Raw genomic sequence first — 72,089 nt, forward strand, 5'->3', positions numbered from 1 at the left:
GATCATTGAAAATGAGAACATGTGATTATATTTGGGAAGATTCTGCCTGGAGGAACAGAAAATGCTGTCACTGCTGGAACAGCTGTTCTGCTGACGTCAAACTGTAGTGGCCAGATCCAAGTTCTAGATGTAGAATTTCATGGAGAAAAAATCGAGAAAAAAAATTATAACGTTTTGTGGTCATCAGAAGTTACTGTGACTGCACACACACAGATTACAGTTCAGTACAAGTAAGTGCAGACTTTTATTTTAACCTTGCTGGACAACTGGAAAAGAACCAGGAATAATAACAAAGATTCAACATTCAGCCAAAACGAATCTGTACTGGTTTAGTTTACTGGTTTGGTTCTTTCTGTGTTTCACATTTAAGTTTTGAAATTGAGGCTGTTTAGGACTCCACTGGAATTTTGTTATAACTTCAAGAACTTTCTCTGTCATTCTTCATTTCATTGAAACTGATCTACTATCTTTTTTACAATTATCATGCTAACTCAAACCATACGCGAGTGGTTTAGTATAGCCTCTGTGTTTCAAAGATTTGTCCTGAAGTAGTTCATGCGGGTTGGAATTCTATTTTGGACCATACACAACAAATATACTGTACTAACATAACTGTTCACAGACTAGAGAAAAATGAAAAGCAGCAAATAAAGGGTAATTCCAGAGCAGTCTCAGCGCCATGCGTGACCAACAAACACGCGAGACAATAAAATGCTAAATAAAAAATTAGCATCTTGGTCCAATTTTGTAAGAAACTCCTTTGACTACTTCAAACTGCATACTCAGTACCCCACTGAAATGTGTTGTGACCAGCCATGGATTAGGGATGCTGTGCACCATTTGAAGGGTTCCACCAGCATGAAAAACCCTGAGATTTTAAGGGGGAGCTGTGGGACAAATGCCAGCATATTTTAAGAGGCAAACGGCGCCAGCACTGAGGCCCTGTTCTTGTAATTCACTAAGAAAGACCACTATGTTTGAATGATAGAAGGTTGCCTCCCACACTGAATCATCTCCCAGCCTACAAGGGCTAAAATGGCCAGATAAGAGAGATATAAAAGAAACCCTAAGAAGGCCAACCTTATGGGAACAACAACCCTGAAGTCCATTATCATGATCTGTATTAAACCTAATCACAGAACCAAGGACATAGAGAAAACCCAATTTTCAAACAAGTGACAGCTGCGATGATGATATATATATATATATATATATATATATATATATATATATATATATATATATATATATATATATATATATAGAGAGAGAGAGAGAGAGAGAGAGAGAGAGAGAGAGAGAGAGAGAGAGAGAGAGAGAGAGAGAGAGAGAGAGAGAGATGCTTCTTGGTGGAAATGTTTCCATAAACAAAGAGAATATTTTGCTATTATTTTTGTGATGTTTAATCAATAAAGTGAAAAAGGACATGACATATTTATGCAAACATATATTTAGGAGGATATTTCAGTTTCTGTATTTGTAACAGTTGTACAAACTTGACATTATTAAATATACAAACGTAGATTGAAGTCCTAACATTCATGGTCAGGTCAGATAATTCCATTGGACAATAATACATCGGACACAGCAGTGAGAAATCTACAAACAACGCTGAAGAATTCTAAACAATGGTTTTCAGATAGGGTGACACAATGGTGCAGTGGGCAGCGCTGTTGCCTCGCAAGAAGGCAGTTCTGGCTTCAAGTCCCGTTCTGCGTGGAGTTTGCATGTTCTCCCCGTGTCTGCATGGGTTCTCTCTGGGTTCTCCGGCTTCCCTCCACCTCCAAAAAATGCGCTTCAAGTTAATTGGCCACCATGAAATTGCCCGTAGGTATGAGTATGTGCGTGAGTGTTTGTCTGTCTGTGTGTGGCTCTGTGGTGCACTGGCATCGCACCCGGAGTGTCCCCTGCCTCACCTCCCCAGTCGGCTTGGATAGGCTCCAGCACCCCATGACCCACAACACCAGACAAACACGGGTACAGATAATGGATGGATAGATGGATGGATGGATGATTTTTGTATAACATTCATATTAATTAATCTATCATTTAATTAAACAACTTTTATTTGTAACAACATAAATTTTGAAACGCTTTTCCAGAAAGAGGAACCCAATGGAACCCTCCATAGCAAGCATAGGGGACAGCGGTGGGGGACAACTCAGAGTTCATTTTACCTGAAAAAAGTAGTGCATCCCGGGGATGCACTTCAACAAAAATTTGTGAATCCCAACATGATGTTTATACATCCCAAAAGTAATAACAGGACATACGGTAGAAACTGTATGCAAGGATTGAGTTTTGCCAATAGTACAACATAAAAACGAAACAAACTTAATTTTAATGATATTGTTAATACCAACATAACTGTTTAAGTAAAAAGAAAAAAGAGTTTACCTGCATATTATTTTTATCAAAATGGAAAAGCCTGGCCGTCACTCTTAAAAAAACAGTTTGAGAAATAAAGAAAAATGTAATAGTTTTTTTCACTTTTGCTTTTCACTCAATAGTTTTTTTATGCCTTTAGTTTATATATTATCCTGTGGACATTGCACCAAGCTTAAAGAGCCTTCTCCACACAGATTTTTGTAAGCTGCACCCTCATTCTTTTGTTTTGGATGCTGACATTTTGCCGTGCCTCACCCATGGAAACAATCGCGTCCATTGCGGTACACATGTTTGGATTTTTGTTGGTTTTCGCTTAGCTTCTTCTGCGTCTTTATCTGCAATATGCACAGTAATATCTGTCTGTTTTTCTTCATTAACTTTTGATTGTTTTTTGTTCAAGAAAGCACTCATTGTCACTTGGTTTTTCTCCAACTTTTTCATCTTTTCTGGGGGCATGGTGATACATAATACAGTAATCCCTCGCTTATTCGCCCTTCAAGATGCACAGCTTCACTACATCATGGATGTCTAAAATTATATACAGTATCTATTGTCCTCGATGAGATGTAAGTTTCATCTCATCGAAGACAAGGGAGAGAGCGAGAGGCGAGAAGTAAATGTCTCCCATAAGCTGTATTCACGTGAGACTAAGTGCATGCTGACAGCATCCGAGACTGTACTGCGTTCCGAGACTCACAGTTCCTCCTGCAAGTTTACAAAACGGTTTTAAACAGTCTATAAGAGTGTGGGAAAAGATAACACAGATATTAGGTGGTTTAATGTCGGAATGGGGAGGGTTTAAATTGTACATAAATAATAAAATATTTGGTAGCTATATCGCAGATATTCACCTATTCCAGGTGGTCCTGGAACACATTAACCGTGAGTACCAAGAGAATACTCTACTACTATCACGAGAGGCGGGATATGGACCCATGTGCAGGACACCAAAAATGAATCTTCCATCCATGATTTATTCAAAACTGAAAGAATTCTCCAGACAGGCAAGAAACATAACAGACTTCCAGGAACCAAACAAGAGAAACAAACCAGCACCTAGCTCTCATTGAGCTAGGCTTAAAAAGTCTCATCATGATAGCCCCAATGAAGTTCAGGTGTGAACGATAAGAACGGGGGTGTGGATGAGTCTCAGGTGTGGAGCCGTGGCTCCACCCACCAGCCTGGCCTCTCCCTGCCACACAGCAGAACTGCCACACCAAACCGTGACAACTACTCCTCACTCTCTCACTGCAGCTGTTTGGTCGATTTTAATAAGACTGAATCGCGCAGGTGAGTCTTGTGACGAGAAATTTGCGCGAGATCAAAACATAATGGTGACTTCGAAATTTAAGTTGAGAAATGAATACATTGTGAAGTATTCATTTCCACCTCATCAAGTGGGCACCACACGCCCACTTGATGAGGTGGGCATGTGGTGCCAGGACCTTCAGGGCTGTGTTCACTGACTCCTAGGTTGTTGTTCTATGCTTGTTCCCGACCTGTCAAGGAGAAGCACATAGACCACGGCAGTCTTGCAAGTACTTGTAGGTTTAATTTTGTATAACTAAGACGGAATCATGAATGTGGAATAGAGACTAAGACAGAAAGGGAAATAACAGAAGCTCCAAAAGCGATTGATGTATCTGCTGAAGGAGTTTATCAGATGGAATATTTGTTGATGCTTATTACAGTCTTTCTCAAAGAGGAAGGTTTTAAGTCTACTCTTGAATAAGCTAGGGGTGTTTGCCCCCCCGAACTGAGGCTGGCAGATTGTTCCAGAGTAAAGGAGCCAGGTAGCTGAAGCTTCTGCCTGCTGTTTTACTCTTACAGATCTATCCAGTTACCAAAATTCCTGTCTCCTCACAGTGAAGAGCCCTGGGAGGGTGATATAACAGCAATAGTTTTAATGCAGAAATCTGTTTCTGTTGTTTAATAAAGTGGAATACAGTAGGTGTGCTGTGCATCATGGACCACATTCTGACGTAGTAGCAGAGCGTGGCCACATGGCCTAGATCGGTGTGAATTAATATTCATACCATGTCTTTTCAATTACAGGGGCTGCACTGTGAATGAGGATCATATGGACTGTGTTGGTTGAGGTCTAGGGACAGTTTGCAGTCTGACAACAACAAGAAATCGCTGCTCTGCATCAGTCATATTCCAGAGCTGGGGAAGTTCTCTATCTAACCAGTGCTTTAGTCTGTGATACAGAATCTTTACAATTATAAATGTGTGCATTTTATTAATTTTAGATTTGTGATTGTGTTTTACAACATCAGTCTTGTATTTTGGTTAAAACGACCGAGCAGGTACAAAGTCATCTTCAAAAAGTCAGTTACACACTAACAAAACATAACAAACTCATGATGACTATGTATAATATTACATTAGTGATATCATTATTATTGCCCTATGGCACTGCATAGGTGTAAATATTATTCTTTTAGTAAATAATAATACTCAAAAAACTTAAGCTTGTAGCAAAATATGACTTTGAATTTCTTTCATCAAAGGTGCTCCCAACAGAGGTCAGGTGATTTTTAGACATTTGATGGTTCAAAACATATAGAATTCTATTGCATTTTTCCCAACAACTCAATATGCAACAGCAATAAGTAAGAAAAAAATAGACAGTACAAAAAAAAGTGAAGAATATAAATCAAGTTGTTGATCCTGTGTTACTTTAGATCCAGCCTTGTAAAAGTAGGGCAAACGCTCCACCTACTTATCCCAGACCTTCTTATGGCTGTGAGCTTGTCTGTCACACATCTTGCAGGTCTCGGCTGATGGTTATCTAAGCATAGCATTCTTGAGAGAGTGTGAAAAAATGTGTGGCATGGACAAATATATATATAGAGAGAGACATAAGAGATTAGATACAGTCTGGCCTAAACACCTGATTAGAAGCTCTGTAGCACACAGGTCAATACCATCCTTCCTTTTTCAGACTGGATGTGCTTGTTGCTCCTGGGGTCATCTGTGGGTTGTATTTACCATTAGATCCGTACCATGCACAGTCTTCTAATGTTGAGGTCAGTCAAGGTAAAGACATCGCATATCAAAGTAAAAAAAAAATCACCAGACAATGACGGCACCTGTGGTGTTTAACAGCAGAACACAGTCTGCCATGCCATCCCAACAGCCTCAGGTAAATTTGAGCATCCTGAATCTTGTGATGCTGTCATCTAAAACAAGCACTTGACACATTTTTTAAGGCAAGACACTAGGAAAAGAAGAAAGAAAAAAAGAGTTTGTGCTCTGCTTACCCTTGTGTATGGGCTGTCTCCATGAAGCCAACATGCCTCTTTGTGGTTCTGGCCCAAAATCTCGCTATTTTCACGGTTGGATTTGACTCAGGTTGTAAGTAAATGGCTGCCAAGAGCTTCAGATAGCAAATACTCTGATTTGGAACAAAAGATAAATCACAGGGCATAAAACAATAGTTTACCTGACGATAGAAAATAATCTCCATTACAGCAGTTTATTCGAGGTACCTAATTCTGCAAGAACTTGTTTCTTCCATATTGTCTGCTTTTATACACTATTTAAAATTTTATTCAAAAATGTGGTGGCCAGTAACTGAAGTAATGAAAATGCATTTCCAAAGATAATACTGTAGTAAGATTTATTTCCATCTGTGTTATCAAGTTATAAAGTTTGAATGTTAGAAATGTTTACAAAAAATAGAAATACATTCTTCACTGGATTAATCAGTGAAGTAAGAATAAAACTTGAATGTGTAAGCCCTCAAGTAAGATATACAAGGATGAGTACCTGTAGTACAAAAAATACAAAAGAAAAAACAACATGACTGAAGGACAATGTCAGAATTAAAACACAGGATTGTACAGCTTGAATAAAGATTTAGAAGATTTAAAATCATAAGACCAGGAATTGTAAGGAAGTTTTTCATATTAAGTGTCTTCATAAATACAAAAGAAAAACTGTGATTGAGGAATACCGTCCTTCAGACATATCGCTCCACTGCTGAAGAGGACCTGGCTGGAAACATGACAGTAGTCTGGGTGTCTATTCCAGGGGTATGCAATTTTATAGAAGTAAAAGTTGTTAAGTCTGAGAGCTTACAGGAGTCGTGTGAAGACAATCTTTTCCAGGAATTTTTTGGTAAACTGTTATTAAGAGATTAATCATGTAATTGCTGTATTCTCATGGATCAAAGCCGAATTTTTTTAATGAGCGGTTGCTTCTCCTCAAATATCCTGGGCACAGCTTGGGTGAAAAGAGGGCGGTGCCATACGTTACTTCACAGAGGTATCTATGGGAGGCATGACAGCAGTAGAGCTTGTGGGGCATTTGAGGTGAGTCTCTGGAATCAAAAGTTCATTCCAAAAGAGTGGAATTAAGCTACATTAAATGACATATTTCAGGTAGAGGGAATAAATGAAAGTCAGATTCTGATTGCATACCTGATTTTGCATTAAGTTGGGGTTGAAGGTTAAAAGCATTCCTTACAGACAGCTTCTACAGACAGTGATTAACATGAGCTGGAACTGAAAGGTGGTCCGCGGTGATCAGAAGAGCTCCAGGGCATTGCTTATTAGTGTGAGAGTTATATTGGAGGTGCGCCTCACATTCCCAACCTGTAACTGATAAAAACTATCAACACTTTGATTTGTTGATAACGAACCTGAAGCCTTGTCTTCTGCCACTTCCACTCCAGCCCTCTGCAAAGTCTTTAAGAATATTCAGCTTGCCAAGTGTCTGAGGGGATGGACAGACCTCTGACAGCACCTCATATGGATAAAATGTAGACACAGCATTCTGTAGGTGAACACTCTACTTCAGTTTAGGTCACTGTATCGCCTCAAATAAAAGAAAAAAGTTAAATATCGTAAATAGGTGATGGAGATAGACAGGTCATTCATTAGGCCAGTACTCATTATGTAGGTAAACACCAGGCTGAAAGAGTTTGGACTCCGGTTTTTGTTTAAGCCCAAGATGCAAAACCAAAATATTGGAGAAAAACTCAAAAAGGCATTGTGACCAGTGCCTTTGTGGAAAAATGAAGCACTGTTGCTGTATAACAGAAAATACCTATGTTATGTGGTCATTTCTGCACTTTGTAGGTAGTCACACCAAACTGACCAGGGCATTAATTCTATGTTGTCCAGCAGGATATAAATCTTTCATTCACTGTGTTTGTGCATTACAATAATGAGATGCCTTTTGAAATAATTTGTCACATCAGCTATCTAACTTGTGATTATGGTTTTGTTGCATGGCTGTAGGTTTAATTTTTTTTAAATGCCCACGGAGCCATTTTTTATGAGCAAGATGTGAAATGAATCCGTCAAATGACACTCCAACATAAGCTGTGTCAGACTCAACCTTCACACAGTTGGGATATCCTTTATTTATCTTGCTGCTCTGCTATAGTTACAAATCTAAAGCATGCTCAGTCTTATTTTCTTGCATCATGGGTCATCAGTTGTCAGCTGTTGTCATCAGTCAGTCACATCTGTCCAATAGCAGAGTGAGACGCCTTCAGTGTCAGCCTATCATGTAGCTACTGTCTTTTTTAACACGGCTCTTGTTATAAGTTGTTATTCTACACAGAGCCCACCCTCTCCATGGCTGCCCTTTCATTCCCGTAATTTCATCATTCATCAGTTTCATAGGGTCATCAGCCGCCACCACCACCACCGATTGGACAGTAGGCATTTATATCCAATAAGACAATCTCTTCAATTTCAATCTCCCTGAATACTCTAAGTGCCAAAGATTTTACGAAACCGGAGACTTTCCAACATACTATCACATATGATTTGATGTTAAAAACATTCTTATGTACTTCAACCACCAAATCGTCCTGATATTCATCAAATAGCTTTTAAGTGGTGATTCTATACAAAACATTTATTGTCCTGATACAGGGTTATTGTTTTTCCTCTGTGCCAAATGAAAATGAATTATGTCTCAATGCTGTCTCACTCTGGAGATTAAATGTACAATAACTTAAGAAAAAGTTTATTTAAGTTAGGTCAATAAAGCACTAACATGATGGTCTAACACCTAGATAGACTGCAAAGCATGTTTTTCCAGAACCTAGGAGCAATGGAAAAGATGCACCTGATGTCAGTGATGTTATGAAATTTCCTTCTAGCGTTTCAGAATTTGATCATTTAAAGACGTAACTGCATCACGAGAATGACAAAACTAATTTTTGCTGCTTTTGCTCTGTATAGGACACGGTCAGGATATCGCCCAAACGATGGTTTAAAAATAATTTATGGCTGACATACACGGATGGATTCACCATTTGATTAGTCAGAAGATCTCATAATCAATGAAAAAACTGTCATGAGCCATGGCTGCCAGAAAAGAAAAAAAATCAATAGTTTGTTGTCTGGTGCTTAAGTTAAGGTGCTCCCTTAAAAGCAGTGAAGATGCTACCACTGCCCACCCTCTCCAAAGGCAACAATGGGGGGGTATTTGTGGGGAGTGTGCACAGCCACACTCAACAAACAACTGTTGGTCTTTCTCCCCTTCATTTCAGTTACAGGGACATGCAAGAATAATTTTGAAGTCAGTGTAGAGGTATGTCTTTATTATCCAATGATATAAGACAGACAGCGCTGTGGTCTCTTCAAGTCCCTGGGTTAAAAAAACATCCATAAAAAGAGACCACACAAAAACCATGATGGTGGGTGCTATAATTTAACGCTGTAGGTTCTACTGAGTTTAACTCACTTTAAATTGTCACGAATTAGACCATTTTATAAATTAGATCAACTAAATAAATTGTCCTACCTCTTCATCTCAACAATAAAAATTGTAATTATTTTGAAGTGGCAGACAGGGAATAAAACAAAAATTAATTATCTAAATGAGTATTTATGGAAAGTGGAAACTGCTTACTTATTATTTTCCAGTTTTGTACTAAAGCCTGGTTTTAGTTTTTATTCTTACTCATATGGAAAAAGAGCAGCAAACAAATGCACTGGTTTGTTTCAAGCAGTCATTTATTGATGGTCCCTAAATTGACCGTCCTGTTGGTCAGTGGACGAATCTGTCACTGGTGGATCAGCCGTGAATAATAAACACGGACAGTGAGATGTTTAAGTCACAAAGGATGATAATAATATGAGGGGTTTTGTTTTTTTGGTGTCATCTTGTGTGGCCGTTAATAATAATGACTGCTCATCCTTCCTTCATCTTAGCGAAATAAATTTGATGATTTAGAAATTCGCGGCTGCTCGTGTTTCCGATAGGATAATGTCTCTCGTCAGATACAAAAGTCATTTCCTGAATTGCCTTTTAGACAAACCGAACTTGAGCCTCCGACTCTGAAGATCTCAGTTTAGGAGGAGTTTGTGACTCCTGCTCTCCCAGAAGACCTCAACCAAAACGTTTTCCACAACGTGCGCATCGCGTTGAGCAATAACAATTAGACTACGGGGACCTGTGCACACTTTTTTTTTTTTTTTTTTTTTACGGTGCAAAGTTCTAATCTCTTGGACAAATAAACATTCTGGACATGAGTCAAATCAACCGGCAGTTATCCTCTAACAAAATGTGGTCAGGGGTTGAGAAAATCAGTGCTGTCGGCATTGGGAACGCTCTCGGCATGGCGCAGAACACCGAGGAAAGTTGGGTCTATTTCACCAAAAAATCTGGAAGCGACAAACTGAAAGAAGCCGACAATCTGGACCTGAACACGCGTGGATCGGGACACACTCTCCCACCATCCCGCGACACGGAGAAACACTGTCGTTTTCCTGCTGCCGCTGCTGAGGAGGAGTTGTTCAAAGCTGACTGTCGTGTTGGCGACAGCCGCTCTTTCCCTGGCAGCGCCACCATCTCAGAAACAGCCAGGGAGCTGTGCAAAGCCGTGTCCGTGTCACTGGGACTGTCCGCGGACTCCGGTGACCCCAGCGACATGGACGCTGCTCTCTCTCAGCGCGCTGCCAGCGAGCGCGTCCGGGGTGAGTGCTTGTTCGGAGGCGTACCGCTCAACTGTCCCGGAGCCCCGGCTGCTCTCACGGAATACAAGTACCCTGACCCAGACGAGCGGCCGCTGCACGGACAGACGCAACTGGTGGAAATATTCAAAAGTTCCGACACCGATGAGTGTATGCGACACCTTACACCTGTGGATGAGCAAAACTTCACTCTGTGCAAGCCTGAGGACGTAACTTCAGAAGAGATAGAGGATCTGGATCCGACGCGCTCTGCCTCCTGCACTTATGCGCAATCGGTGCCCGACAAGTTTGCGCACTTCAGCCAGTCTACAGAGAGGCCGTACCGGCTTTACAAGCCGCCCGATGAGGCGAGAGACTTCGGAGAACTCATGGCGAACAAGTTCAGTGTTTATCAGCAACAACAGTACAACGTCAAAGTGAAAGCTGAAGTCCCTGGTTCCACCAGAGCGTTATGTGACAACAACTACACCTTTAATGAGTTTTGGGGTTCCAGGCAGAGTGGAAACGCGCGCGTTGCGGGACCCAGCATCCCGTTATGTAACCCCTACGACAGGAGCGTCCGGCGTCCGGAGGAGTGGTGCCACGGCGGGATGCTGAGGCCGCCTTATCCCTACATGAAGACAGAAGTTGGGGAATGGTTGGATGTTAGCCGCCATGACAGCAGGTAAATATCTATAATAATAATAATAATAATAATAAAAATATTTCGTGAAGATAAAGTAAAAAAACAAAACACGTTGATCCACATTTAACACGCCTTAAACGTGACCACTGGGTGACCTTAGCGTGACCCTCGACACGAGAGTTAAGAGTGCCATCGATGGAGTACCTCCCACGTATATTGGAAAATTTGGGCCAAGTGTTGAGTCACAATTTGATGAGAAACCACCCCAATTTAACGCACAAAAGTATGAGTATTTAATACAAATATCCATCCGGGTTTTATTTCTTACAGTAAAGTGGTAGTTTGATAAAGAAAACATTATGTGTCTCATATTATTTACTGCAGACAGGAGCGTGATCAGGACGTTCACAGTAAATTCATATGGAAGTTTCAGATCATCAGATTAAGGACGTTGTATTTTTATTTAATTTTAGGAATATCTTTGAATGGTTCCCAGGCTTTAATGTGGAAGATTTAAGTTGACTTTCTTTTTAAAATCATATCACTAAATATTAGAGAGTAGAGGATTTCTGGGGAGTAGAAATCAGCAGTTGTAAAGCCCTTATATAAAAGTATGCTTCATTCATATCAACAATTCCAGGGATATTGCATGATGGATTTGCGATTCGATGAATCATTAAACTTATGTTCACAAACGTCTTTGTGATATTTGACCTCTGCCCGATATTAAAAAAAAGCCCTTTTCAGTATTTGTAAGTGCCTGATTTGGCTCCTTATGCGTTCCACGTGAGCAGGAAAGTGTGAAAGTGGCTTACTGTGTTCACCTACTGAAATGCTTTCTTTGTCTATACCCACGTGTGTTTTTTTAATAATAAAAGAAGTGTTATTGTAAGAGACAGTCATTTGTTAAGTTGTTGGGTTCATTTTTAGAAACGGGACAGATGCAGTTATACAGACTCGAATAACAGAAAAGTCTTGCTTTGTGATTTTTAGCAGAAGGCAGTACTGATTGTTTGGTAGTAGTAGTACATCAGCTTCCAAATGTCTCTGAAGTGTTCACATGCTTTTTAATGCCGTGTCCTTAAATATCACTGAAGGCATTTACATTAACTTGGCCGACTGTCATCACAAGGTACCATGTGTACCAGATAGAGGTGTCGTTTAGCTGACTTCATCATGCCCTTTTGTGGACTCTCTGTGATGACTGAGAACACACACACACACGATGCAGCGTTCAAGGTCGATGCTTCTTTCATTTGCCCGATCAGACAAGTAGGTCATTAGTCATAAAAAATACTGTGCTTTTAAAAAACCATTGGACTTCCTGTTGATGGCCTCCGTTATTTGTGAAGAATTCATACTAAACTGTGTTGGATCTTCAAGCGAATGTAAAATAAAACAAAGGTAATGTGATTAAACACAAAGCACTTCATAAATGGTGAATTTATTTAACAAGACAAAATACCTGCAATAAATAAATCACCAGTTTGAAACAGCTGAAATAGTTTGAAGAGAAACAAACCAAACAACTACCAAACTGTGTGAATAAGTGTTTGCAGCTGGACTGGAGGTGTCTGATTACTACCAGCCCTGTTCTGTCAAATCATCACTCATGTTGACCATTTTCATTAGCATGACGTTGGCCATTAGGTATCACCAGTATGACACTGTCACAACCAAAAGAAAGTCCAGAAGAGTTGTGAAAAAAGGCAATTGAAATGTATCAGTCTTGGAAGGGTTCCAGAGTTATTTCTGAGGCCCTGGGACTCGTCACATCCACTGTCAGACTTATCATCGACAAGTGGGGAAGACTTGGAACAGTGAACCTTCCCAGAAAAGGCCAACCATCTAAAAGACCTCAGTCAAGGTTCATTCAAATCCAAAGAAAACATCCAGAGAAGAGGAGTCTGTCACCCCAACACCTTGATAACCTTCAGGGATTTTAGGGGAATATTTGATTAAGTTAAGGAAAGAAAAGGGTCCCGTAATGACATAAATCAAACACAGTATTGAAAGAAAAGAGGCGAAGGTGACTATGCATTGTTTTGGGGCCACTTCCCCTCTTCATGACCAGGATGATGCTATTACATGAATTTTGCTCAAAAATTCAAAAGGATTTTAAAAAAAAAAAATTTCTCAGTTGAAACTTAAGCTGAATGGATCAAAGGAAACAACACTGGTGTTTTTGAAGCGTCCTCGGCAATGTCTGGATTGGAACCCCTGTGTCAGGAACTCATTTGTGAAGTTCATGCTCACAAACCAGTGCAGCTTCACTATTAAAGTATGATCTACTGCAGCAATGTCAGCGACTGATCCAGTCACTGGAACTGTTTGTTTGCAGTTGTGCCAATAAAGTTGACACAACTACTTGTCAGGTTCAGAGAACCCATTTCAAATTGGTAGTCATTAGATTACATTTTTTTGCCTCATAAATTAAGATTACAGTTTATAACTTGTAGTTTTGTGTGGCATGGTGGCGCACTGGGTTACTCTGGTGCAGCATGAAGGTTTCTGGTTCAATTCCTTTCTGTGTGGAGTTTGCATGTTCTCTGGCTTCCTCCCACCTCCAAAAATGCAATTTAGGTGAACTGATCACTCCACATCGACTGTAGGTGTAAGTGTGGGTGTGTGTGTGAAGTGGTTACTTGTCTTTCATGTGGCCCCGCTATGCACTGGCGACATGCCCAGGGTATACCCCCCCTCCCACCCGTAGCCTTCTACAACACCCCTGACCCACAAAGCGGAAAAGTGGCTGAAGACAAGATGATTACAGTCGTCTTGTCTTCAACACAATGGATGGATGGAACTTGGAATTTCTGTTTACGCAGATTGCTTTTTTAAATAGATATATAGATGGACGGACGGACGCACAGACAGACAGAGAGAGAGAGAGAGAGAGAGAGATAGATAGATACTTTATCAATCCCGGAGGAAATTTCACTGTAGTAATGTTGCCTGTAGTTCAAAGATACTTCACAGTTTACTATAGGGCAGACACAAAAATAGAAGAAACCAGAAGAGGGTCCAGTACCTTTTTGCTGTAGAGTACATGCTATAGTATAAGTTTCACCCACATGCTGTAACATCATCGAAATAAACTCCAGCTTCCGCGAAATGTTCCCAAACTTTTCACCTCATCAACATGAGAGGAAGCCCCCCGTTACACTACACATTTGCAGCTTTCAACAGAGACGAGCAGAAAGTGAGATGGTTCGTTCCTGAGCCTCTTCCATCATCAGCTCTACAAAAATGACGTGTGAAATTTTTCTTTCTTGTTACAATTGGTAGCCCAAGGTGCTATTTTGCTTGACCAGGTAAGCAAGGGGAATTACTGTGTAAGTTCTGTAATGACCCCTGGTTGTTTGAGCTCAGTTCATGAAATTCTTCCACAGCTGCTTATTTTCAATGAATAACAAAATCAGATGCATCTAAACCAGGATTATCTAAGAGGCAGATACAGTGGAGTTAAATGTGAGGACAGTGAAACCAGCTGTGAAACCTGAAACCATGAGCTTTTTTCAATCTCACGTCTGCAGAGTATCACATGGAAGTAAAGTAGCAAGGCCAGCCAGATCTAAATTCATCACCTCTTGCTATATACACTTATGCATAATGCCAAATCTAAGAAGATGGGGGGTTTTCAGAGTAACTATCCTTTATTAAATATTTTGACTTTAGAAATAGTTTAGGTACTTAAGAATATTTTGACTTACAGAAGGAAAGATGAAAGTTTGATCTAAAACAAACAGCTAGACCAAAATTTGGTTTCATGGAGGTTTAATGCAATGCATTTTATTGTCGTAGGTCAGGATGTTACCACAAATGCACAAGCATAAATACCTGGTTTCATAGAGTGCTTGTGTCTTCATTAGCAACCCTGCCTGCAGCTAACTCACAGTGGCGGCTTTATGGAATTACTACAACAAAGCCTCTGAAACCTAGAGCAGCTGCGGATTTGAGTCCTTAGTGTTCAACAGACACAAACCTCGGGGTTTAAATATTCTTAATCTGAGATTGAGTTAGTTCAGCTGTGCTTTGTTTTACTTTTATTCTAGCATTTCTTTGTGAACATTACCTGTGATTTGCACCAGCAAATTTACCAATGCATACCAATGCATCATTTCATCATCATTTTATTGATATAAAAAAGCCTTCATCTTTTGCTGAATGAGAAATCATCCATGTCCACGTCCAATTTGAAATAATTTGCCTGTAGTAAAGTGACCGTACAATGTGGGTTGGGAATAAAGCAATTACTGATAAACAGTCCAAACCTAAGTGAGGGAAATGTGTCCCAAAAGCTGTCATATATGCATATATGGACTGTATATAGCTGCTGCTTTCATTGGCCTCCAACTGACCAGTTTGACATCAACATTTGCCAAGCTGCAAAATCCTTGAACTTTGGTTCCATTGTCTTCCATATTCAAAAAGAACCTGACATATTTCAACACTGCATGCTAACTTATACAACCTCAGGTCACAGGACAGGTTACAGTTGTGTTTAATCTATTTCATTGTCTATTATCACTGAAGATAACACCATACCTGTTTTATACCTTTTTTTTTTACCACAGTTCTGTTAAGTCTTGCAGGCATCTATAAAATCCTGTTTTCAAAAAGATATCCTTAGGATTGTGTGAACCCAGATCAATCGGGCCGAACACTAATTTAACACAAATGCAATCAGCCCCTGGTCTGAGTAGAATTTTCTTTTTAGATTTTTTTCTGCATAGAAAATGTGTGACTTTGACATACAGTCTTGTCTGTGTATTTTACTTTGATGGAATGTCAATAAAAATCAATTGTACTCTGTTTTTGGGGGACCTCCTGGAACGCTGTTAAGAATCTTTGAAGACAACTGTCTTTGGAAATTGGTTCTTAAAGTTATAATTAAACATATTCGCTGCTGCAAGAGGTTGGGGGGATTCAGAATCCACAATCATGGATAACTAGGAGCTTCCATCTGGTCTGACTTTCATCCTTTTGGATTATTAAGAGGTACCTTTGTTGATCCCTGCCCACAGTGCGTTGGCATACCGATCATGATATACATATTTTATCACATTTATTTTTGATGAATCCCACACCATAAGAATTCTCTGTCGCTATTTATAAATTTGCATCTCATTGGTCATAATTGTGTCCATTTCTTTCTTATAAACAGAGACTTCAAGTCTGGATGTGGCATCATCTATTTGTATTAACTGTAATTTCACTTCCTCTATGTCTCTGAATGATTTTGTCCTTCACAGATGTGGTTCTCCAGTTAAGCTTCATCCTTGTCTCTTTTACACTGAACCTTGATATCCCAAGTTGAACGTCACTAAGGCAACGTTGTGTCTGAGCCTTTTCCAATCTTTCGGTGTTCAAGGCTGAATTCAGGCGTTCATCTCTCCTCCGTAACCTCAACCCCTTGGCTGCAGTGTTGCCGTACAAATCTTTCCCACACTATCCTCAGTCATCACATTCTCTGCCCTCCTTAAATCAGTCGCTGAGGCCTTGGCACAGTTCTGAGGAATGAACAGCAACTGAATTGTGGTTACACTTTGGCCAAAAGTTAACAAATCAAAAGCAATTAAATAAATATTTTAATTTTTTTGATTTAATAACTATGTATATGTTGAGCCGTTGACTATACACATTAACATCAAAGATGAAAACAGATGCTTTATATTAGGTTAAGCAACTATTTTAGCTTGTAAGGGTCATCTGTAGCCCAAGGCAAAACACACAAAAAGTCAAAAAATATGTTATTGGTCTCACAACATGATAAAATCAGACAAACTAAAGAATAATGAGCTCAACAAAGTTTTGAAGCTATCAATAAAAAGTTGCAGTGGCTCAAGGTGGCTCCAAAAAAAGTTTCAAATTAAAGTACAGTAAATGGTAATAATGTTAAGCGTGAATCAAAAGTGACCAACTAATAAATGTCAATAACAAAATGTGAGCAACTTTTTTTGTACACAAGTGTCCTATAAGGGACTTGTTTTGTGCTTCCAGGTTTAAGGCTGGCAGGGATCACACCCTTCCCATGGAGTTCTTTTTTCTACCACAGAGGACGTGCCTGATCTGTTCAGACGAGGCGTCCGGTTGCCATTACGGAGCTCTCACCTGCGGCAGCTGCAAGGTTTTCTTTAAAAGAGCTGCAGAAGGTAAAACTTTCAAAGGGTAAACTTGATTATTGAATTTAGACCCTCGCACATTAACACCAGATGAAAAACTTTTTTCCACTTTGATGCCAGTGATTTAAACTCATTGTCTGATGTCCACGGCAAATGTATTTCCGATGTTTTTACATCATTCAACGCAGCAACTTCAAATAACATCTGGTCTGTCTGTCCATGCAGGCAAACAGAAGTATCTGTGCGCTAGCAAAAACGACTGCACAATCGATAAGTTGAGAAGGAAGAATTGTCCATCCTGTCGGCTGAGGAAGTGTTTTGAAGCTGGAATGACTCTAGGAGGTAGGATTGATTAATGCATTAAAATACGGTTATAAATGTCTACTTTACTTATTTTAAAATTGTGTAATTTCACTGCAGACGTGGATGTGTGCAGCATAGATATACATTTATAATGTAAACCTTTGCAGCTCCAAGAAAGTGCAGTCCTAAAAGTGAAACTATTAATGGTTTCCCAAGACCAAGAACGTTATTCCCTCTGCACTACACATCTTAGTGGGCTCTCCAATTGGAGCATCATCACAATAGGGGATGTTACTGATAATCAAGCCCCTGACTGAGCCTCCATGCAATTTAGACCTGTTCCATTCACTTCTCCTTACTGTCACCCAGACCTGCTCGTCATATTAGGCTGTAAAGATTGACATGTAGTGGACTAATTTCACTCCTGTGTTCAATTTTCACTCTCTTCCATCTTCTCATTCTGTTAACGGTGAAAATTGTACTGGAAGCAAAAAGCTGACATGAGACATGTGAATTAAAGCTGCGGACACGCTGGCAATTTTGCCACCAGTCACTGACAAACTCATGGAGGGAAAATGTGATCTAATGCTGTGATTGTAAGTAAAAAGGTACACCTTTTCTAGCTGTGGCTAAAAAGAGCCTTTTTTTCATTTATGTTCTCATCCTGGATGTGTAATTCATTCCTGGCATTTCGCAGGAAAATTTACGCCAATCATTTTTGGAAGTGGAAGCAGATGAATTAGACATTTGATCTTATTTTCCCCCATGGTTTTTCACCAAAAATGCTAAAGGAAAAAAATAGAGTTTGAGAAAAATTCTGAAAGGAAAAATCCTTCTGTATTCACAAATTGAATATCAACTAGTAGTTTGTAAAATTGCAAACGTGTGAAATTATAAACAACTTTAAGTTGTATTATAAACATTCATTATTTATATCCCTTGTAGCTTGAAAGATTGGAGAATAAATCTTTGAATCTAGTATTTATTTAATTTGGCATCTGTTCTGGACAAAAAAACACTTAATATAAATTCCTTGAAGGTTTCAATCTTAAGATTTGAATTCCATATTATTACTGGAATGTTGATTATATCCTCAAATTGAAGCTGAGCACAGAGGTTGCCAAACCAAGATAGCAGTCTCATTTTGCTGTGTCCTGAATGGGGCTTGCTGCACATCTGCGCTTCATGATCTGGTACCTCATTGATTTTAGGTATAAAGCTTTATGATAAGGATCTCCATTGTACTTTTTCTTGAATATGGAGTTATTATGGAGCTTTCAGAAGAAATTATGTTCCAAATCTAAAGTGAATACAAAACCCATTCCCACAAGAAAGGCTTAAACTTAAATTTAAAGATTTAGATGAGATGTCTTTGCAATTTTCCTGATGTAAAGTAGTAATGCAGGACAGTTCTGAGGTCATTCTGTTGCCTTATTAAATATTTTTAGATTCCACTTTAACAATTTTCACATTTCAAAACCACAATAAAACTGTTACCAAATGGTGGAATTACTTGGTTCAAAGACTGTAGTTCCTCAGTTTTGCAGCCACAGATTAGTGGATAAGTTTAAGTGGACTTGAAACTCATGGAGACCAGGCAAGAGAAAAGGTTTAAGCTGTCATACAACATTACTCTGATTGTTGGACTTTGCTTCCAAATTGATGTTCATACCTTGGTTATTCCAATAATCTTTAACATAACAACCTTTTTCCCCAGAAGGTCCTTCTTCTGTGGGGTCCCAGACTGTTTTTAAACCATTAGGAACCGTTATGCCCAGAGTGTCCTCATCCATCCCAGGTGCCCCCTCAGCCTCTCAGTCAGTGAAAGGCAACAAGTGGGCACTTCTCCTCGCTTTAAAAGTAAAGTAGTTCACACTCAGTACTAAGGTGAACTCTGTGAACTTACAGCTCAGATTAAGATGAGTTAACGCTTTGTTACAGTAGGAATAGTAACAGAAGATTATGCACTGAAGCATGATTGTAATAGTGTGATGATGGTGTAATTATGTAGTCAAATTCAACAATTGACTTCTTGAATAATGGGTAAAATATGTGGTGAATGAAATTTGACAAATAACTGAAATAGTGAAAAATGTTTGAAAAATGTTTATCCAGGCGTTGGAAATTTGAAATGTCTGATATTTGTCTGACCAGTGGGTTAAAGTTTTTAGAGAATGAGTTGATCAACAACAACAGCAGTAAACATTCAGATGAGAAAATATTTTTGTTGATAAGAAATGCACTAGAAGTTATTTATCCTGAACGTCGATGCAGTTTGACTTTTAGCAATCAAAAGATAATTCTGTAATAATTCTGCTTTTTAATTCTGTAGTAATAGTAATTATTATTATTATTATATTTACAGAAGTAAACCTGTTTTTTGTTGCACAAACACAAATTAATTTACTTAAGTCTTTGCTTTTCAAGAAGCTGTCGTAGAAATTGCTATTTTATTTTCTGTCGATTAAAATATCAATTAACTGAATAAAGTCTGTTTTTAAAAAAATATAGTAGTAATATGCACAGTATGAAATGAGAAGTTTGCTATTGTTGAGGAAGTGATCAAGTAATCTTATTGTATGAGTTATCAGCCAGCAATGCTAAGATTATAGCAAAACATTCTCCTTCTACTTAAGAGGCCATCAAGACTCACTAAAATCTCATACTGTTATTTTCATGTAGCAACAATAAGTCATTGTTGAATATACAGTCATCTTTTTGCTTCTAATATATGTTTGGTATTGAGTTTAACAAGGTATAAAGAGATAAGGGCCCTGGCTTTTCAAAAATATGTCATTGGGTTAATTAGAAGGACCTTTGTCGTTTTCCATTTGCTTATCATTAATACACAGAAATATTTGTGTACAAGTAAATAATCTAGCCTTTTGTTTTAAAATAAATAGAAATAACAAAGTGAATGTACTTTCATGTAAGCAAATATGATTATTCTGATTCCAATAATAGATCATTACAGTTTTTATCTCTTTCCCTTTGCTTGTTTGTGTCTCTACCATGAAATAAATAATTGTATTTCAAAAAAAAAAGATGGTTTTGTAATTTTCAGCCGTGAATATATTTAATTGAAATGCTGGAATGGAAGAATTACAGGGACATTTTCATTGGCCTAAAAAATACCATAAGTTTTAATGTCATTCATTACACCTCATGTTAGTTTGCCATTATAATATTTTAAAACTTATTTCCTTTGTGAAGGAGATCATCGTCTCATCGGTGTACATTGGTCAGTCAGTTAGTCCACTCCAATTCTTCATTCAGTAATGTTCTTAACCACTGTTTCTACTTTTTGTGGTTGCTGGAGTCTATCCCAGCAGACTTACGGGCAAGTGGCAGGGTAGAATCCGGTCGCCATGCTGGAGTGTACCCCAGTGCACTTGCTCCAAAACCACCAAACCGTTCTCCATTAAGGGGCGGTTAGGAGATGTGCTGCTGTATTCGGACCATGGGCTCCATGGTGACATTCATTTACATCCAGGTGATGTGGTGTTTATATGGATTGTGTTGAAAGGCTAAACTGGCAGAAAAGGCAAGAATTAAAATCATGTTGAGACTACAACAATGAAATAAAAGGAGTGAAAAGAATCCATAAATACTTTATAGAAACCCAATTTATGGCATTGCGATGCATAAAAGAGAGGTCAGTTTGGTGTGTACATGTGTGATGCTGATGCCGCTGTCAGTTGCTGTGCAGTGAATTTTGTAGGCTGAGGATTGGCATCATGGACTCATTAACTGTTCTCTGAATGTGTGAGTGTAACAAAGGCTGTGCTTGAATTAATCGTTTGGATTTCGACCCCCTGTTTATGTTGGCTTCAGCAAAAGCAAGGTGAGCTTAAGGTTAGCTCAACCCAGCCTGTTTACACTGTACTCTGCAAAGATCAGACGCTGTTTCTGTCAGAGTTGAGAATCCCAAGGAAGAATTTTTAATTAACTATTTTTATTTGAAATGTTTGTAATTAGATCAGATGTGGAAGTGTGAGCCTTCCAAATGATCCATCTTATATAAGGTGCAATTTACTTTCACTCCGCTACTTTGGAGGGACTTAAGTCATGACTATAACTGGCAGTTCAATATTTATCCAACTGAACTGAAAAGCCAGGCTGTGATTTTAATTAGACAATCTGTAGAAGCTGTGAGAGGCAATTACATGACAATTAACACTTAGGATTTATGTTAAGTCAACAGTGATAAAAATGGCTTTAAGTGTAAATAATCGAGATAATTACCACAGCTCCCCATATTTTAAAGGCGAAACATGAATTGCCAGATTGATTATATTACGCCTACTTTATTTTGAAAATCTTCTAAAATGAGGAATGTTCTTCAATGAACTCAACACCATTAACATCTGTATTAGTCTATGACTCTCCAACATGCCATAATGAAATGACAGGCAGAGCTGAAGCTGGGAATAACACGATTCTTCACTGAATTCAGTCAATCATTGAAGAAAAATAATATGAATGTGGTGACTGTGGATGGTCGAGTGGGTTGCCCAATAACTTCAAGGTTTGTAGTTTCAGTCCGTCTCATCACACTCATTCTCTTTTGTGTTCTTGGGCAAGATACTTCACCCATTTCACTTACCTCCAGTGTCTCACACTGGTGCATGATTGAATGTATGTTTGGTGCTGGTTGGAGAGGTTTTTGGTACAAATTGGCAGCCATGTTTCCATCAGGGCAGCTGTGATTACAGATGTAGCTCACAAACACTGGTGTGAGTGTGCGGTGAATAATGCTCTCAGCACTTTGAGTGCTGTTAAATGTACTATATCAATCCAATCCATTACAACAATCCATTATCTGGTAGATGTTCATCAAAATATGTCTATTCTATATACAGGAATATTGCTGCTCTTTGTGCACAACTGTATCACAGAAAGATCTGCTTCAATTTATTTTGTAAATGCAGTCATATGGAGCAGCTGTATCAGGGTTGTCTGCATTCATGGGAAAAGAAATTGCATTTTCTCTGTTCAGCTGAAACAAGGTTTTCATTTTTTTAAACATGCAATAGTCCTTTTAGGATTTTTGCTGTCTTTTAATTTGTATTTGCTTTGTAGAGCATGAGACCTCACAAATATAACTAAATACCTAAAGGTTCTATTGCAATAGAAAATGTAATAAGGTAAAAATTTTATACATCTTTATCCCCAAAAAGCTCCTTCACATAATGACTGCATGTCCACCAGATGAGTCTCATCTACTCAGGGAGTTCTCTGTAAAGAGGAATATGCTTCAATATCTCTAGGCATTGATATATTCGTGTTTTTGAAATATGATTTGGGGAGGAGAATTACATTAACAGTCATTGCAGTAAATAGACTCATAATGCACATAACTTGTGGAAGATTGTGTGATTTTGCGTTGATGCTGAAAGTATTTTTTTCTTATTTCTTATGTTCCGACAAATACAGTACTTATAACTATGTTATTAAAAAAATAATGTCATAGGCATAAGATTATTTGTGACAAGCATTACTATCTAATAACACAAGAAATAACACAAGAGCTTTAATATTGATCTGTATGACTGAAGCAGAAATTTCTTACTGTATTCTTTTTTGTTTGTAGCTCGTAAACTGAAGAAGATTGGGCAACAGAAAACCCCCGAAGACGATCATCCTGTGCAGGAACCTTTCGAAGTTATCCAGAATGTCTCTCCAAAGTCAGGCCTGAATTTCAACTCCCAAGCGGTCTTCCTCAACATCCTGGAGTCCATAGAGCCCGAGGTCGTGAATGCCGGACACGACTATGGCCAGCCAGACTCGGCTGCCACCCTGCTCACCAGCCTGAATGAGCTGGGAGAGAGACAACTGGTTAAAGTGGTCAAATGGGCAAAGGGATTGCCAGGTAGGACACTTTCAGTGATCCGTTTGCAAACCCAGATTTAAATGATATTATGACTCAGATCTTGTTCTTGACACATTTCACCCAAAGAGTGACTTCAGCATACATTTAAAGTCATGATTGTGTCCACTTGATAAAGTCAATATCTTGAATTTTTTAGCTTTGGTTTACTGTCTACCAGTTCCTGAGGAAAATAATTAGCAGTAGGTCCAGGGTTATAGTGGGTGAACCTTTTACTGCTTTCCTTATATACATGTAAAATTAAATTCATCCAGGTATAGTCATTGATGAGTATAACAATGAGTTTAACCAACTATTCATGTGTAAAGATGAAAGATTGTCAATATATCAGCAACCTCAGAAGAGTCTAAATGTCTGTACACCCCAGCAGTCACTTAGAAGTGAAGAAATGTCTTGGATGGGATGTTAAACATCTTCAAACCACAGACAGATAGTTCAATTCTTTCAGATTTAGGCACAATATATTTAACGTATAGCAGGTAATGATGCCATTCTCAACCACTCCAATAAGTGTGGCAAGGAATTTGCTTTTGTTGCATTTCCAATCTTAAACACATATGTTACGAATTCCAAAGAAACATCAGGCGCGAGAGTCAAAGTATCACTAAATCAAAAACCTTGAGAAAACTTTAATAATTTCTGAAGGGAAATTAAGAGCACACTCTAGTTTGAACAAACACATGCATATACTGTATATGTTAGTATGTACAGGCACTAGTAACATACACAAGATCACACACAAGAGGGGCTGTACGCATGCAAGGGGAGGTAGAGTGGCGGGCAGCTCCTACATGGTGTGCCCCAAATGAGCAGCTTTGTAAAGGGGGACGGCGCCTTGCTCAAGGGCGCCTCGGCAGTGCTCCGGAGGTGAACTGGCACCTCCCACTGTCAGCTCATACTCCAGGCAGCTGGGCAGGAGCGGGAATCGAACTGTCGATCTGTGGAACATTGGAGGACCCGCTCTACTGCTCTGCCGCTTTACCACTGAGGCACTGTCGCCCCCAATCTGTCTGTAGTCAAAACCAGGATAACACAGAGGTTACAACACCAACGGGATATCCAAACTCAGTTGATTCCAGGGAGGGGTCAAAACCAGATGATCAGAACTAAGATGGTACATAGGAGATAGGCAAAACCATAATCCAGATGACAGGCCAAAGGTCATTAACAGGGCATCAAAAGACAAAAATTGTAGTCAACAGGCAAGAGGTCAAAATCCAGAACAAGAGCAGACTAGGCAAGGCTAACTCGTGGTCGGACAAAAAACAGTCAAGGACTACAATAACGAATGGCATGCAAGACGCTCTGCTCAAACAAATACTGAATTAAGCTGCGACAGGGCCCAACTGAAGAGACACAGACCAGGGTGCTAAATTAGGGTCAGGTGAAAGTACAGTAATTACCAACACAATGCATGGGAGTAAATACTGGGAAATACTGAACACAGATTGGCTGAACACTAAAGGAGGCAGTCAGGGAAACAAGACCAGGTGCAACGAATCCAGAAGACAACAGTAACAAAACCAGAAATATACATAAAATGAACCCATAAACAAGACAAAAAGCAAGACAGACTCAGGCCATCACAATATAGATATAACTTGTAATACCAAAGTAATAAAACAAAGGCTCCATTTACTCCTCAAAAACTCCTCTGTTTTGAACAACCTGCATTTGCACAGTAATATTTTGTAAAACAAGATAAACTTTAGCTCTTATTCAAGTTCATAGCAGTATATGCAAATAATCCGTTATTGCCAGCTGAGTTGTGCTGTACTTGTTTACACTGGTGTTTTCAAAGGATTGCACTCTGGAATCTGTTTTCTAAAATGTTTAAGTCACTTGTGCCAGAAAACACAATTCTTGTGAAATCTAACACAACATTTTGAGGAATTTTTTGTTTAAAAAGGTTAGGATTTGGTTTAGGTTGGTTGTGGGCGACAGGCAGGATACGCCCAGGATAAGACACAAGCTCATAGCGGGGCCACGTGAAAGACAAACAAATACACACGTGCATACCTACGGGCATTTTAGGTGTGATTAATTCACCTAACCATCAAATTGCCATAACCATAAAGACACTGACTCTATCTGGCTTATCTGCCACTCTTTCTCTGTCTCTGTCTTTCTCGTACCCTGTCCTTATCTTCATTGTACTGTATTTCTTTTCCACCCAACCGGTCAAGGCGGAAAGCCACCCAAAAGAGTCTGGGTCCTGCCCGGAGTTTCTTCTTAAATGAGGGAGTTTTTCCTAGCCTCTGTCGCTTATGCTTGCTCTGGAGTGTTCTGTTGGGTTTTTCTGTCTGTTAAAGCGCTTTGAAATGTCTGTTGCCATGATTAAGCGCTTTGTAAATAAAACTTGATGGATTGATTGATGTTTTTGGAAGTGGGAGAAAGCCGGAGAACCAAGAGAGAAACCACACAGACGTGGGGAGAGCATACAAACTCTGCACAGAAAGGAATCAAACATGAAACCTTCTTGCTGTGAGGCAACAGCGATACCCACTGCGCCAAAATGCTACCCACTGTAAACAAGAGGAAATAATTTGAAAGATTCTAAAATGAATACTTAGACAGTTTTCATGGAGGAATTGTCACGAGAATGATGGCGTTACTGCAGTTAATTTCACTGTGTAAACCTGGACTGGAATTTTGATGCTTACCGTGCTTTGTAGAGGTAATGGGGTCATTTATGTAAAATATTCATCTCTGATGTTTATTCACTCACCTATTATGTATTCCCTGCGTATGAATGTTTGACCAATTTTCTTCACCTGTTGTCACTTACCTGCTCATGTGTTCAACTACACGCCCCAAACATACCCTATATTAGCCCTCTATTTGCTCCTTCCTCCGCTGGATTCACTGCCTCCTGGTTTAGTATTTCTTTGTTAGTTTGTTTAAATGTATTTCTATTTAGCAATTATAATAACAGTTGCTTTTTTATATTAGTGATTTTCACCATGGATGGAAGTGTAAACATGTATTAGCTTAAAGGGAATCTTACAAGGAATTCTGTTTGGAAATGATCCAAACAGAATTGGCTGAGAATCTACAGATTAACAGATTAACACGACCAAGTAAGGGGGAAGGAATACACCTAGACTGGAAGCTGGAATGAAAAGGCATGAACATTTCCCATTTGACCTCTAACTGGAGAAAAGAAGGGAGTAACCACATAAATGAATGTCCTGGGCAATGAATGAGTTATTTGTAGCAGCACAGGAAAGCAGTGAGGGCACAACACTGGTAGCACGTCTGGGGACTGGATGGTAAAAATAAATGGACAGCTAGGGAAAGGAAGGCCACAGGAATAGATAGAAAGAATGTCGACTTAGAAATGTTGCCAGGGAGATACAGGTGTATATTGTCAGGTTGGTAGGGCAGTTTGCTTGAGTTGGTAGTATCTTTCGGTATGTATGTATAGAGTGTAGTTTAGGACTTTAACGTAGTGAGATATATAAATAAAATATTAAGTGGGCGTGATCGATCCTGTATCATCAGGAGATATTGTTATATAAAGCTGTGTGTCATCAGCGTATCCAGAAAAGTCATGTTTCTTCATTTATTTAAAATAGGCTTTTTCATACTCAAAGTACTTTGGGTGGAGTGTAAATAAGTTGTGGTTATATACGTAGACACCATATTGTGACATACCATGTTAAATGTACCAAAATTGTTGTTCGTAGGTTTCCGGAATCTCCACGTGGACGACCAGATGACAGTGATTCAACAGTCATGGATGGGGGTGATGGTGTTTGCTCTGGGATGGAGGTCATATAAGAATGTCAACAGCAGGATGCTTTACTTTGCCCCAGATCTCGTGTTCAATGAGTACGTAAAGCTCTAAATAAGGCTTTCTAAAACTATTTCCTTTCAGCACACTTCCAGTGTGTAAACGCTGCTGTCCTACATAATACAGGCATCAGCTTTCCTCTGTCTTCCTCTTTTTCTCTCACACATGTCTAGAATTTTATAAACACAAAGTACAAATGGCAGCACGCCTTTTAGGACCATGTTCATCCAATTTCCTCCTTAGGAGCTCTTTTGTTACTGTGAGATTAAAGTGAGGAACATTACTTTCCAGCATTCAAGCTCTCATGGCCCTGGTGAGTGAAGCTGACATTGATTTGAATATTACTCATGACAGACAACAGTAAGGAGGTCTCTTCGCCTGATAAGGGATATTAGTGAGCTTATTTGGTTTCAAAAAAATTCCCCCATAGATTTGTGGAAATAAATAATGTATAACTATTATTATGTCTTCTTAAAGTATTTAATTGGAGCATTAACTGTCTTATTCTGCATTATGGCTTTACGTGAAATGCTGATGTTAACTTATTCTAACCAAATAAATGCAAATTTACTTAAACTTAAGAAATGTACTTTTTTAAAATAGGTTTTATATATATTTTATTATTTTTTGGACTTTCAGAGGTTTAATTTTGATAAATACAACATGCATTGAGACAGCTGATATGTTTAACATCTCCTCATGTCTCTCATCACATTTATATATCTCAAAATATATTAAATCCATCATGATGGATGTAATTATCCACAATAATTAGATAGAAACACCGTAACTCATTCACAGCTGTCATTTGTTAAACTGTTTCCGAATCTCTCAGTAACCTTGTAACTTAAACCGTGATTACTTCATTCTCAACTGACAGGATAAATCTTGGCAGGAAGTAAATGAGCAATCAGATTGGAGTTCCTCCATTGAAGCTGCTCACAGACTGACAGACAGCCGTGGTCATTCTGACCAGCTTCCAGATATGATTGTATCTCTGTATGAGTGATTGTGAAGAAGGGATTGAGAGGAAAAATAACCTTTGCATGAGATCCTGTAACAAACGAACAGCTAATACTTGTTCAGACTACTGAAGTAGGTAATTGTCAGGAAATGTAAGCTTAACAATACACAAGTACATTAACATATTTGGATTTAATTATATGTAGGGTTTAGTTGACAGTTTTAATGCTGCTGTTTAATCCACTAGACCCAAACTGTGCTGCTTAATAAATCCCTGAGGTCCTTTACTGGGCTGCTTTTCTGTCCTTCTATGAACTCTAGAAAAGGAGAATGAAGATGAGTTTGGCATGGTAGTTAACATCAACTTGTTTTTTTTTTTTTTTTCAGAATTTACTAGCTATTAAGATTAATTTCTGCAGCAATTATGCTTTAGACTAAGACGTGAATATTTTGGTTATTATTTTGTATTTACACAAATTTACCATGTCATTTCATTTGCTGCTCTTCCAGCTCATGTAACCTTTTTGTGACCCTTTCCCATCACCAGTAATTATGTGGCCATTTTTCCCCTTTAAATGTGGATTCCTAATGGAAATGTTGAGAGCTTCTGTTTCTGTGCTTCAAAACTACTACCTATTTGGATTGTTTTATTCTGTATAGCACACTGATGAAACAATTGGTTATAGTTTAGCTTTAGGCTGGAAGACATTGGTTGTTTTGTTAAATTGGTATAGCTTCATTACTAATTTTAAATCAAGTTTTCACTCCAGTGATTTCATAGTTATTCCACAAAGATGACAGACGTCTAATATTTTAAAAGGTACAGTCAAAATAAATTTTGACCATTTGATCACGTTTTATCCATCATCATGGGCTAGTTTACATGGTTTGTAGGATACAGCACTGGATCATGTAACACACACACACACAGAGCAGAAAACAGTGGTCCAAGGTGCAGCAGTTCTGATTTTTTGTAGTGAATTAGAGCTGATGGAGGCTTTAAATCAGAAAGGGGTATAATTTAAGCTATTTGAAAGAAATGTGAGGATATAATGTTAATGGACTGAAGTGCTCCTTGTCATCTTTTAAATTTGCTGCTTACCATCTCCTTCCAAGTCAAGTCTGTCTTTTAAGAGGGGTAAAAATCCAGTCCTATCATTGTAATTGGAGACTGAAAACCCAGGTGTAATGACACATGATTAACTACATGCTATAACATGGATTATGTTATGTGACTTCGTCTTGTTAGTGAGCTTCGGCTGGTGTTGGGTTGTTTTTTTCCCCCTCATTTCTTATCTTTACACTAGGGTAAAATAAGTAGTATTAGCAGTAGCATTGTTTTATGCATGTCAGATGTCCTTAAAGCATGAGCTATTATCCGTTAGAGCCACTAGAAATTAATAGTCTTCACATTGGTTAGAGGACATTTCCAGCCAGCTTCTAACTACAAGAGACATTAAAAGCAGGTTTATCACATTTCAGTTAGCCTTTATTAAACAAGTATTTATGCACCTGCTTATTAAAAGCATGTGTTATATGCTGGTCAGTCTATTGTTTGCAGCTCTGTAATGACATTCCTGACACCCTGCATCCCTTTCCAGAGACACAAAGCCTATTCCACGCTCCTCAATTCTTTTATGTTTTTTACTTTCATTCGAGCTCATATCTGTGTCCTGTAATTGATAAAATGTTAGTATTTACATAATAGATTTAGATGTCTTTCACCTTTATCTTCAGAGCTATAGATATCTTTACACTGATTTAAAGAGTTTGGTGTCAATTGGAAAAGTTTGATAAATGTCTCCCGAGTCTTCCCCTCCCATACTTTTTGAAATGACTGATAGATTGATCTGGGTGATGAACAGAACAAAGCCAGTCACTTCTTACAATACTGTAATATAAATGAGTATTTTACAACATTTGACTAAATCTTAAAGTCCCATAGAAAATGAGACAGATATATTGAATAGATTATGTTTTTAAGATATTGCTACAGATGTCAAAGATCAGACAGCAGAAATCTGTTTTATTATAACGATAATCCACTATCAGTGTCCCCATTACAGCCATAATAGATCCAACCTCTGACACTATTTCCCGTCAGCGGTTACACATTTCAGAATAAATGTCCTGGGTGTAAAGCAATCTGGTCTTTGGACATTTCTGTTATTTCACATTTCTCATTCTGACCTTTTAATGTCCACAGACATCGGATGCACATTTCTACCATGTATGAGCACTGCATACGAATGAGACATCTTTCACAGGAGTTCATGCTGCTGCAGATCACTCAGGAAGAGTTCCTCTGCATGAAGGCGCTGCTTCTCTTCAGCATTAGTAAGTACTGCCTTGTGTCAAAAGGTTAAAACATTTAAAAATTATTACAGAAATGAGGATGTAAGAAAAAAGGCCAAGGCAGAACAAACTGATTATCAACAATGATTTTCTCCTGTCACTAGTTCCAGTTGAGGGTCTGAAGAGTCAGAAGTACTTTGATGAATTGCGTCTCACCTACATCAATGAACTGGATCGACTCATTAGCTACCGAATGACAAATAATTGTTCTCAGAGGTTCTACCAGCTCACCCGACTCCTGGACTCCCTCCAGATGGTGAGATTTCTAATATGTTCAAATGTTTACATGTATACATATATTTATCCTCTCTGATAGAGTTAAAATTGTGTATAAATTAAGAATCGTGAGGCCATCCCAACATCTAAATAAAGGGCCGTAACTCTACTAATTTGTTTAAATCATTTTTTGGCAAAAAATGCACCAAATTCACATGAGATGCTGTGTTTTTAAATAATGCGCAGCACCTAAAATGTTCAAATCTAACCTTAAAATTTAATATCAGGGCAGAAAAAAAAAGGATGAGTTCATTTTGAGTCATAGTGCTCCAGTCCTCAAATTCAGTCACCATGAAACATGTTTTTGAGAGACAAAAAAATTAGGTGATCAATTTTTATGAAACAAGTTCTCTGAATTGTTACAGAAATTATGTTTAAAGCAAATTTTTGTGTGTTTCTTTTGTTTCAAACAGACAGTAAAGAAACTCCATCAGTTTACATTTGACCTTTTCGTCCAGGCTCAGTCGCTTCCCACGAAGGTCAGCTTTCCAGAGATGATTGGAGAAATAATCTCAGTGCATGTACCAAAGATCCTGGCTGGTTTGGCCAAACCAATCTTGTTTCATGAGTAGACGGATTTATTTGTTTGCAGCATCCGTGAACTTTAACAAATGCACTGTTTACCTACATCTTTGGTGTAATTGCTCTTATCTTCGTCCGGCATTTTTTTTTATTTTGTATTTTTTTTGTCATAAGTGAGATAGTTAGAGGAACTAAAAGCTTTTATTTGAAGCACTGCGCAGCAGAACTGACAGCTCCACCATTTCTCAGTGCAGAGTTTGTCTCTCCAGTCAGAGGAGAGGTGCTACTTAGCATACGCAGTAAGTGTGTAAATAAGATCACATCTACCTAAAACTAGTCGAGTCAACAGCACCGGCTTAGCATGTTGCTTTAATTATACATACACTTGTCAAGTAAAAAAAATAAAACAAGACATGGCCAAAGATAAGAAACACACAAAGAAAGAAAGGCTTATTTCCCATCAACTCAAAGACATTTGTTTATCTGAGTGCTACTTTCAGGTAGGTACTAGGTACTAGGTTCCTGCTTGTGAAAGTCAGAGTAGTGAGCACAGCTGAGGGGGCATTTAAGTGCCTTAAAATCACAACTGTAGATTGGACTGTATATTTATTTTAAAACATCTCACACTTCAAACTAAAATACTTTTTGTCAGGGTTTTTCTTTTCAAAGGATCAGTGCGTCAGTGCTTAACATAAAATATGATAAATTTCTAAAGCATAACTGTGAGGATAATATAAAGTGAAGTGTTATTTGTTGACATGAAAATCCAATTATGAGATGAATTGCATTGTTATTACTGAAACATACAATAGGTAAGTAGTAATAATAACTACTTAAACATGTTCTTGGGTTATGATATGCTGCTCACTCAACTGAAGTGACACGTAATCTACTTGACATCACTATTCTGACAATAAAAAGTAGATGTAATAGTCTTGAAGATTTAATTCACTTTATAGACCCAACAGAACCCAAGATAACAGATTTGCAAGGCTGTAGGTTAAATAGGAGCAAAATCTCACGCCAAGTACTTCAAGCATAAATAATACTTTAAAGAATACCTCTAATCTCAACTATTTACCACCTTCATCATAAATCATATAACATAGATCATTATTACTGTTCCTAAGTACAACATAATGTAAAAGGTGAGCTAAGAGAAATGACCTGTTATACACTTTATATCTGTGAAATACAAATGCAGATATCTCCAGAGCATACATCATGCTTATTGTTGCTCTACGTGTAAAAGCAGCACTCATCAAGTCAGCAACAAAGCTGATGAGCTGAAAATGAAAAATAAATAGAGTGGGTCAGCTTGGAAAAGAAGATATTTGGTTACATTTTAGAAATTTTGATTCCACTATAATATAATAATATTGATCATTAATTATTAAGATGAGGTAACCTCAATTAGATATTCATAAATTAGTATCTTTTTTTTCTAAATATAATACTGGATCTTGAAGATGGGAATTCACACTGAAACCATGAAAAAATTGCAGCAGAAATATGAATCCTTTCTTTGCATGCCAATCTGTTTAGATGTAGTCCCCATGCCTTTGATTATTTCTGCTTTTACTATAAAGCATGTTGAGGGAAATGCTCCAGTTAGAGGGAGAAGATTAATTGAATGTAAGTTTATCTGAGTTATGCACAACTCTCCACCCGTCTGCCACCATCCCTGCTACAGCATGGTGCTGGAGCCAGAGACACTTGAAGGGGCTAGAAAAGAAATAGTGGCTACAAATACAGCCACATATTGAATGAGAAGTTGACTCAGAGTGCCAGAGATGTTAGGTCATAGCTGTAAAGTTACCTACTCACATCCGACTTGTGACTAGAGGGCCTTTCAGATGCAGATTATAATCTCTGTCTGATCCTGCCAAACCTCAGAGACGGAAACCAAGAAAAAAAAGTATGAATTTTCTTGAGGACAACTGATCAAACACACGTGAAGTAACATTTAAATGTTCAAAACTTTCAAATTTGTGTAATATTAAAAAAAATGTCAAGTGTTGACACACAACTTGTCTTACATGATGCGAAGACTTGGCATCGTTCCATAAATTAACTGATTCTGCAGCAGATCACTTCACATAGCACAAACAAAACTTCGAAAGAAGTTCTGTGTTGCGTTTGCATTTTTAAGCAACATTCAACGATATTTTATAGCTTTATAATCTCGCTTTTTAACACATCCACATTTTCTGACAAGCTTGTAGACGCATGCGTCATGTGTTTGTGTAACCGTTTGCAAGTGTATGTAATTCTGACTTTATAGACATCAATGTGTAGAAAAACATCCATTTATTCCTCGACGTACGTGTTTAGTGTATGAAAATGTTACCATTGTTCAGTGCATGAGACGTCCATCAGTGGGGTCAGAAGGCATGGTATTATTTTGTTGTACAGTGTACAGACATACGTAGACCATGAGTGTCAGTTTCACTTTTTTTATAACTGATTAATTTGTTTGTAACTCTTTGATAAACTTCAGTGGCACGTTTAGAATATTTTACAGTGTAAGTGAATGTCTCCATCTTCTCTTTTTATACAATATTCACTGCAAGAGAAGAGGAAATATCTGTCAACAAATATCCACGACAAATGAGCCCACCACAGCCACTAATAATAATTATTGGCCTGACACTTCAATAAATGTGTCGGCTGTCTTTTGAGAAAGCAGCAGATCAGCTCAAAGCTGAAACAGCACCGTCGAATTATGACATGAGCCCGTATAAATACATTTAAATGTGCAGAGTATGATTCATGTTATGCATTTTGATTCAACTCATAATGCATAAATTATACAACTCATCTTAATTAATCCTTTTACACTTCCTGAATACAGTATATTTTAAAACTTGTGTTACGGTTTACAATTCCATTCTCGATCCTTTAAATTGACATTGGTTATAAATAATGTGACTTTTTTTAAATTGTGTTTTAGCGTTTTATTACGCATGAAGACCTTACCGGAGCCTGTTAATCATAAACCTCAACATAGATCCCCTGTAAAGTTTGAAATTTAATATGATTTAATCACAGTAGGTGCAGTGTTTGTATTATGTCAGTAGACAACAGCTGGTATGCCCAGTGTACTGCATATTAACCATGTTCTTTGTACATGCTACAGTAATTGTATATATTGGTTGGTTCCATTTCTGTCTTGGTGTTCACATTTGAATTTAAAAGTAATCTCTTGTATAATTTCTACTTTTTTTGTTTCGTGTGTTTTTCAATACTTGTGTTTTTCAAAAGTGTTAAGCTGCATCATCCTTTGAAGGCAAAATAAAATAATGCTGACCCTGATGATGGCCAAGTTTGTTTGTGAGTTCAAGCAAGTACACAAAATTAAGTTATAGAATGCTGCGGTTTTGAGTCCAAATAAGGTAATTTTTAAAAAAAAAAATTAAATACACTGGTAAAAGCATGAGTCTTAGTTAAAAATGTGCTTATTTGAATTGTTTTTTATTCTTGAAAGACATGAAAAAGACAGTTTGTAATTAAATTTCAATTTTGGTAACACTCATATATTACTGACAGTTGGCAAGCATGATGCCATTTATGAGATGATTTTATTCAGCGGTGTATTCCAAAATGAAATAATTATGTAACATGATTAATTCCGTGCAGAGATTTGGTAAATAGCATGATTTCTTTGACAAACTTTTTTTTTTTTTTCTGTGAAAGCTCACATTTGTGTCTTTTTGGCTGCATTATAATTAATTAAAGGCTCAAGGTCATATGAACTGGCGTGACGTCTGCAAAGGAATTTCCACCAGTTACCCAAGAGGGCCATCCGACCACCAAGTCCAGCAGTTGTTAGGAATCACAGAACATGTTTGTGTATTTGGAATGAAAAGGGCAGCAGAGAGAAGGCAAGGCTCCGACTGGCAGTCAAGGTTGGAATGTGGTGGGAGGAATGGGTGGCAAAATAAATGTGATGCTACGCCGCAACCATTTTGTAACACATCAATGGATTTGTTATATAATAACATAATAAGAAGTATGTACAATCCCGTTTCCCAAAGAGTTGGGACTTTCTGTGAAACATTAGTAAAACAGATTTTGGACAATTTTTCATCCTTTTTTTTCTTTGTCTACTTCAATATGTCTCAAGTTCTGTCTCATCAACGTGACATATCACACTTTTTTCAGTGTTTACAGTATTTTCCGCACTATAAGGGTGCACCTAAAAGCCTTCAATTTTCTCGAAAACCAACAGTGCACCTTATAATCCAGTACGCCTTATATATAAAAAGATTTAGAATAAGACATTTATTGAAGGTGCGCCTTATAGTCCAGTGCGTCTTATAGTGCGGCAAATATTATTGTTTCAGATGGTTTTGGAAAATTAGAGGCATTGTAACCTTGAGCCTTAAAAGGAAAATAACCAAATCAAATGTCAAAGACCAACATCTGTGATGTACCAGGAGGCCTCAGTGCTCAGGTTATGTGTAACTTGCAACTCATTGAAAGAACCGTCCACTTTGAAACCTTCAACAATTATTCACTTTTCTCAAAAAGTGCTTCGACAAATTGTGACAGAAATGTGGCTGTCAAAACTTTTTTAAAATGTTTTGCAGAAATTATGTAAAAGAGTAAATACAGTATTAGAAATACGAGTATTGTAACTGGGTTAGAAATGATGTGCAAGTCATCATTTTCAGAACTTTTTTTTGTGTGGGTGTTGCCTATTTATGTATTTTTGTCACTGGTTTTGTATTTCATGTTATAAGGGCTGAATGAATGGCTAATTTAATGAAGAGGACTAATGCTCTTCAAAGCAGCTTTATTTAATTCTAAGACCAGTGATTGCCACAATCAGACGTACTGGAATAAATTAGATAATAATGAATGAAGGAATGACAGTAAAAAGCAAATACTAAGTAAAATAAAACAGTACAAAAAACTTCAGTTCAATAAACATGATATTAAAATACACTGAATGCATCACAAACATCATGTTAAATTTAAATTTACCCATCTCAATCCACTCTCTACTCTACCTGTAGCTGCTTTGGAGCATTCTCCATTCCGATTATCAACTGGCTGTAGGAACCTCAGTTTTCATGTCATTGTGTCCACATTGAAAGACCTCAACGTGTAGGTAGTTGATGGACTGACCTGAAGTGAAGGATGGTCCACATCAGATAAAACCATCAGATGCTGATGACCCATGACCTTCTCTTAGTTGACACCAACAGGATGACATTTGTGGATTTGAGTGAAATATGCTGCTGACATATGTTTGTGTGATTGATTTTAAAACATCAGCACACTGAGCAAGGTGAGGAAACACCGTGCAATCTGACAAAAACCAAACAAATAATAGAAAATAGCCATGAGTCATGCATAGATCTGGTCGTGTTTATTTCCTCTTTTGAATACAAACCAAAGAACGACATTGAACAGTTTTTAAGAACACAGAAAAAAAACAAACCCAAACAAACTAGGAGTGCTATTTTAACATATTGTCACAATTAAAATTTGAATCCCAACCATTCAGGTAAACATTTAGACTTGCCTGTGCGACCTGACCTACCTGCAGTAGGTAGCAAGTGAACGAACATAAGATGAGAAGTCCTGGAATGTTCACTAGTGAATCTGTTTTAATGATTATTTATGGGTTTATCATAGCGTACACTAGATTCATATTCATTATACAACTTTAAACTACACTTACTGGATTACTCTGCACAAATACTTTAGTAATGCCTCTTCAAAAGTGACACAAGTTCAAATGATGCCATGTCTTAACTGACTTCTTTCATTTTTAAATCTTTTCTGAGTCGGTCAGAAAGTACAAGTAGCTTACACAGAAATAATAACATTGTCGATTTAGCTAAATAAGAACTTCCTTTCTTCAGTTTGGTGAATGACCATAACATGGTCCGTCTTATAATATCTAGTAGTTAAAATAGAAACTAAGATTTCACAGTTCGTATGAATAAATGATCCACCGTGACCTGGATGACTGAGAATTTTCACAGACAAATGAATAATAATGAACGGAATTTTTCAAATTTATAGTAGTGCTCTTTGAGAAATTTATAATAAAATGTTAGAACCAGCCTGAAGGGAAGACCACAAGGCACAGAAGTAAGATGTCAACACTGGTTACAGCAGTTAGTTTCCGCCAATAAATTAGGAACTTTTTATTACCAAACTACAAAATGTTCATAACACAAGGGGAGAATCAGTACTGCTACTCCTTCCTATCTTTGGAATAATGACCAACACTGAGACAATTACTTTTCAAGATCGTTCATAAATCAGTTTGGCTGTGTTGCCTCCCAACTTCAGGTTCAATGCAGATCCGCTCTCTCAGAACTGTACCACCAGCTTGATGTGCACTCAGCAACACACATGATCCTGTGTGTCCTTAACCTGAATTCTGGGGAAACATGAAATGTATGAGCATCAAAACAGAAAAAAAAATACACTGAACAAACTGTTAAGTCACAGTGATTCTTACCTCTTTTTTAATACTTGTCGCAGGTGGTGGAGAAGTTGGTGGACTAAATGAGACGAGAAAGAAAAATGTATTAGATTTGCATTAAAGCTTTCAGCTCAACCACCAAACCATCCAGGATCTGCCTCCATCTTTGACTCTCAGCTCATGAGTGACTCTGTGACATCACTATTAAAGAATGTACAACTGGTCAAAGGGTGCAATAAACGCTGCCTCAATGTCTGATACAGAGAAAAAATAATGTCACAATCTTCAGAAGACTGGCCTTTGATTATTAGACCAACCTATCTTCCCACATTTTTAAGAATGTGTTGGCCTTCAGTTTATCCAGAACGTCAACTGTGGAATTATAATCCAAACAGTTTCATAAATCAACACGTCTACCCTTCAAAACATTGAAAAGTAAACTGGCAGAAAAGTTTTATGTAACGCAAAAAAAAAAAAGGATTAACTTTAAATTCATTGCTGCTTGTGCATAGAGGGCAGTGAGGATGTTATGTTGTTGTGTCCAAAGCTTAAAAGAGCAGATGTGCATGTTTGTACCTCCATAGTTACCATGAATCATCACTAAGAGACGACCGTGAGCCAAACATGAGACACCGGATAGAATAGAATCAGTCTTTGATTGAGAGCTTAAATGGGAATCACGTAAATGTGTGCAGTAATGCATCTGAAAAGCAATCTTACTTGTATTCATTGACTTTGTTTAACATTGTTATTACAAATAATAGATAAATCAGGTTACTTTTAGCTTCTGATGTCTTACTTTCTATATTGTACTGTACAGTAAAAATATTCACATCTACTCAGAAAACAGTGTAGGAAGTAGATGTAGAAGTAGAAAAATAAGACAAGGAGCAACAACAACACTTAAACATACCTGACAATCTGCCTGGAGGCACTCTCAAAAAACTTGGCTTTAGAGGCAACACTGCAGAGAAAGAAGATAAATGTTGTTTTAACAGTATGAATGTATGTGGTTATGTGTTCAGGTGTTAATTTAGTTTAGTGTTTTTTTAGTCACAGTAGTCTTCTCAACCTTTTTGAAAGGTCTCTAAAAGGTCTATAGAGGATTTCAAAGACAGGCATACTGACATTTTAGAGCAAAGAAAGAACAAGTGTAACTGAAAACCACACAATGTGCTGAGACAAAATGCTCTGTAGGGCTGAGAAGAATTGAAGTGATAATTATTACATCAAGTCTACCACCTGTGGGTTCATCCATACAGCAACACATCACACAGAACTCAGTTCCAACAATTCCGGGAAGCTGTGTAAAATGTAAATACAAACAGAATGAGATTATTTGCAAAAGGCTAAATCCCTCTTATCTCATTTTAAGCAGCAGAAAGACATGAGAACTGCTTTTTGAAAATTGTACAGCATATTGAATTTGATGTCAGCAACATGTCTCATAAAGAGAGGGTGGCAGGGGGGGAAAAACAGAAACGGAGAAGATAATAATGCATCAAAAACAGACAGGCTTCTGTCATAGACATGGATTCCTGAAGTCATTATCTGAGAAGGCAGTTTGTTGTTGCATCACAAATAATGGTTGAAATGTGATCATCACTGTACCCGAGAATAAACTGAGACAAAGCTGAAAACTGTCCTGTGGTCTGATGAGTCAAAATTTATTCTGCTCTCTTTTGTTCAATGCTGACCACCATGCAGTCCCGGCTTGTCTGGCAAATGAAACTTAAATTCAGCACAGGAGACCCCAGAACGACACAGCAGCTGAAATCCTTTCATCAGCCAAGAATGGGAAAACATTTTGCTTTAAAATGATGCGTCTGGTCTTCTCATTTCCCACAAGCCTCTGGTGCGTTAAAAGAAGATGTAATGCTACACAGCAGTAAACATGACCTTCTGAAAAAGGTTTGGAACCTTTTTCAGAAGTATTGCTGGTATCAGTTTCTCAATTAAATATTTCTGACACCTAAAATTTAATTTTCATCATTTACTTAATATTCACCGATTTGAAAATAACTATTTCCTTTTCATCTACATTGTAGATAGCATTGAGGGAACTCTATAACATTAATACAACAGAAATTGATCCTTTGTTAATCCTTTTGGATATTCAATCTGAATGTAAAATGTTTAAAAAAGTAGTCAAGTTATTAAGTTAACATAGTTAAAGTTGTACCTCACCATATTGACTGATTCTTGTAAAAATATGCTAATTCTGAATTTTATGCCAGAAATGCGACCCAAAAAATGTGGGATGGGAGCAAAAAAAGAGTGGAAAACTGATAAGAGCTGAAAGTAATATTTTAATTCATCCTGAGAAGACAGAATCTGAATAAATAATGGTCACTTAGGCTGATTTTGGCTTTTATCATTGCTCTGGTAATTATGCAACAACAAAATGACAAAACCATTGCGTTGTATTTGGTACCTGGAGGCTGCTCAGACACACTGCATCTGGAGGTCTAACACCAAATTGAACACTCTGTTGTCTTTAATTAAAACAGCAGATCCACTATTTGTATTTTTATGGGACACATTCACTCTGTCTGCATTTGCATGTTTGAATGTCTTATAATATCTTATATATCTTAGGAGGGTGGTGACAGACTTTTGCATCTTTACTTACAAGGATGTGGCTGCATCCTCGCTGCCGGATGAAGTCGGGATCTTCGGTGGAGGAGGATATCTGGAGGGGGGCTCAGGAGGCCTTACTGGGGGTCTACAAATGGGAGGTTTTTCTGTTGGCCTCGTTCTGGTCGGACCATCAGAATCTCCTGAAAAACAAAAACAGCTAAAGCCAGAGAAGGTGTAGTCCTACTTGAACTGTCCATAGCAAGAAGGTAAGCCTGAAATCTGTGATGGTTGAAGAAATTTGTAAATTCTGCAGATAAGCTCTACCATCATAAAACAACACCGATGTGCTTTTATGTTGAAAAAACGACTCCTATGTACAAAGTGAAAACTAATGCTTGATTTGTTTTTGACAAAATGAAATGGTGAAAATCCAACAAGAGACAACTAATGGACTGATAAAAGTAAAGATTCCGAGTTCCAGTTATTACAACCAAAAAGCAACACCAGTGTTCTATTATTAACTGTCCTTCAACCAAACTAGACTGTAAAACGCAAAATGCCTAAAGGGCATTAGTGAAAGGAAAACATCAGATTAAGTTCCTAGAAGCTGGTTGACATTTAATATTTTTGGAAAATTTCAAGCTCCCACACATCTAACCAAAAGAAAAAAGAAAAAAAAAGAAGGAAAATGAATCAGAATTTGCTCTTTCAAATTAAATCCTATCACGTTTTCTAATTGAAAATTAACCAGGAAAGGTGGTGCCAGATGCACAAAGGTCCGTCAAACCTTCTCTGTGACCTGCTGTGGCCTTAACAGCCTGTCTTCTGCTCTTGAAGGATGGAACTCTGCTCACATAGATTCCCGACTCCCCGTTCGCTGCTTGAGAGAAATCAAGTCTTTGCCTCATGTCGTCGATCCTCCCGTATTCAGAGTCCGATTGTCCCTGACGGAGTGATGGTTTGGGCATCAGCGCTTGTCTCGGAGGAGGTTCTCTTGGGATGGCAGGCGCTGAGGTTACAGATTTTACCCGCTGCAGTGGGACTGGGCTCACTGGCTTTTCCCTTTCTGGGATAGATGCGTAGTTCTGTCCGTCTGTCAAAATCAAATATAATATTAGTTAAATTTAACACATGACTGGAGGACAAGCAGCAGGTACTCTGACAGAGGATGGAGACACACCCACATACTGGGGGAGGCTAAACAGAAAATTGTATGTTATATAGATGTAGAATTTATTTGACACGCGTTAAAGTGGCATTAAAAAAGACAAATGGGAAAAAATAAAAAGAATTTTTTGACAACAACAAAGGCTAAAGCGATCAAGAATGAATGATATTCAGATTTTTATAAGTAAAGTTAGGAATATACAATAATGGCTGGGGATGGCATCACAGGTGTGTTTGGTCCAAGTCTTTAGGGAATACCAGAAAACAGAAAATAATCGTAAACAGCTCAGACAAGATGAAAAACTGATGAGAATAACGATGGCAATCACAAGGCCAAAGGAGGCTGATAATTACTCTCTGTGTGCTGAAGCTGAATTTGATAAACGCGAGCCGGTCGCTTGGAGATTGTAATGGGCTGACGCTTTCTTGGCGGGACTCGTGGAGGAGGGACGGGTGGGGTGGGGCTGTCCTCTGGCTTATGGCTGAAGATCTGCGATAAGAAAAGATGATGATTAGCCACTCTTCCAGCAATCGATGGAATGAGCTTGAATACACACTTTTTTGTGCTCCTCTATCAGAATCTCAGTGACAATATTTTGGAATTTGATATCCAACATGGCCGCCACCGTCTCCTCCTGCGCCCTCATCAGCGTGGGCCCAAAGATAACTGCCATGTTCGCAGGACTCATTAGGTTTTCTTCACTGTGGCTGCACACGCTGCAAGCAGGTTTGTGGAGAAAGGAAACAGGGAAAGTTTTCAGAAAGACAGAACGGCTAAAATTAGTTAACTAGAACAATTAAATCACAAGGAGGTGAGCGATCGCCCACTTAGCCAAGTGGTTAATAAGCAGTTCCAACATCTCCCGATTTTTCTCTGGTAGTTTGTAGGTTAGTGAATGAATTTCACTCAGTCGGAAGTCCAGATTATCTGACTCTGTAACACAAAGACAACACAAAGTTACCTCATGGAGAGATTTATAGGAAAGGAAAAATGTTGCACAACACTCAAGAAAAGGAATCTTTGATCTTAAGAGGGGCCGACTCATCAACATCTGTTTTCACGCACATAATCTGCGATCTGAAGACAGTAATTATAAGTAACAGGAATAACACAGTTCAGTACGGAGAAAAGGACCAAGGTGCAGGCAGACGCTGCAGCAGCACAAGACCCATAAAACCCAGTCAGGCTCGTAATGCGGAGCTCCCATTTCAACAGGATGAGATTTCCAGGAAACCGAAACCACCAGTTGTCTTGTGCTAACATCCTGACAGAATGAGGTTGATGCTATTAAAATCAACGTCTTCTGTTTACAATGATGTTATGTGACGGATAAAAATAAACAAGGGATTTTGATTTTCTTCCAGGATGACCTTACGGTAAATCTGTAGCCTGCACAGCAGCAAACAAGTGTGCTCAAAAAGAACGCTCCACACGCACACACAAATGTATGATTCCTGTCGTGTGTAGAATAAATCATGAGGACATTTGTAAATGTGCAGACAATGGGAAATTGTTTTCCTCTATAACAGGTGCAGATACGTGAAAACTAAAGGAATTTTAACACAAAAAATCCCTCTCATTATTTATTTGCTTCAAACAAATATAGGGAACAAATTTTAATAATAGCAGAAACACAACTGTGAAAGTTTTATAAATCCTTAACACTGATATTAGCCAATACAAAAACCATGTCCTACTTGCAGCAAAAATGAGGTCTCGGTGCAGACTGTACGTCATCAGAGGTTCTGACAAACTCCTGCAAACAAAGAAAACCCTTGTGAAGACTGGCAAAGCTGTAGTGGAGGATCTGAAACTGGAAAACGCTCAAACAGTGAAGCCCATGACACTGTTACATTTGTAATTGTGACAGACATGAAGTACATCGTCATATCAGAGACAGAGTTTTGGAGGCAGATTGTTGAGTAAGACATGCAACACATTTCAAATATATTCATGATTAATTCATTGCTATTTAAGTTGAGTCAAAGGGGAAACTGTCAAAAATAAAGAAGTGCATTCAGATTTTATAATTCCAACAATTCCAGACGTTAGGATGGTGAGAAAGATCTGAAATCTGACGTACCTCAGGTAAAACTTCAAAGCACTGGTGATTGTTTTTTCTTCAAATTCGCTGCTGAGAAAATCTACATCTCCTGGGTTTGTTCGGTCTACAGCAAAGCAAAGCAGACATGTTCAAACATCTGTAATTATTACCTCCATTTATTGAAGTAATTGGCCAGTGGACACGTGTGCTAGTTGTAAGCACACGATTAGCAAATCGGGGCCAGGTACTCTTTATGGTTAGGGAATGAAAAAGCAGAAATAGCATGATAAAAGTCCTTTTTCGTACAATAATTTTTTGGGGTTAAATTAAATCTTGGCTGAATTGCGTTTGGCTGCGTCAGTTTCAGGGAGCTGGTTTTGTTCATGCTGGATGAAAATGTGGAAAACGGAACAGAATGTTAGTCCTGTTCAATTACATTTTTAACACCTGAATTTTTCCCATTCTCATAAAGAAAATTTTGTGGGGGAAAAAAAAAAAAAAAGTATTTAGCAACACTGCAATGACACTCCTCCACAAAGGCTGAACAATCCTACAACCTGACTTAGCAAAGCTGGCCCATACCCCTCCCCTCCACCAAATTTTGTGGAATTCTGTGCTAAATTTTGCATAATTCAAATAATATTATTTAGTTTTTGCTTCTGTTTTAAGTCTGCACAGATGGATTGGACAGATGGAGACAGACAGTTTTGTGATGGAAACATCTGTCTCTTTGACCACTAAATGCTCTGCTGCATTCATCTGTGAGCAGGTCAAGCATTATGCGTCAATGACCTGTCGAAATTTCTTTGTCGTTTGTGTATTTAAGCGTCACAAAAGTTGTCTGACCTGTTTATCAGCCAAAAGGAAGAAATACAATGGGCAGACAGATGTAGGGCTACGTTCACAGGACTATTTCCTTACCGAAGAAGGCATTTAAGAGCTTTTGGACTTGGATGTTGCTGCCAACTGTTCTGTACACTCCCTCCTGTGTGAGTCCTGAAAATAAGAGAGGGGGAGGTAAGAGGAGAAAAGGGGAGTGTAACCTGGGCAAACAAAGAACAGCAGAAATGCACCACATGCGTTTCTTCAGAGCCTCCAGGAATAAAATTAAGATGCAGATGTTCTTGCGTGCCTATGAATGTTCCACTGAGCAGTAAAGTTGTTGAAAAGTGATCCGATACTTCGATCAGGGATCAAAATACTCATTTAAAGATGTAGCTAAGTGTTCAATTCTGTTTAAATTCTAATTTACAATTTGCCTTATAGCAGAAAGCAAAGTTATAGAATTAGCTGTAGGACTATAAGAGGATTTTAAGTGTTGCAAGAATCAATACTGAACACATTCTTGTTCCATATGATTTTTAAAAAATGAGAGAGCCAAACTTTATAAATATGTAATAAAGATGTCATAACTAATGCACAATTTGAAATCGGCATATATATTCAGACAACTACAATGATGATGAAGTGCATTTTTCTGGTGCCATAAATATCTAATTTACGACTCAACTACGCCATCCTCAGGGCAAATGGAAGAACTAACTACTACAGCAGGAATAACCCTGTTGGGACCCTTTACCATATGTTTCAATGAAGTTGATGCACTTTCTCACAAACTTGAATCCAACATCATTTAGCTCCACTGTAGACATAAAGAAAACAGAAAAATATAGAAAATATGATCAGATTGAGCAGAAAATATTGTTTGGGCAATAAAACACAAACACAGAAGCATTATGAGGCTGATGTTAACGGACTTACTTTCAGCTTGCTTGTGAATTGGAAGTTGATATATCTGAAATGGAAAAGAAGACAAGAGAAAATTAAAGAGTATCAAGGTTGACCAGTCTTGGACTTTTTCCCATCAACGGCTTGTCGTGGTTTGTGGGACGACTGGTGCACTCTTCTGAAGAGCTACAATTACACATAAATAATAATAATGGAAACAGTGATATGTAAAAAAAACGATTGGACAAAATGAGGTTCAACAGACTAAAACCAAGTTTGGCCCTCCCCAGTGATCAACATCAGAGGTGACGGTCAACTATTCAAGTGCTCCCCAGCAACGAGAGTGTTTGTTATCACAGCTTATTGAAGTGTGACAAATTGCTGTCGTACCTTTACAAATAAGTGAAAAAGATATACTGATTTATTCTCTACTTTCTTTGATTTAAAATATGAAAACATGTTAGTTTTACTTTATTTTTTTTAGCACTGAAAAATCCTGGTAAGGATGCAGCTACCTTCACAGGAAATAATAGATGAACCATTTTTTCCCCTATGTTTTTCCAATATCTAAAAAATTTGCTTTCCTTCAGTGGCTAAGGAGGAATGACTAAAATGTGTGTGCAAGAATGTTTTTTTCCTACATTTTAATGCCAGTGGAAAGGACACAGGAGGAGTCCATAAAGCACTTTTTAAGTGTATTACATGTGTTGTTTTGTCACATACAATAAATTCATGAATTTCTACCATTTCTAGGTTTGGAATTTAAACAAATATGCTGTGACAGGAAATGGTTTTACTTACAGATGGGGATGTTTTCATACATTTTGGCAAATATGTATGAAAGCTGGAAAAAGTTCATATTAGACAGGGAAATGGCTGAACCAGCTGTTGATTTCCTTTCCCAACTGACTTATTGTTTCAGTTCTGGTGTTTACCCAGAGTGGGTAAGTGTATGAAAGGATGACAGTACTGCCAACAATGTCAGTAGAGTACATACTATCAGTGCAAAGTTCTGAACTTGGAACATTAACAATAAGACTGAGAAGTGTGGGGGAGAGATGTAGACAATGCAGAAACATTCTTGGGCCGACCAGGTATCAGCAGGCATAGACATGTTGTAGAAGCTCACAGATATTCATGTAAGCTCCAAGACAAATGAGAGAAAGAAGTACTGTATATTTTAGCTGTTCAAAAGGCTTAAGGCCTTTCAGAACCACATTAGCAATCATTCTGATGCCGAACTGGTCCTGTTCCAGGCAGAAAGCTCAGAGACTCTGCTGACCTGGCAGCGCAGCGACACTTCGCTTGAGACTATGGGGAGGAGGGTATGAAAAAGTTCTTGTGAAATGTTCACAATCAACAGAAATCATGAGGGAAGTTGTTCAGGAAGTGGGAATTGAAAAGCATGTCTTCTGTAGTTTTCACATCCTTTAGTATTGACTATTTATTTGTTTTGCCCTCGACTAGCTGACGTGACAGAACCCAAAGGGGAATTAACGAGTTAAAGGGCTCCAAACACCTGCCTTCAACAAAAATACCACAATGTGGCAAATGATATTTGAAAAATTAATGGAATTAATTTTAATAGCAATAAATTCTTAAGTGTAACGCCAGTTGTAATTAAATACAAGGAAACATTTAGAATTAATTTAAAAAACAAAAATACCCACACAAAAACAGGACTGGAAAAGGAAACTGGAAACGGGAAGGGAGTCTGCACAGCAACCAGTAGCCAAGCCAACCCCCCCCCCCCCACGCCTTCCAGTAGCTATCTCCATAATGCATTGCAAATATTTTGGCAGTGCAGTAGTTTCCACAAAAAAAACAACAAAAAAAAACTTTATCAAGCATAAAAATAATCCTCAGTCAGATGAGAAATGAACTCACAGGCTCTTTTCCATCCATGGCCTCCATCCACAACTTCCTGTCTGCCTCTGAAAGAGCCTGGAAGGTGACTGGAGTATTTCTTTGAAAACACAAAATAAAGTCAATTAAAAAGGCAAAATTAAAATCAAACTCTTCAGTGACGGGATCGAGTGAAGACCAAGCAAAAACTAATAACTGAATGAATCCCATGTGGCAATAATAGGTGTGAATGGATATGATTAAAAGAAGCATGAAGAAATGACAAAATTCAATCCATCTGCTGGAGAAGCAACAAAATGAACTGCCAAATTTTGCAGCTTATAGGCTATGGAATTAATAGTTAATGAAGACAATGTGTGCTAAAAACCTGAGCACACCCGTATGACACGTTAAACACACCCCACCAACACTATGGATGCGTTTCATTAAACACAGACAGGAAGTTGTCTATATCAATCGAAAAGCCTGTTACTGTACTTATTTATCACAGATGTCAAATTTTAAAATGAAAAGAATTCAATAAAATACATTGAAATTTCAAAATATCAAGCCGCCTCTCCTGTGTATGACAGGTGTGTTGGTAAAGTTTTGTGAAAAAAAAATAAAAATTCTGTACACTTTTTGACTTGTGACACACACCCCAATCACAGAATGAGCAGACAGCTGATCCTACCTGCAATCATGGATAAAAAAATTTTAAAAAACCTCTCAAATTCTAAAAGACCAAAACGCACTACATTTATTGTGAAAAGTTTTGTGATAAAATATCAAAGTTCTTCTATCTGGATGAAAGAGGTGTGAATAATCCTTTTATAATCTCTAATGCCGGTAGCGTTTTCTAATTGCTGTTGCTTCTGCCACATTAGCATTATAATAATAATTTGACATTTGTTTTAGAGGCTCACAAATGGGACACCTGAAGAAACCGTTAAGATCAGACGAACACATCAGCCCTGCGGGAGGATTCACTCTTCTATTCACTCTTTTCTCCCTCGCAGAGAGGTGAGACGGTCGACGTCAGCTCGTGAGGCCGGAGCAGGCTGGCTTGAAAACATCTTCAGCTGACAACACGACCCTCTTCACCCGGCAGCCGTGCCACCTTCAGTTTATGAAACAGCTAACTCCTCATTATGTTGTTGTTTCATGCGCACTCTGGCAAAAATTAATTGCTCAAGTCAGAAGCACTTTGAAGCACTTAACGAATAATTAAAGCAGCTTTTAAACCTTTAAATTGTCACACTGACTATTTCATGACGGAGCAGCCCATGGCTCGAGCATCTAGTAAAATGCATTTTGCAAACTCAATGGTCTGCTAATATAAATATGAGCTTGTTGTGTTCCTTCCCCAAAAATCATTGATTCGCCATCTGTTTCCAGAGAGCGCCTGCTGCTGAGGGCTTGTTTGGGCTATGGTCCATTTAGCCCTCACACTCTGTCCTTGTCAGCCACCTGTTCACCTGTTTATCCCACAAGGCTCCCGTGTCGCCTCGTCTCACATTGTTCCACATTTGTTTGCGCTAACCTCTCGCTCGTCTCCACGTCGAAGCAGAAGCGCTTGTCGATGGAGTCTGTCTTCCGGCGGATGCAGGATTTCAGTGTCAGCTGCGTGGGGCCCTGTGGGGAGAAAAACCGTAGTTGGAATGCAGCCCTAAGAGTGATGATGGCGGAGCAAGATGTCTGAGGATACGAGCTGGCATTGGATGCAGAAAGTGAGCACCTGCTTAGTGGTAGGCTTTTGCTCACACGGTACCATGAACAGCTGTCTCTCCTCCTTGTGATACCTGCAGTAATATTTGACCCACGAAACCCCCAGAGCCCCTGTTGGGACGACAAGGCTGGATGAGTCTCATGTGAGGGGTTTCGAGACGGATCTGTTAACTCTGCACTTACACTTCTCCTGACAGTACAGGTAACCCTCCATCGGAAGAAAACTGTGCATTTTGGAGATCTGGGAAGGGTGTTTCATCCTTTTCATCAGCTCCTCCATCTCCTCGCGAGTGCTCTCATAGTGATTTCTGGTCTTGGGGTAAAAATCAGACAGTACTTTGGAACCGTATGAGGGCCAGATTAAAGAGTCCAGAATCTCTAATGGCGTCATAAAAGGCCGGTGACAGCACTTACATTCTGCAAGCTGAGCTGCAGCCCTTGCTTGTAAGGCATGAAGTCCTGAGTCATCTCCACCGTCAGGTTGTTGAGTGTTAAAATGCTATGGAGAAACGCCAGCACCTGCTCGACCACAGCACAAATAACATTTTAGATTTTTCTTAGCTCTCAAAATGAAAGAGTTTCAGTTAACACTAAAAACCACATTACTGAGGCATATATTTAGTCTAGTGATGCGTTGGTGTTTCCTCATTCTCAGGGTGGGAAAGGGACAGATGGGGAGACCTCACTCACAGGTTCCACCACATCGAACTTCTTCCTGTCCTGCACCTGGTGGATCTGGTACACGTACTCCAAGGAAGACTCGTAGAAGTTCACTCGCTCTTTGTCGAGGAGTTCATCAGCCTGTGGGGTGAAGAAACATTTCAGAGTGGCTCTCATCTAAAAGATTCAAAAACAGAGCTGAGAAAGGCTGATCAACACCCACCTCCTGAAGAAGAGTCTCTTTCTTCTTGGCAGAAAGGTTCAGGTGTTTCTCCACCTGGGAGTAATATTTTTCACTTTCTTTTTCAAACTTCTTTCTCTTCTCCTATGAAAATATGTTGATCAGAAAAATGAATTAATCAAGTTCACTCAAAGAGACCATATTCATATTCATATTAGGAACTTCATGCAAGCCCTTTGTGGGATCTTTAGGATGTTGTTAACATTTGAGAGCTATAAAACACTAAAAGTCATGGATAAATGGCCGTATTAGCATTGGAAGCTGAAGCACTGTTGTCATGCTGTACTGTTGAAAAGCATCAAAAGTAATAAACCAATGGCGGTAAAGTCTTTATCTGCCAAAGCATTAAGGAAAAAATTGACAAAATTGACCTAAAAGTAGTAAATTAACATTTATTAGAACGCTTTCACTGATTATCAACCAGCTCATCAAAATAATTACTGTTTTTGAAATGGGCTACCGTGGATGTGTTTCTGATGTCTTTTGGATTCAGGAAAAAAAATAGTTCACCTATTTAGAAAATATGCTTTCATGTGAAGTAATTTTATTACAAACTCAATTCCAAATAAAATATGTAACAAATGAATCCATTCCAGTCAAAAAAGCCCTATGTTTACACCTGTTAATGACCAATCAGGTGTTCATGAGCATTCTGTCACTCTTTTTGTCCTTTTCTAAAAGCATTCTGAGAAAGTTAAACTAAAAATGAATGCCAAAAAGGGTTTTTTAAATATTCACATTTATCAACTATAAGAAGCTACTTAATGAAATATTATAACACAACCAAGAAGATTGTCTTGCAACAACAACAAGGTGATGAGACACTTTGTTTCCTGGTGATTTAGAAAAATGTCTCTATATGTCAAGCATTCCATACTGTAAAGACGACACTGCAAGCACTTGTGCTGCTGTGCAGTTAAATGTTTCACACCTTTGTGTAACCATTAATACATGTGATAAAGTGGTTCATGACTTCCTGTCTTCTCTGCGTGAGGCAGGTGTTCCGTGTTCTAATAATATCTGACGTGACAAAGAGACCGGACTTCCTGGACTGACATTAGCGACGCGGCAGAAGAATCTATGAATAGACTCACTTTTGTTACTCCTATTTGCTCCTTTCTAAACTTCTCCAAGGGCTTGATGAGCAGATCGGAGGCATTTTGAACCTAACAGGCAAACATAGAGCAGTCTTTATGTCAAAATATACAAATATTTACACGTATACAGTACTGCAATATGCATGACTCAGCTTACACGTGTGTAGATAACCAGAGCTGTCAGTACAACACAATTCTGAAGAGGATGAGCTTGAAACTACATTGTGAAGACATGCTATTTATTTAATGAATGTTCAGCTCTTGGCTTGTCCTGCATGAGATGTTTGAATTGTTTTCACAGCCACCTTCCATGCTCTTGTAAAAAACGATTAGTCACTAAATCACCTCAAGCTATCTGTATGCAGAAAATCCGGTCAAACCAGAGGTGCTGCTCCTTATTTCATGTCTTAATTGCAGACGTATACAAGAACAACAACACAAAAAATTGGCTGCACTGTGTCATAAGTTTTTGTGGCTTCAAAAAAGAGGAAATTTGTATAAGTTCCTGTGAGCAACAAAATGAAATACTAAAATAGGAAGAAAAATAGATATAGCAACAGTAGAAATAATAAAACCGGATAAAATGGAGTCATAAAATTAAAGGGGAAAAAGAAACGGGTGGAAATGAATGCAAAATAATTAACAGTATTCTGCTTAGCACACATTTCTGCTGACAGGGTATTAGGTTTGTGTCTGTGTGATATAAATCAAGCAGAAAGGTACTTTGAGAGCACATGCCGTCACCAAGGCAAAACATTCCCTTTTAAATTCAGTATCAGTCGCTGAATGCACCAATGGTTTCCATCACATCCATCATATCAATGTGTTTTTTGAAAAACTCATGAGGGATCGAGCACGCTGCAGGGTTAGCGTGGAGGAAGCTGATAACCCACCAGCATCATCCGGTCATGCTCCACTTCCTGTAGGAGTCCAGCGAACTCCTGGAACGACTGAGCTGCGGAGGAAAAAAACAAAGGGATGACGGCCGGAATGAAGACTTTGCACATTCTTATCTTAGATGTCTAACGCAGGAAACACTAAAAAAAGGAAGGACACTTGCTGTTCAGATCTGTCAAGAACTAAGAGATAAGTTCCGTGATTAAATGGAGAACCAAAAAATGCTCCTATCAGCTTATTCTGATGTAGCGTTTTAACTGTCTACTCGATTTTGATGATCTCTGATAGCATAAGCAATGACAGGTCACACACGACCTCTGCTTCACGTGAATTTACAAATCAAGGTCTGGGAATGCATCTGCAGCATCTTACCGATGTTGATCTCATCATCAGTCAGCGAGTCGCCGATGATTTCAAACTGGAACAGGCCGAGCGTCTGGGAAAACTTCTTTACCGCCAAAGAATAGCCTATAAAAGATACGATGGAGTACTGATAAGATGTCACCCAAGTGTTTCTGTCTTTGCTTCCAATAACTGCAATGGAAAGCTAGTTCTTTACCCTGCTGTCAAAATACAGCTGACAGTAAATGACCTAATAAACCAGCTCCAATAACTCTGGGTTTAATACAGAAAGAGTCAGATCAGAAGAGAACAGGTCCAGGATCCGGTTTGAACTCCTCCCTAATCTCTGTATTCACTTTAAATGTCTTACATTGATAAAATATTTTAAGTGGTTTTAGGTTTGTATGATACTTGTTCCATGAGGCTTTTACCGGTACATATTTCACAAAATTTATAGTTGTAAAAAAATAATCCTTTCGGTTTACAGTGAAGTATATTATGTAGCAGCTGCTTTGTACATTCAACACATAATTCCTGAAAGTATAAAATGTAAAGTGTGCAGGATTTCAGTGCCCAAAAACCTGCAGTATCTTGATGGTAAAACTGATTCCTTCAAGTTTCAGGAAGTTAGAATAAAACATGAGGAAGCTGACTCTTGGGCATCGCTGGAAAACCCAAAGAACAATGGTTCCAAAGAAAGACGTAACTTTATTGATCCCTGGGGGTAAATAATTTTTTTTGCTCACTCAGTATGTATATATCTTACTGTGTGTGTGTGTGTGTGTGTGTGTGTGTGTGTGTGTGTGTGTGTGTGTGTGTGTGTGTGTGTGTGTGTGTGTGTGTGTGTGTGTGTGTGGTTCTTTTCTCAAGGGCACCTCTGCACGTCTCCGTCTACCAGTTCACAATTCACACGCCGGTCGTCCTCCAGTCTCCACACCAAGTTCTAATGGACCCCAAAAGCTACTATCGGCCCCATAGCTAAGATCTCAAAGTCCACAGATGATTTTAAAGGCTGTCACTGTGATTTAAAGAAGATGGTCGCAGCAGGTAAACCCAGTGCTGTTCCAGAACTAGAGGCCTTTAGCCATCAGAAATGGGCTAAGATTCTAAGATTATGGAACAGTACCACCTCTAAAGGGTCACTATGACTAGAATCACAAGTCATTAAGACCTCACTAAAAATAAAACTGTCATATCTGTCGCATTGATCTAATCAACACATTTGATTATAGCAAAATCTGAGATGTGTAACATATAATAGGCTATAAAATGTTAACAGTTTGTTTCCAAGGTGACAAGTTTTGCACACCAGCATCCCCACTCTGAGCTGTCACCACACTACCAGTGGGGGGGGGGGGCAGCACGTGCACAGGTGTGTGTTTGAGAGGTGACAGCTGGTGCATGCTGGGAACAGACGGGTTTAGTCATCCTGCACATCTGCATCACATCCACGGCCTCGCTGCTAATGAAAGCTCCACGGAGAGCACAAGCACCTCCCTATCGATCCTGTAGGCCCCACTGATGCTGATGATCCGTATCGATCCTGTAGGCCCCACTGATGCTGATGATCCGTATCGATCCTGTAGGCCCCACTGATGCTGATGCTCTGGAGCCTCCTCACGTCAATGTATTCACATGCTGCTCAGAGGAAAACAAGACAAATGCTTACATTTACACATGCTTACCCTTGATCGCGTTGATCACGCTGTTGCCGTCTTTTATCAACTCTTTGAGGAATTTGCTGGTCCTCTCCAGTTCCAGCTCGTTACACTTCAGAGTTTCTCTGAAGTCCGGACTGTCCAGATAGCAATCGCTAAACTCCAGAGGAGGGTGCCCCATCTTCTGAACCGCGGCTGTAGACAATAGAGATTTGTTTTGGTGGTCCACGCAGCCTACGCTCGACTATCGCGCACTGCTCCAGCGGGGAGAGACGCCAGCTCATCTGGAACCATGGCGGCCGAGGATCCTGGCGGTCCCTTACCAATGCACCGAAAACTGTGTGGATTGGCCTCCGTTCCGCTCGTCTGAACTGCTGTTTAGATTAAAGTTCTAATGAGTTCTGGATCTCGTTTTCCTCGTTATAGCGTCGTTATTAGAGCAGAGGCAGTCACTCTTGACGGAGCGTCCCATTCCAAAATACTTCACATTTGTGAGGTAGATTTTTCTGTCCAACACTGAGGTCTGAAAACATTTTTAACTGTAAAACGAACATAAAAATATTACAACCTGTATTTTGAAACATGTATTTTATCAGACAGATGTGTCATACAGATCGTTATGTCCCGACATTTCTACGTGAAAGGACAAGAAAAAGCTAAATGGGATGCGGCTCTGTGGAACGCGTCCTCTCTAAACTTCCCTCTTTCCACACCCAGCGGGATCTTAAAGGGGCCGCTGCGGAAGGGATGCCGCCTTCACGGCCGATGGGATTTTATTTATAGCTTCAAATGCAAGTGGAATTCAACAGCGTGGTACCCCAAACATGTCAATTACATCATAATACTGAAATCCAATCATTATAACAGACAGAGGACGGATTGGCCCGGAATCCTGAGCTGGATTTCTATTTGGTTTCCGAGCTGAACCTGTGGATCTTCAATAATATGCTCCTAAATTCAGTTAACCTGTTTTAAGTTCCATTTACTTTGGCCAGGTTGACCTCTGGTAGTTGTGAGCATTTCTATGATGAATATAATTTTCTCTGGTAAAATAAAAGCACAGCTTGGTTTTATTTGTGTTTTTCTTAAGAAAACCTACTGTGTGCGTGTTGTGCTTTTAGTTCAAGAAGTTCATAATGCAGACACACCTGTAAATACCTCAGATATGTGCGCTCAGCCGTGTGATCATTGGACACGTAGCAGCTGCTTTGTTCCTGGGTGTGTTCCCAGTTAGTTTGAATACGTGTTAAGCTGACCCTCTAAAGCACACAACAAAAATAATTCAACAACATATTTAAATTTTATATACCAAAGTGAGTGTGAAATATTATAGTAACAATGAATTTCAAAAAGATCTCTTGAATCATTACCACTTTCGAAACAATTGTCTTACATACCTTAAATTTCTTTTGTTTTCAAACACTTTTTATTGATTAATGTTTTAAAAGAAATGGTATGATCACATACTATTTTGACACTCTTTCAGCATCACAGTGGGCTCAAACTCACAACCTAGACTCTAAGGGAAAATAATAAAGTTGCATAAACAAACACAAAACAACTCTGCAATACCATTGATAACCTGCAGATGGCACCATTCGAACGGACCTGAAGCAGGTTGAAAAGTCCACTGCAAATTAAACCTGCAGGCCTTGGTTTCCAAACACAAAGCATGTTGGGGGGGCGGGGGTCACAGAGAGGGGGGAGATACTGAATCATCTTGAATGAATCACTGTTCTCTGTTAACGGCCCTCTGACACCCAGCAGTAATGTTTAAAATCTGTGCAATCAATGATACATGCGTCTGCTTTTCTTCCCAAAGTGAGAAATGAGTCCCTGGAATTTAGGTGTTTTGACAGATTTTTGACCCAAAGTGTGATTAAAATAAGAACTGAGAGACACTGACATTTCAGATGACATTTAACTGCGATATAATAGACGCAGGGGTTGTTATTCTAATGATCATCGGAGCACAGCATTATTCTATTCTTTGACACTGAAATCACACTGAATTATTTTACAGTTTTAAACATGACAGTGTGATCATTTTATTCCAGTGAGTTTCAAAGTTTCACCTTTCCGATTTAATTATATCATTCATCAAATAAAATTCCTTTCAAAATGTTAATAATTCCTCCCACATTTGCCGTACTCATTTGTTCAACTTTGAATCCAAAAAGGTTATGATATAAAGAAGAGCACAGATTAAAAACAATTGTTACATCCCGCTTCAAAGCGGTGAGGTTCTGTGATTGTCAGTGTTTGTGTGTTCGTTCGTTCGTTCGTTCGTTTGTTCGTTCGTTCGTCCGTTCGTTCCTTCGTATGTCCACCAAATATCTTCGCAACTGTTGCAGGTGGAAAGATGAAACAAAAAGCAGATTACTCGGGCGGCAAAGGGGATGAAAATGAGCTGATGACCTTGACCTTGATAAAACTAGGTCAAGATCAAATTTCAACTTTTGTACACTCAGGAATCGGTTAAAATAGAAAGACAAAGGAGAAGGCCAGTGTGTGAGCTTTGATCTATGGTAAAAGCTAGTGCATAGCTTTGACCTTTCAGGGTAGGTCAAAGCGATGCACTTGTCAGGTACTACTTTCAGGGCACCCTGACCTACCCTTCTCAGATTTGTCACTGAAGAGACACAGTAGAAATAATTTTGAAGTTAGAAAATGTTCATGTCTCTGATTTTCCATCATAGAAAAAGTAATGCTTCAAAAATACAAGCTAAGGTTATTAAGTCAAATAAAACAACAAAAAACAAGCACAAATGTTTAATCCCAGAGAAACACATGAAACAGGCCAAGCTTATTGAATTAGTGATTAAATTCGCACAGGACAACCATGGAGAAGGACTTGACTGATTGTTATCATCATAAATGCTTGTCCTCTTATCTTGAGATTTCATGGGTCATTCTTTGTTTGAGACCTTTATGTTTTACGCCGTAGTGCGTCAAAATCATCCTCCACTTCCTCTACAGAACACAGCACAATGAGGGTGAGCAGACACGCCGCTGTCCCCACACAGATTCCTCAGCTGGACAGAAATTAAAACATTTGATCTGAATTGTGAAGCTGTTTGTTTGGCCACCATAAATGAGGCTATTGTGTGCGGATATTGCAGACAAGAGCATATGACCTCTCCAGTGCAGGGCAGTGGCTAGTGTGAGAGAAATCATTAGCAATGCAAAGACATAGTGCTCTGAAACTCTTGTGCCGACTGAAAAAAAAAATCTGCCAATGTTAACACTTTAAAACGACAGCTGAAGGTGAGTCTGCTTCATTTGTAATTCTAATGTCGGATCAGCCAAGAGAAATAATAGATGATGTTCAGCATGTGTGTTTATGGTAAGGCTAGGTTATCCTCTGGTGTCTGGCCTGAAACTGACTATGAGAGTTGTCTTTAGGATATGGAGTTAATGTTAGAGATCAGCTTGAACCATTGAGAAAAGACATTGTCTAAAAATTTTATGAAATAAATATTTTATTCATTCATTCATTCAATTTCCAACCCGCTTAATCCGCTAACGCAGGTCGCGGATATTTTATTCCTTTTTGTGATTATGAAACAAAACAATGTCTCAAAGGAAGATGATTCCTTATTTACTGCATGTTAACACACTTTTGAGCCATGGTTGTTTTCCTGTTTATATTTAGAGAGCATCAGAAATATTCACTTTGGGCATAGATACCCAATTGGCATTCCACACTGTGTTGAATGGTGAAAGTGTGTCACATGACTCTTGGTGCCAGACTATTGTAAAAGCTGCACTTTTAAGTGGCCTGCCTGTTGTAGAGAGGGGCAGATCGCCTTCTTCTTTCTCAGGATTTACATCCATGTCAAGCCAGAAGCTCTGCGCTGTCCTCCAGACTGCCTCTTATGCCTCTTACGCCTCCTGCTGAGACGGGTAACAGCTGTGATTCACGCTAGACTGGAAATTAGTACATTTTGGAGATAAAAGCCAACTGATAACCAGCACAGGAGAAAAAAAACCTTTCTGATAATTTTAAGAATAGAAATTGATTGGATTTGGTTAAGATATGGAGAGCAAAATTAGAAACTGGGAGGATGAATATTCTTATATAGCTATGTCTTCTTTATAGCTGCGGGGACTTTGTTGTTTTACCTGTGCAGGTACAGCTTCAGTGGATTATTTCTAAGCACTTTTATAATGTTTCATTCTTTTAAGTCTCTGGGCATCACAAGACAAATCTGATTAGCAACAAGAATGGGAAACAAACCGACATCATCTTTGCTGTGTAGCAGCAGTAACCAACTGTTAATTGATAAGAGCTACAAGCAATAATTTATTAAATCATAATCAATCAACATAGTAATTATTTTCTAAATGATTCCTGTGAATTCTCGTTCAAACAAATAAGTAACACACATATCTCTCTAGTAACATTTTTTAAAATTGAGTTTTCTGTCTGACCATTCGTGCAAAAGATATTGGATTTTTTTCATAAGACATCGAGAAGGAACAAATCTTTAGAAGTTAGACGATGGAACTGGAGACCATTTTGGTTTTTGATAAAAGGTTTTATGATCACTCCGTTATCAAAATACCAGTTTGAATATCCTACCATTAAAGCAGCTCATTTTCATTTAAAGATTGCAGTACGGGTAGCCATCACATTCAGCATCAACGTCAAATTTTTATATCAATTTTATGAGAAAATTGGTGATTTACTATTTTTAAAGACATGTGGAGCTGCATTAGGAGTCTGGAAGTTATATTAACAGAAAATGAGAACAATTTATCATAATTTTTAAAATCTGCTTCGACACACGTTTACAGGCACAATTTAAATGTTGGATGGACATTTGATAGATAGATGAATGCTTTAATAATCCTAATGGGAAATTATTTAAGGGCTCAGTGGTAATTTTATAAATTTGGCAAATATGAAGTAATAATTCCAGATAGGGAAATTAATTTTAATTGAAAATATATTGACAATTATAATGGCTGATGCTAGGGTCAGTTATGTGTTATGCAGTATGTAAATTCTAAACCGTAAAATGAAAGAAAATCTTGCTTTTGTCCGAAAGGTTCTAATTAATGACTCACCTCTAAAATCACATATACAGAAAATTCTGTAAAGATTGGTTTTATTTTTACAGTTTGGACATACTATATATAAATGATTGTATGATTTCTATTAAGGGTATATGTGCACAGAACTGCTGTGGTTATCCTGTCATTTCTATGTCATTGGTTTCTTGTCGCATTTTGTTCTACTGGACACAGCAAATCCTTCTCAGTCATTTGTTCCACTCAATGCTTTTTTAACTTTCCCCATCAGACCCGGAACCAAAGATGAACTGGGCCTCATTCTATGCTGTCATCAGCGGTGTGAACAGACACTCCACTGGCATCGGTCGCATATGGCTTTCTGTCTTGTTCATTTTCCGTATCCTGGTCCTGGTGGTTGCGGCCGAGAGCGTTTGGGGTGATGAGAAATCTGGCTTCACCTGCAACACCCAGCAGCCTGGCTGCAACAGCGTATGCTATGACCACTTCTTCCCTATCTCCCACATTCGCCTCTGGGCTCTGCAGCTCATCCTGGTCTCAACCCCCGCCCTGCTGGTAGCCATGCACGTAGCCCACCGTCGCCACATCGACAAAAGGCTCTGCAAACTGTCAGGGAGGACCAACCCCAAAGACCTAGAGCAGATAAAGACTCAGAAGATGAAGATCTCGGGAGCTCTCTGGTGGACATACATCATCAGCCTGTTATTTCGTATCATTTTTGAGATCACCTTTATGTATCTATTTTATATGATCTATCCTGGTTACAAGATGATCCGGCTAGTGAAGTGTGACTCTTACCCCTGTCCCAACACAGTGGACTGCTTCGTGTCCAGGCCCACAGAGAAGACTGTCTTCACAGTGTTCATGCTGGCTGTGTCAGGGGTTTGCATTCTACTCAACATAGCAGAGGTGGTCTTCCTGGTGGTGAAGGCCTGCAGTAAGCACCTGCAGAATGCTGGAGACTCCAGCGTCGGGGCTTGGATCCACAATAAACTGTTTTCGTACTAACAAAACACATACCTGGGACATATAGGCACCCACAGACAGGTAACAAGCTATTAATTTATCAGGTTAGACAGATCTGCTGTCTACTGCAGAGACACAAGGTGATAATATACCCACCAGAGACAAACCACATGTTCTACAAACCCACCATAAATAATGAAAGACCGTAGACCACAGCACTTCATATTTACATAATATAACAGCTTATTGTTCAGGCAGATAAAAAAAAAACTATAATAATAATATCAAGTAGTATTCCAACTCACCAAATTATAGACTGCAGTTGTCATGTGTTTGTTTTGATTTAATGAAATAAAGAAACTGTATGTAATTATGAAATGTCATGTCTTGTCAAGAGCTATTTAAAATCATTACATTTTATCAGAAAAATGTGCAGAAAATGTGATATTTTAGCTATTTCATATCACTATATTCAATTATTTAGGTGGGATATGACCTAATTGACTTTTACTCTCATAATGCATAGGATATTTTAAAGCTATTGTCAGTGAACTGTTTTACTAACACTCAAAAAAAGTGTTTTTTCCCCCTCCACATTAAGTGATAAGGTGGTTAACACAGAACGTTTACTCTGTCAGTTACAAAAAATTCTTTAGGAAGCTCGAAGGAAAAAACTTGAAACCTAAACCACTATATCAGTTAAAAAGTAAAAACATCCTTTAAATGTATTTGTTTTGAAGCTGGATATTTATATATTGTCTGTACACAACAAAATAAAATCTGAGTTTCTGTAACTGTGTAATTTATACTCTCCATATCAAAATTAAAATTATCTCATTGAACAGACTCATCCGCAGAGCGGGCTCAGTGGTCGGTCTGAGCCTGGACTCTTTGAGACACGTCTGGAGAGCAGCACCATGTTCAAAGTCAGGGCCATCATGAACAACACCAGCCCCCCCCTGTACACCACCGTCTCCCAGCAGAGGAGCACCTTCAGCGGCAGACTGCTGTCACACAGCGCCTCCACAGAGAGGCTGAGGTCCTCCTTCGTGCCCCATGCCATCAGGGGGTACAATGACTCTCTCAGGAGGAGCGGGGGGGAGGTGGCGAGGTCAGCACGTGGTTAAATGGATTTAATTTAATTTTATACTGTTTATATTTTAATTTTATACTGTTTATATTTTAATTTTATACTGTTTATATTTTAATTTTATACTGTTTATATTTTAATTTTATACTGTTTATATTTTAATTTTATACTGTTTATGTCTTAGTTATAGTTTAGTATATGTCCTATTAATGCTACATGTGTCTGTTAGTGTAGTGTATGTCTTGTGGTATGTCCTGTGATGTCAGTGTTTCTTTTGTTTTTGTCCCGGTGTTCATCCAGTATTTATTCATTATGCAATGCCTGAGCAGTGGATATGTGCAATTTCGTCCGGGATTAATAAAGTATCTATAAAGTCAGTCAGTCAGTCAGTCAGTCAGTCAGTCAGTCAGTCAGTCAGTCAGTCAGTCAGTCAGTCAGTCAGTCAGTCTGTCAGTCTGTCAGTCTGTCTGTCTGTCTGTCTGTCTGTCTGTCTGTCTGTCTGTCTGTCTGTCTGTCTGTCTAAACCAAGGACAAATTTGAATGTGTTAGAACAGCCCATGTTTGTATATATCACCAGAGAGGAGAATTATCAGTAAAAAAAAAAAAAAAAAAAAGGTGAAGTGGTGCCGCTTCCATCTCAATATGACTGGAAGAACGAATGAAACTTCATTGTGTATTTACCGGCAGCGTCACCATCTTTAGTAGAGACGTCCTAGCAGCTGACGTCACCTGTCAGGAAACATCTCAGGTTGAATAACTTATACTTTTGACGGCCAGAGTGCAGAGTTTTAGGTTATCAATAGCCTTTCCATGTAAGGGTCAACGCACCGGGTGACAATGGTAGAGGACACCTCTCTTTTTATGGAACGCATAAACACATGCCATCTGCACAGTTCACATTTACCAGCAGTGTATTGATGGTACTGTAACGAAAGCAAATTCCTCCAATGTGTTATTCCTGTCTGGCTGCCTGAGAGTGTGAGGGCAAAGTTCATATTACTTGTGGGGCACCTTAGCTTTGCAGACAGATTTGGAGAAGACTCTATATTTACAGATATTTATAGAGAAAATCAGGCTGTAGTAGCAAAGTTTTGTAGTCTTGAATCTGACTTCAAACAATAACTTAAAAAAAACAAAAAACGGGACCGGCAGTTTATTCCATCCTTAAGTTCACACAAAAAAAGAAGAACTTCCTGTCACCTCAGCGCTGAAGGAAAGCTCTGCAGCGTCTGACCCTCCTCCACACAGTCAAAGGTCAGATCACGATGACACTATGAGAACAAAGCCACTCCCTCCCCTGTGAATTATATTTAGTGCCCACGGACATATAAGACCAACCTGCATCCTCACTGGACACACAAGGTGCCACTCAGTTGAACACAACACCCCCCCCTTAAGCAAGAGGTTTTACGCCACTTACAATGCTTGCATCTGTGCTCCCGCTGGGACCACGCAAGGTTTTAGGTGTGGTGGTTTTTTAGGCACTGTGTATCGATCCGTTTAGAGTGGGAGGACAGCAGGCGGAATCGTGAAAATTGTCTGAGAGACATTGAATTTTGCTCTGGAGCTTCTTCAGTACTTCAGGAGGAGATGGCCTGTTCACACTGAGGACACTGATTGATTCTGGATCTGCTGTGGGGGATGAACACAATCAGGTATGTCTTCCCGAATGAAGAGTACAATTATTTTCACTGCCTAATTTGATAATCCAAAACCACACATTCCATTCTGACAGTGCACAACTTTATAGCAGGCATAAATTAATTCTTGTCTGACACTCTGTCCACAACAGATCACTTATCCCTCTTTCTAAAGGACAAGCACAAGTATTTTTAAAGTTCGTTTTTGACGTGTTGTAATCAATAGGCACTGAATTCTAAACTGGAAACCTAACTCTGGAGTCGGAGAGCACGGTTGGGTGCTGTGTCACAAGATCAGGGCCGACGCTGACACTGTCCCCACCAAGCTCCGGGGTTTTTCCTTCATACACAGGAGGCGTTTAATCTGTCTAGACTTCGTAACACACAACATTTGGGAATACAATTGGTGAATTCATCACCTATCAATGTGTCTATTGGTGAGTTGCCTTTGGGTTTTGTTGGAATAGACAACCATATTCATACCGAGAATATCATGAGTATGCAGAAGAGTAGAAAAATAATTTTGTAATTTCAGTGTAAATGCTTTGCTGGCTATTTTACATTATTAATATGGGATACATTCTAGCATCACATCATGTCCTACATCCATTTTGAAATATGTGACAGAAGTTTCTAAATCAATCTTGAAAGTTGTCAGAATTTTAATGACAACAGATGAAATCATGGATCGCTCATGCCAACACATCTGACTCAGTAAAGGAATATCTAGCAGCTCGTTCCTCTGACGTTTCCCTCAGGAGGACACAGTCTCAGTTTTATCTGGTAAAGGACAAACACCCTCATTTGGCTGAATTTTAAATGGGCAAGACACCCAGCTTGCTGGTGATTCAAAATAAATATGCAAAACAGAATATCTCCCATGTTTTCAACTGAATTGACGTCATCCCACCAGGCACTTTGTGTAATGCTGCAGACTGAATCAACCAAGCTGATTTCATCAGATACTAATGAGATAAATCTGATGTGAAACAAGCTTCAAATAATTAGTTCATTCACATTTACATTCCCCTGCTCTGATCTCTGTTATTAACATAGATCATTTTTTAGAGGTTTAGGCAAAAATTAAAATCATAGACGTCTTTCATTATCAAACCATGTAAAAAGTATGGTCTGACAGCTTCGCGCCATATTATATGAACAACAACCTCTCCTTGACTGAATATTTACGTTTTAAAATGTTTCCCTTCTTCTTGCAGTTTTCTCCTCTGGTTTTGTGGATCGAGCTGATTCTATAGTTATAACCTAGTATGGCAGACTGGAACTTGTTGGGGAAGCTCCTGGAGAGCGCCCAGGAACACTCCACCGTTGTTGGTAAAGTCTGGCTAACTGTGCTGTTCATCTTTCGCATTCTGGTGCTGGGAGCCGCCGCTGAGAAGGTGTGGGGCGACGAACAGTCTGGTTTCACATGCGACACCAAGCAGCCTGGTTGCCAGAACGTCTGCTACGACAAAACCTTCCCTATTTCTCATATCCGCTTCTGGGTGATGCAGATCATCTTTGTGTCCACGCCAACTCTCATTTATCTGGGTCACATACTCCATCTGCTTCGCATGGAGGATAAGGTGAAACAGAAAGAGAAGGAAGTTGCTGCCCAGATGGAAAAGCATCAGCAGTTACTTGGCAACAATGCAAAGAAACCCCCGGTTAAAGACAACCAGGGCCATGTGCGTTTGCAAGGCACGCTGCTGCGAACCTATGTCTTCAACATCATCTTCAAGACCCTGTTTGAAGTGGGCTTTATCGTAGCTCAGTATTTCCTGTATGGATTTGAGCTCAAGCCGATGTACACCTGTGATCGCTGGCCTTGTCCTAATATGGTGAACTGCTACATCTCTCGCCCCACTGAGAAGACGATCTTCATCCTCTTCATGCTGGCGGTGGCCTGCATCTCCCTGCTGCTTAACCTGGTGGAAATGTACCATCTGGGTTTCACAAAATGCCACCAAGGTCTACGATACAGACGATCACGCGCCACAAAGAAGACAACCAAAGCTGCAACTGAGCCGGTCATGCCCTTTGTTCCTAACTATAATTACTTTTCTGGTCACTCCACAGTGCCTGAACCGTTTCCTGTCGAATCGAAATACAGAATAGAGCCAAACTCTGCTTACAGCCCCTACAGCAGCAAAGTGGTTTACAAGCAGAACAGAGACAATTTGGCTGTGGAGAGAAAGGGAAAAGTAGAGGAAGAGGAAAGGAGGAAGACGCCAAGCCCTGAGATTCCTGTTGAAAATCTGCGCAGAAACAGTCAGTCAAGCAAGCAGAGTAGTAATAAGAGCAGGCTGGATGACCTGAGGATCTAACCACTTCAAGTTTTTGTGTGACTGAACAACAGCATGAAGGTATGGACACACATACTAGAGCCATGAAATTCACATTGAAGTGGTGCAAATCTCAAGCATATCTCACACAGTATTAATACTGTGTGTTTAGTGAGCCTGCAAAAAAATGTCAGGCTGTTAAAGACAAAATTATCAAATGAAATGACACCCAGGAACTGATTTGTAAATGCACATAAGCTGTAATGTGAGAAGTCATACAAACAGGCTTTAAAAGTCCATTCATGTATAAATATAACCATTAGTAGCCCTTACAGAGAGGACGAAGTATAGCCTAACATTTCACACTACATGGAGAGTTACTCACAGCAGAATTGAGCAAGAATTAAGCAACAGAAAAATGTCCCACACGATGCAACGGAACTCAAGCAACAGGAACAAAACTGTGAAGATCACAACTCTTATGGGATTCCTCTTTGTCCTCACACATGATGTGGCTGTAAATCATAGCAGGGATTAGTGTGTTATATCACAGTTATAATTAAGTCCATCTTCAGTATTGTCTTGATTTTTCTTGTGGCAGCAAATCCTCATCAGTTCACCACCCTAAAAACATTCTCTGCATCTTCTCAGATTTGTTTTTCAGATTTGTTTTCATTTACTTAAAATCATCAATTTACTTCATGTATTTTGAAGAATCAGACAGATGTGAACATTGTATAACTGTTAAAATAATGTGAAAATTTTGGGAGACAAACCACAGTTAATATCATCGTTGTTTTTCTTCCATTCGCCAAGGAGCTCCAGCTGTTTTTTTGTGTGTTTATTTGTTGGAAGAATTACGGAAAAAAATCTTGACAGACTTTTATGAAATTTTGTACAAAGTCGGACTATCAAGGTGTAAATCCAGGAAATGTTCCGCGTCCTTGTCAAATGTTCATTGTGTGAGTTTCCAGTGATGTATGTTGCATTGAACATTTGTTTTACAGCAAATATGTGAATACGAGTTATACTGTCTGGAACTTATGTCTATACTTATCTGGAACTGTTGAATTCAATTAAAATGTTGTGCAACAAATGAGTACAAGTAGTCTACTCTGTATTCATGTGATATCGATAATGTGATCCTGTACAATCCAGAGATAATGTCTTTATCAATGTCATAAAACCACAGCATTTATTTACCAAAAGGTTGTATTTAGTCAGTGTATTCCCGCTATTAACATTTATATTGTGACTCTTAAATGCCCATTGGTTAGTATGTGGGTTTAAATAGTTTGTCTCTATATCCGTAGCCCTGTGGTTCTCTTGTGACCTGTGTGGGGTGTGTACCATTACTACTGTGTGCACAGTCCATATGGATGTAGTGCATTTGTGATGTTTAGTGCTTTGATATAACTGCTGATGCTGCTGTTCACCCAGCGCCTCTGTCCTGCTTTTAGTCGCTATCCTAACAGCCTGGTTTGCACCAGCGTCAGCAAATGGTGAATGTGGTGTGGATGAGTCGATTTCCAAAACACATACCACCATACACTGGTGAAAAAGCAATGCTTCCAAGTCTGTCTGAGTGCTGCTATTTATAGATCTCATGCACAGGACTGGTGCTGGTGAAACGGGGGCAGAGGACCAAAAGTTCCTCGCTATCAGCAACAATAAATTGTCGTTGCAAAAAAACTATTTTAATGTGGTAAAACTTTTGGGGGTTTTTTCACACAGACTTTTCAGCTTCAGAGGTCCTCATTATTCTTCATATCACTAAACAGCAGAAAAAAGTAGCGATACTGCAGTATTTACCCTGTTGTTTGCGCTACAGGACTATCATCAAATATTTGGCAATATTTCTGATGAAACTTTGATCCTTTAGCAGGGCTCGAAATTGCGACCATTGTGGTCGCATATGCGCCCAGATTTTCATCAGTGCGACTATTAAATATATTTGGAGCACCGGTGCGACGAGGGAAAAAAATCTGGTGCGCCTCTTTTTCCCCTCTTCTCTCTCCCTCTTTCTCTCTCTCCATAGAGCAGGGGTCACCAGATGGAGGACCACGGTCCTGATCCGGACCACTCCATGATAAATTCACGACAGTATATTTTCCTGGCGCATTTCAGCAGTTCGCGGCTACAGACGGCGGGCGCTGCTCTTCCAGTTAATACGGTAAGAGCTCCACTCAGTTCAGCCAATCAGATCGTTTGTCTACCCTGCGCTGTCAGTGTACCAGGAAGTGGGACAGCCCACTGCCGCTACCGCTGTGAGTTTACCGCTACAGCGGAGCACAGAAGAAGAGAGACAGCATAGCTCCAAACGAAGGGAGGTTAACGAGGACAACTGCTGGTTAACAATGAGTGGACGAAATTTATGTTTATTCCTCGGTCAGGCAGTTCAAAACCATTTTACCTCATATGGTCTGAACACGTAGCATGAATTAAAAGTGGTAACATGAAGTGCCACTATGAAACAAAGCACAGTTTTTTTGCGCAGAATTATCCCCTGAAGTCCGACCTGAGGGCAAAATTACCGAGAAAAATGCAAACGAATGTTCACTAAAGGCATGGTGGAGTTTGGGGCAACATAAAACGTCTTTTAGTGATGTTTTAAAATACAAAACAATCCAATAATAACCAAAATGGTTCAGTCCAGGTACCGGGCTGGCCTGACAGCACGCCACAATGCGCTATTAAAGCCACACAGTTAATTTCGAGACCTGTTTAGGGATTCAGTTTCATTCAGTCTCCAGTTCATTTCTGTTTCTCTGATATATTTCAAGGCTAGCTAGAAGTATGAATTTGAATGTGGTCATTTAAGATTGACCCTGATGTTGAATTATCGTAACCTAGTCAAATTGAAAATGTGTGTGGAATGTTTTAGGTCCCCATTGACCTCCATTAATATCGTTAACCATGATAAGAATCTTTCCAGGATGGCCTGATCTCTCTTTACGGGACAAAAACCCAACAGGTGACAGAGGTTAAGGGTTTGAACCTTAGGTTACAACCATGTGCAACCAAATCTCAGAGCCAGAATAGCATGAACGACATGCAAAGGCCATTCATCACAGAGTCACACTCCTCCATGTAAATCAGTCGGACAGACTGTGCTCTGTAGGATGACTCAACAAGGGGAGAGTTAATGTTAATGATGATTTACTGTGGCTTCGCATTTCAATAAAGAGATTATTTTAGACACTACTGTTGCCAGTGAGTCGTAAAAGTTGGAATATCCAGAATACAGCCTGCTTTTCACGTCAAAACATGACCTACAAGTGGAGTACAGTGGACAAAAACATAGCAAGTAAAGCGAGATTTGTGTTTCTCTTCACCTTGGATATTACATTAAAAGAGTTGAGAAGATCTGCATATTAAATATAATGCAAAAAGAAAAAATATTTCTGAAATGAGATGTTAAATACATTAAAATTGAATTTAAAAATTACAAATGCATTGCCTTTCTTCAGTAGAGATGTAGAATACACAGAGAGAAAATGATCAGTGCAGTTTTAAGCATAGGAGTTATTTACTCATATTCAGTAAAATGCTTCCAAATAAATCCATGGTATATTAATGTCTGTTTCATTTGATTCCTTATTACTATAATGTCTCTGAATGAGTCAGACTGAGGAGGAAAGCCTGTAAATGCTTATTTTAAAATGAAGCTGTAAAACATTACTGCGTTCATGACCATTTCTGCTTGAGTCACGCAAGATTTTGATCCCATATGATGAAACATTGATTGCACTTTTGAACACCATTGATCCATAGTAATTTAATGTCCATAAAAACTATATTTACTCGAGGTTTAGGTGAGTGGAACCCTGAAGTAGATATTTATATTTCACTCAGCTGTTGCAAGAAGAATTTTCTGACCTGTGAATCACGTCTGAAGCCTCTGTCACCAAAGCTGAGGAAGCATTTACTGAGTTAGATCTACTGTCCACCTGTTTAAACTGCTAAGATCAATAGTTGTTAGAATACTGTACAAGTAGTCCTAAAAATACGAACATCTGACTTACTGACATTCGCAGATACGAACAACCACACAGCCATATCCCATTCTATCAAGACCCCCCCGAGCAGCATAACATGAACAACTCATAGATTAAGATTTCATGTCATGTCAAAAACAGCAAACATCAGACTGTGAACAGTTTCCTCTGATCTCAGACTTCATATCTTTTCAGCTTTCCCGTTGGTGCATCATTTGGTCCTTCTTTTATCCACATCTCTGTGAACTTCTGAGCAGGAAACAAACACACAATATATTTATGTGAATGGGAACGTTCACGGACGACATTGTCGACAGTTCGGGTCAGGTGAGGGCCATTAACATAGAATATAGGCTACCTATAAGAAAACTGTTACTTCTGCTTCAAACCACACTCATTACATTTTTCCTTTATTATTTAAGAATTTACTTTCCATCTCCTTTCAATACATACTTTGATGAAAAAGGTTACAGCAATCACCGTTAGCATGTCCAACCATGATTATATTTATTTTGCAATAAAACCTTACATTATTATGCCTTCATATGATCTTTAGATGCATATAGACAAATATAAACATTACAGGTAAGCCAATCAGGCAAATGACGTACAACTAAAACACTTTTAACATGGTGAGTCAGATTTTAACTCATGCTGTTCCGTGTAGACCCAGGTTAGTCAGGTGACTGAATGGTATCATTAATGTAATCATTACATTACACCCCTGTGTGCAGGTAAAAAAAAAAAAAAAAAAAAGCATAATCAGGTAAACAGTAAAATCACAATTCTTCAAATATTTTACAAAACAAGCTTTTAAACAAATGCTACAGATTATCAAATCTGTAGACTTATCTTGCAAATAGAAGGATTTGACGCTGTAGCTGTATCCATGTCTACAGCAGTGGATATACTCTGATGCTGAAAGACAAAGCCAACTAAGTGGTAATTGAGGATGAAAATTTTCCAATTTCTGAATTTTCACTTTTATTCCTACTAATTCTTTCCATTTCCACCATTTCACTTGTCGATTTTTGTGCCAAAACAATAACATGAATAAATTGAACAACATTTCAAGCAAACAAATAAACTATGCCTGCAGGCATACATATCTAGATAGTTCTGAGCATAAAAAGGTTTCTTATATCATAATGGCTTTGTTACATAATTCTTGGAAGATATGTTCTCATTTTTTAATTTAAATTTGTAACATTGTGAAATAATAAGACACAGTAACATGAAATGAACCCTCATAAAGACATTCACTGATAGCAGGTTGTTGCTGGCATTTCATAACTTTTTCCCTCATAAGTTCTGATTCGTATCAAAATAAACACAAAGCAGACCAAGGTCTGACTCTGTTGTTATAAACAGAAAAAACGGATCAAGTTTGATTGAAGAGTGATAATATATCAAAGGTCAATTTTACTGTAGCCACATGTGAAGTGATAAGATTTGTTTTGCATTTTCAGAGTGTGAAGAACGTGTGCAACATGAGCTTTAAAATGTGCAAATTACCTACATAATACAATGAATGAACTAATCTATACATTTAGGATCGGTCCTGAAGTCTAAATTATGAAAATTACAAAGCATTCTAAGTAAATGGCAGTATAATAAAAAATATAGGAAACAGACAAATGCACTTGCAATTGAAAAAAACCAACCTCTTATTAGTCTTTTCCCTACATATCAGAAATATTGTTCAATAAATTTGTGGATTTTGGCCCCTAGGAGATGGACAGCAGCAGCAGCAGAAACAGTAAAGGCCATTATGCAACTCTAGTCCTCTTAAGATCTGACTGAAAAGCAGGTATATCTGCAAGTTGTGAATCCCAAACATCTGTGCAAACAACTCACCAAGATAGAATCAAAAATAAATTAAAAAGTTGCAGGAAAAAGCAACGATAAAAAGAAAAGAGCTGAAAAATTGCAGGCAGTAATAGTTGCTGTTCTTTGAAGACAAGCTTAATATGGCAAATCCTTTAACTGTGCTACACATGCTCCCTAGTTTAACTGTTACAGACACTATTACACATATTACATAGCTATTATGTATATTTTATATATATATATATATTTATAGTTTGAAAAATATCCCTTTTCTCCTTTTCATTTTACACAAATTGCACCCTGAGATATGACAAAACAAAACGTCCGCTGACATGTCCACAACAGTCACATAGCTCTTATCTTGCATTCTGAGTACAAGCCTTATAAATTCTATAATCACATATCTAATTGACCTCTACGTATAAAATGCTGCACTTATATTAGAGAGTAACACCTTACATATACAATAAGACACAAAGAAGCAAACGATACATGGACGTATCTCACAATGAAGATTCTCATCATCATTCTTAGAAGTAATCGCAGGCAATTTCTGACGCAGCGCTGTGGGATTCAAACTATGCTACAACTTTAGATTATAATTACACACTTGAAGTCATGCTAATATCGTTATGACGTGTGCTGCTGTCGGAAGAATGAGACAGATGTGGCAGTATCGCATCTTCTCTTCTTTATTATTGCAAATAATGCAAATAATCCACTGTTTTATGTTCTAAATAGAATGTTTCTGATTCAGATCATCTCTGAAATCAACGTATGGCTTCCAGGGACAACCTGTCGTTTCTCACCGTACTGCTAGTTTCTCCCTGCCACATGGAAAGCTGGTGTTTCTCACAATGTAACAATTTACAGTATAACACTAATTCTGCCCAAGGATGGAAACACTGACGTCAACATTTACACCTTGTTTTACTTCACTGGTGATAAATAACCAGACAGAGACTATTTCAAGATAATCAGATATCACCTTGTCTCAGCATGACATCAGAGAAGGTGAAGACTGAACTCTACTCTGAATGCAGAGGACAGTGCTGCATGTGTCCTGTACAATAGAAAACTATAGTTTTTGTGCTCCATGGCATACAAGAGGAACATTTTTACACCCAACTTAAAATCCAAACAATTTGAACCCATAAGAGAGACTTGATTTTATCACTGCTGGTTGTAAATGCACATAGATGATGCACGAGGACGTTTAATCTTACATCTCTTCCACTTTAATCTTACTGTATGCCACTCCAAGCAACCCCCTCCCTGCCCATCAGAGAGGAGGACAGAAGTTCGCAGCGATTTTGATCAAAAATAAAGCATTGTTTGACTTATATATTCCCTCATTCTCATTTGGTCTTGAGCTTCAGCTGAGCAAACTTTGCTTGTTCCAATTTAGTCTGAAAATTGACAGGCCTTTCAAAGAAACTGACAATGCTTGGCTCATTGAGCAGAGAAGCCAGCACCTGCTCGAACGAAAATGACCACTCCATCTCTGAGAGGTCGGAGCCTGCATCCTGACTGTTGGTGGAACTGGACGTGCTGGCGCTCTCCGGGGTAGTAGAATCTTCTTTGGTTGGAAATTCATCCTCAAAGGCAGAGGCAGCGGCACCAG

General features: G+C 38.7%; 5 protein-coding genes across 8 annotated transcripts in view; 3 read left to right on the top strand and 2 right to left on the bottom strand.

Moving 5' to 3' along the window:
* The first annotated feature begins 9,782 nt into the window (after nucleotides 1-9,782).
* Nucleotides 9,783-35,200, top strand: LOC137605903 (androgen receptor-like). Its single transcript, XM_068330815.1, has 8 exons — nucleotides 9,783-10,995; nucleotides 16,960-17,111; nucleotides 17,307-17,423; nucleotides 22,978-23,256; nucleotides 26,964-27,108; nucleotides 30,240-30,370; nucleotides 30,493-30,644; nucleotides 31,078-35,200. Exons 1-8 carry the CDS (start codon nucleotides 9,887-9,889, stop codon nucleotides 31,234-31,236), a joined length of 2,244 nt encoding a protein of 747 aa, XP_068186916.1. The 5' UTR covers nucleotides 9,783-9,886; the 3' UTR covers nucleotides 31,237-35,200.
* A 1,341-nt stretch (nucleotides 35,201-36,541) lies between these two features.
* On the bottom strand, nucleotides 36,542-54,264 carry ophn1 (oligophrenin 1). Of its 3 annotated transcripts, XM_068330895.1 has the most exons (24): nucleotides 53,650-54,262; nucleotides 51,995-52,090; nucleotides 51,619-51,680; nucleotides 50,723-50,794; nucleotides 49,611-49,712; nucleotides 49,418-49,528; nucleotides 49,142-49,246; nucleotides 48,911-49,040; nucleotides 48,738-48,838; nucleotides 48,543-48,634; nucleotides 47,042-47,120; nucleotides 45,188-45,221; nucleotides 45,006-45,068; nucleotides 44,348-44,422; nucleotides 43,466-43,550; nucleotides 43,080-43,138; nucleotides 42,210-42,315; nucleotides 41,939-42,098; nucleotides 41,736-41,871; nucleotides 41,002-41,307; nucleotides 40,267-40,414; nucleotides 38,548-38,598; nucleotides 37,671-37,713; nucleotides 36,542-37,589 (listed from the first exon to the last, which is right to left on the bottom strand). In XM_068330895.1, the coding sequence occupies exons 1-24, from the start codon at nucleotides 53,801-53,803 to the stop codon at nucleotides 37,578-37,580; spliced, it is 2,382 nt and encodes a 793-aa protein (XP_068186996.1). In that variant the 5' UTR covers nucleotides 53,804-54,262; the 3' UTR covers nucleotides 36,542-37,577. The 3 variants fall into 3 exon arrangements, 2 of the variants coding, with proteins under 2 accessions (XP_068186996.1, XP_068186997.1); XM_068330896.1 differs by lacking the exon at nucleotides 50,723-50,794; XR_011037811.1 differs by lacking the exons at nucleotides 36,542-37,589; nucleotides 37,671-37,713 and having other exon boundaries at nucleotides 41,069-41,307; nucleotides 53,650-54,264.
* A 2,530-nt stretch (nucleotides 54,265-56,794) lies between these two features.
* Nucleotides 56,795-60,385, top strand: gjb1a (gap junction protein beta 1a). Its single transcript, XM_068331357.1, has 2 exons — nucleotides 56,795-56,889; nucleotides 58,931-60,385. Exon 2 carries the CDS (start codon nucleotides 58,945-58,947, stop codon nucleotides 59,665-59,667), a length of 723 nt encoding a protein of 240 aa, XP_068187458.1. The 5' UTR covers nucleotides 56,795-56,889; nucleotides 58,931-58,944; the 3' UTR covers nucleotides 59,668-60,385.
* Nucleotides 60,386-63,623: 3,238 nt separating this feature from the next.
* Nucleotides 63,624-64,679, top strand: gja2 (gap junction protein, alpha 2). The gene has a single exon (XM_068331142.1). The coding sequence runs from the start codon at nucleotides 63,624-63,626 to the stop codon at nucleotides 64,677-64,679; it is 1,056 nt and encodes a 351-aa protein (XP_068187243.1).
* Nucleotides 64,680-69,117: 4,438 nt separating this feature from the next.
* tbc1d8b (TBC1 domain family member 8B) overlaps nucleotides 69,118-72,089 on the bottom strand; it is a 13,907-nt gene continuing 10,935 nt past the window's right edge. For both annotated transcript variants that reach the window (XM_068331778.1, XM_068331777.1), the window contains one exon: nucleotides 69,118-72,089. This exon is cut by the window's right edge and continues 172 nt beyond it. In XM_068331778.1, coding sequence (XP_068187879.1) covers nucleotides 71,824-72,089 — 266 coding nt within the window. In that variant the 3' untranslated portion in view covers nucleotides 69,118-71,823.

The sequence above is a fragment of the Antennarius striatus genome, chromosome 13 (assembly GCF_040054535.1).
Source record: "Antennarius striatus isolate MH-2024 chromosome 13, ASM4005453v1, whole genome shotgun sequence".
NCBI lineage: Eukaryota > Metazoa > Chordata > Actinopteri > Lophiiformes > Antennariidae > Antennarius > Antennarius striatus.

Bases quoted from the DNA above. Each gene is read 5' to 3' on its own strand.
- LOC137605903 (XM_068330815.1), top strand. From the start codon at position 9,887: ATGAGTCAAATCAACCGGCAGTTATCCTCTAACAAAATGTGGTCAGGG. The intron at 17,112-17,306 runs GTAAAACTTTCA...CTGTCCATGCAG, and splicing joins CTTTAAAAGAGCTGCAGAAG to GCAAACAGAAGTATCTGTGC. The intron at 27,109-30,239 runs GTACGTAAAGCT...TAATGTCCACAG, and splicing joins CCAGATCTCGTGTTCAATGA to ACATCGGATGCACATTTCTA.
- ophn1 (XM_068330895.1), bottom strand. From the start codon at position 53,803: ATGGGGCACCCTCCTCTGGAGTTTAGCGATTGCTATCTGGACAGTCCG. The intron at 49,041-49,141 runs GTAAGTGCTGTC...TTTTACCCCAAG, and splicing joins TGCAGCTCAGCTTGCAGAAT to ACCAGAAATCACTATGAGAG. The intron at 43,551-44,347 runs GTAAGGAAATAG...GCTTTGCTGTAG, and splicing joins GCTCTTAAATGCCTTCTTCG to ACCGAACAAACCCAGGAGAT.
- gjb1a (XM_068331357.1), top strand. From the start codon at position 58,945: ATGAACTGGGCCTCATTCTATGCTGTCATCAGCGGTGTGAACAGACAC.
- gja2 (XM_068331142.1), top strand. From the start codon at position 63,624: ATGGCAGACTGGAACTTGTTGGGGAAGCTCCTGGAGAGCGCCCAGGAA.